The sequence below is a fragment of the Dipteris shenzhenensis genome, chromosome 9 (genome assembly GCF_047967505.1).
Source record: "Dipteris shenzhenensis isolate YYH24624 ecotype China chromosome 9, Dip_SZ_1.0, whole genome shotgun sequence".
NCBI lineage: Eukaryota > Viridiplantae > Streptophyta > Polypodiopsida > Gleicheniales > Dipteridaceae > Dipteris > Dipteris shenzhenensis.
This window is the reverse complement of record NC_141604.1, coordinates 20,945,542-21,017,630: the sequence shown is the minus strand read 5'-3', so window position 1 is coordinate 21,017,630 and position 72,089 is coordinate 20,945,542. Positions and strand designations below refer to the sequence as shown.

Genomic DNA, 72,089 nt, shown 5'->3' with positions numbered 1-72,089 from the left:
TTTGAATCCTAATTCTTAAACCCTAAACCCTAAGCCCTGAATCTTGAGACTTAGGACTTAAATCCTAACCCTAGATCGTAAACCCTAAACTATAACTCTTAGATCATAAACCTTAAATCATAACTCCTAGATCCTAAATCTTAAACCATAACTCATATCGTAAACCTTAAATCCCAAACCATGAATCCTAGACCTTAAACCCTTAACCCTTGTCTCTAGACCCTAAACCCTAACCCCAAATTTGTCAATCCTAAACCATAAACCACAAACCCCATATCCTAGATCTTGATCCCTAAATCTTAAATCTTAAATTATAAACCCTAAAGTCTAAAACCTAGATCTAAGACCCTAAACCTTGAATCTTAGATTTTTAACCCTAGATCCTAAATCCCAAAACTTGAAATCTTATTTTGAACCCTAAATCGTAAACCCTAAACCTTGGAACCTAGACCCTCCTAAATCTTGGATATTAAATCCTAAACCTTAAGCCCTACCTAAATCTTAAAAACCTTAAATCAAAACCCTAGGAGCCTTGAACCCTAAGCCCAAAATTGCTAGCAATAATTTGCAAAAATATATTGATTTGAGCAATTGGTTGTCTTGCACCCTATTGCTTGAGCAACAAGTTGGGACTTTCACTACTCTGTTGCTTGAGCAACACATAGAAGTGCAACATAACCTCTTGTCTAAATCATAAGATTTTATTGATTTAAGTAATAGGATATATTGTACCTACCATATTTCTCATGCAACACGTTGTCTTTATTGTGTGTAGCATGCAACTTATTGCTCAAGCAACATCTTGGAGTGAAACATAACTTGTTGCTTAAACCAATAAAAACTCCAGATTTGAGCTAGAGGTTGTGTTGCACCCAATCTATTGCTTAAGCAATAGGTATTGAGAAATAGGTTGTCTCTAAGTTGTGTGGCATGCAACATGTTCTGCTACATGCAACATCTTGCTCAAGAAACACCTTGAGGTGAACTCAACTTGTTGCTTAAATTAATAAAATCTCTTGATTTGAGCAACAGGTTGTGTTGCACTCCCACTTATTGCTCAAGCAAAAGTAGGTTGTCTACATGTTGTGTAATTGTTCAAGAAATAACCTTAGAGTGAAATTAAAGTTGTTAGTTAGGCTCTCTTGATTTTATTGAGAGGTTGTATTAAACCCCAACTTGTTGCTTAAGCAATTGATTGTCTCTAAGTTGTGTTGCATACATCTTTTTGCCCAAGAAATGCCTTGGTGTGAAACTCAACCTATTGCTTAAACAAAAAACATAAATCAACCTATTGCTAAAGCAACACCTTTGATTAAAATTAAACTTGTTGCTTAAATCAACAAAAATCTCTTTATTCTACAAAGAGGTAGATTTGTTACATTTCTTTTTCCCAAATTCTTGTTACAAAAATTATATTCCTACATTACTTGCCAGGGATATTATTTTATACTATAGTCATGATGACTATGCAAAGTATTACATAGAAGTGCACTAGACATAGGTGGGGGTTCTGGTGGATACTTTGCATGGTTTAGTTGGGGACATCTAACTGGCCTTGTGTTTTCTAGGCAAGATGGTTAGTAATGTGGGTGATTCCATGTGTCTAATTGGCCTTGTGTTTTTCTAGGCTAGATGGCTAGTATTTTTGGGTACCTCCATGTTAATGCTAATGTTGATAGTGGGATTGGTGTTATTGGTATATCAAGAATAATGGGACTAGTTGGTGGGACGATTCATTAACAACTAGCACAATGGGTAGCTTGAGTACAGGTGACGAGTTGAAAATGACAAATTGAGATGGTGAAGATAATTTGGATTGGTTGATAAAGAGCATGGGAAATATTATAAAATTATGCAAATTGAGCCGTGGACCTGGTTCATTCATTAGTTGTGGATGAGGGCATATTAAGCCTTGTTATATTTTGATCTTGTAGAGCTATGTTGAGAAATCCCTCCAATTGTGGAAAAGGGATACTTATAGATGTACTATTATTATCACCTCTTTGATTTTTGGAATATACAATCAAAAGAACTCTACACGGGAAGCAATAGACACCATATAGAGAGGCTAGACTGGACCCCATGCTGTGTTTCTCTCTTTTCTCTTGTGTCCCCTTTCCTTTGATCATGGTTTTCATTGCTCTTTTGATCCTCATTTAGTGGCTCATAAAATTTTGGACATGGTTAATCTCTGTTTTCATAATTGTGGTATTGAGTTACAATACGCTTCTTGAAAATATGTGATTTTAGGAAGGCATATATGTAGAAAGATTCAAGTGAACAAAGAAAAAGAAATCAAATGATCCACAATTATACCTCTCCTCAATGTCAAAGGGTCAAAAGAATAACTACAACCAATCAAATTTTGCATCAAATAGATCCCACCTCATATTATGGGTGAATGTTTGCTTGGGTGTAGCCAATCATGGAACTATTTTTGGGGCCATTTTGGGGCTGCAATGTGATGCGCTTCTCATTGAATATTTGAATTTTATGTGGACCCATGCTCTCGCCGGAAATTTTTTTGACATCATGAACGCACACTAGTGTAATAATGAGATGCAATCTTATCATGGTCAATAGCACAGAGCTCAACACATAGCACTATGTGCATTTACTCATGAGCACAAAGACTATTGCTCTACCTCTAGCCTGACTACATCACACAATCTTTGCCTTGCCATGTTTGCTTGTGCAGCTTCACCATCTGTCACTCTACAACACAATCTTGTGCTGTGCTGACCATCGTGCTGGTTTGAGCACAACGATGTTGGCCTAACTATAGCACAAAACTTTTGCCTTGCCACCTATTATTACGTGTTGCCCAAAAATGCAATGTGCATGCAAATTGTGTGCAATGCAAAATGATTTGAATGACAATTCACACGCAAGAAAAGATGATGCAGTAGAAAGAGAAAAGAAAGAAAGGAAGCATACTATTAAATAGGATGGGGACACAAACAATGATGAAGGGTATCCTGATGAGAAAAGGTCCTTCCAAGTTGACAAGGCACAAGAACGGTCTACTGATTATGTGGAAACTTTAGGGCAGGTTAATGAGGTTGAAGAAACATAGTATGAGAAGGTAGACTTAGTGCTTGGTGCACATTTGGGTGCATTAGCAAAGATATTATGTGATATAAAAGCATTCATTGTCGATGTTTAGAAGGATGCACAGATTGATGCAAAACCATACAGTTCCGTTTGTGGTATGGATGCATGGGCTGATGCATTGCCACACAATGCTCATACTGAAGAGGACACAAAGGCCATGGATGATTTTTCCCTATTAGTTTTGTTAAGAAGCGAAACTTTTATATTGGTGTCGAAAGTTTGTATGCCTTGATAAAAAATAAGGATTTGAAAAATTGCCAAGATTTGAAACTTTTGTGAGAAAAAATGTAAAGTTTTGCTAGGATTTATAACTTTTTCTTTAAAATTCATAAGAAAATATATAAAATGATAATATGTTCTATATCTTTTATGAAACTAAAAAAACTAGCTCAATAAAGTTTCACCAAGATTTTATATTAATATATAAGTATAGCTTCGATAAAAACATCCCTGGCAAAGGCTCATGCAGAAGCTAAGGATGATGTTCAAAAGGATGCGCATGTTGACATAGAAGCGGATAATGCTGATGTTCAGAAGGATGCGCAGGTTGATGCAGAGGCACACAAAGCTGAATTTGAGAAAGATGTATAGGGATGCAAAAGCATACCCTGTTGATGCACAAAAGGATGCACTGGCTCATATTGAGAAAGATGCATAGGCTGATGCAAAAGCAAACTCTGCTGATGTATAGAATGATTCAACGGTTGATGTTGAGAATGAACATGATGCAAAGAGCAAGGCAAGGAATAATAGGTTGTTACTGTGGAGGCTTGAATGGCATGTACTCCATCATGAAGAACCAATGAGGGTTATGCCATAAACTATACATGTCCATGAGGGTATAAAAACAAAACTATTGGTTTTGGACATGAACTAAAAAGATACAGGATTTATAGGGGGATAGGCTACCCCAATATTGAGCATCCTCATAATTTCAAATTGCTATGGGATAAGCTAAATGAGGTTTTCGTGGTACAAAAGGACGTTGAATTATTCCTTAAGGCATGCTCAAATATGTTTAGCTTAATTCTTTGGAGTAGTGGCACCTACCGCAATATGGAAAATACAATGTGACAGGCGTTTCCTAACTTGTGGAGGAGAAGGAATTTTTGGTTGGTAGAGCTAGGACAAGATGAATGCATAGAGGCACCATTTCAGTTTGGGAATGTGCCTGGAGTTCCTGTTGAGATATCAAGCTCTACCCCCGATACATCTCCTGGATGACTATCATTTATGTCACCGCCTATGTTAGTTGTACTCGTGGTGTAGTTAGACTACCACGTATGTTTTTGGTTTGGGTTCACATATGAACCACGTATTCTAGGTTTCGAGATATAGGGTATTTCCCTCTTCTATTGTATTGTTGTTGTGTGCAAAAAGTGAAGAAAGGCTTCACCCTCCAACCTTGTGTCCTCTCTCTTTTTGTGTGTTGTGAAGAAAGCTGAACTTGAGTCTCCTATCTCTCTCCCTCATTCTTTACATGGTATCAGAGCCTTGTTCGTGGTAAGGAGCTCAAGAAAGCAAACCAAGTTTGTGGTGTCCTGGTAAGAGGACCACTGTTGCTTTCCTATTTCGAGTTTGGGAGCAAATCTCTGCAGGTAGCACAGCCAGAAGTGCAGGAGTGCACTGTTTCAGATTGAGAGGCCCTTCGCGGTGTGGCGAGAGCAGGAGTGCACTGTTTCAGATTGAGGCCGTTTCGGGGCCCGTTTTGAAGGCGGAAGTTCTTCGCAGGCACTCAGAAAAAGGCCCTGTTTTTCGCTGTGCGGCCACTGCGCGGCTAGTCGGTGGAAAGGTGCCACAGAAATTGCATCGTATGCCAGTGTGCAGAGATATTGGGAGTTGCAGATTCATGCCTGTTGCCTGTTGATGCAAAATCGTCACTAGGAAGTGACTGTGTGGTGAAATACCACTTTCGTCAGTGTTGCAGATCTGCCCCTGTGAGGTTTTTTGCAGAAGTTTTGCTATTTGCCCTTGTGAGGCATTTGCTGTGTTTATAGGTTGCTGTAAAATGTCTGAGAATCTGTCTACCATTGTCAGTGAGAAGCTTGACAAGAACAACTTCCAAGCATGGAAGTTCAGGATTCCTTATGGGAAAGGGAGTTTGGGATTACATCAGTGGTGAAACTACAGAACCAGTTTTGGGTACTGCTCCCACTCCTGCTGAATTGAAGGCCTTTAAGGAATGGCATGAAAAAGCCAGAAAATGCTTGTATTGGCTATCTGTTAGCATTTCAGATTCTATGATTGTGCATATACAGGATGTAGAGACGCCTAAGGAGGCATGGGATACATTGGTGAAGCTGTATAGCACAAATACCAAAGCACGAAAGATGCAGCTAAAGCAGGAGTTGCACAATGTGCAAAGGAAAAATCTGAATATAAATGAGTATTCCTTGAAGGTGAAAGGCCTTGCAGATTCTCTTGCCTCCATTGGAGCACCTGTTGATGATGAGGACTTAGTGTCCGTGACCTTGAATGGTCTTGGGAAAGATTATGCACAGTTTCGGACATCCATTGGAGTCCGTGAAACATTTCCTGATTTTCAGGAACTTATTGCTCTCTTGCTGAGTGAAGAGCAAAGGAATGGTGGTTCAGCCACCTCAACTTCTCAAGAGACTGCTTTCTACTCGAATACAGGTAGAGGCAGAGGTAGAGGAAGAGGCCGTTTTGGTGGCCGTGCAGGAAATCAGAACCAACAGCAACAACAGGAAAACCAGTCCTATGGAGGAGGACGTGGTAGTTCTAGAGGCAGGGGGAGCCAAAGAGGCCGTGGTTCATGGCAAAGGAACCAGCAAGTAAATAGCAGCACAGAATGCTATTATTGTGGAAAGCCTGGACACAAGGAGAATACATGCTATAAAAAGCAGAATGACATCAAAAGTGGGAAGTTGCAGCAAAGCAACTATGCATCATCAAGTGGGCATGGTGATGACAGAAATGAGCACCTTTTTGTGATGCAGCATATGGTTAACTCCATGTCAGGAGATGCTGCAGCTTGCAATGATGTTTGGTATGTTGATTCAGGTGCCTCTAACCACATGACCAGTCATGGTGAGTGGTTTCATGATGTTAGAAATTTGGATAAGCCAGGTTATGTTGAAACAGGTGATGATACTGCACACCCAATTACGCAGGTTGGTAAAGTGCCATTGGCTATGCAGGATGGCAAAACGAAGTACTTGGCAGATGTACTTCATGTTCCAAAAATCACTAAGAACCTGGTTTCAGTTGGCCAGATGGTTGAGCAAGGTCTGCAGGTTAGATTTCATCCTGATGGATGCTTTGTTGAAGACCTGAAAAATAAATGCCGCTTGGTTGCGAAAGGCAACAAAAATGGAAGAATGTTCACCTTGGATGTTGATATGCCTGAGGTGAAAGCTGCTATGTTTGCGCATGGGAGAGGTGTCATTGCAGATATTGAGATATTACAAAGGCTGAAATCTATGCAAACGAAAAACATTGTTGCAGGTTTGCCTAAATTCAGAGTTGAGGGAATGCAAAACGTATGTGAAGCATGCCAAATGGGTAAGCAGGCCAGACATGCATTTCCCAAAAATGCTAAGGTGAGCAGAAGACCTTTGGAAGTGATCCATTCAGATGTTTGGACAACCAAAGCTGCTTCTATTGGTGGATGCCATTATTATGTGACGTTTATTGATGACTACACTAGGAAGGTGTGGATTTATTTTATGAAGCACAAAATTGAAGTGTTCAGCCATTTCAAGGCTTTTAAGGCCATGGTTGAAAAAGAGAAAGGTGTGCATATTAAAGTGCTAAGATCTGATGGAGGGGGAGAGTACTTTTCAGAAGAATTTTGTGAATATCTGAAAGAACAGGGAATTCAAAGGAAGTACTCATGCAGGTCTACCCCTCAGCAGAATGGGGTTGCAGAAAGGAAGAACAGGCATATTGCAGAAGTAGGACGGGCGAAGAAAAACATGCCTGATTATTTTTGGGCTGAAGCAGTAGCAACTGCTGTTTATATTATGAACAGAACCCCCACTGCAGCTGTCCATGGCATGACGCCTGAAGAAATGTATACAGGCCAAAAACCAGATATTTCTCACTTGAAGGTATTTGGTTGCATAGCTTATGTTCATGTTCCTGATGAGAAGAGAACAAAGCTGGATCCAAAGGCAGAAAAATGCATCTTTATTGGATATTCTCTGCACCAGAAAGGGTATCGCTATTATAACCCTTCCACCCGCAAAATGCAAGTGAGCAGAGATGTTGTTTTTGATGAAATGAGCAGCTGGTATGCACCAATTGTTATGGTAAGAGATGCAGATGTAGGAAATGGGAATGCTGCAATAAATGCAGAGCAGCAATCTCAAGCCTTGAGTGGACCCAGAGAGTCCTCTACTAGTGGATCTAATGCATGGACAGGGAGATTGAGATCTAGTGAATCGTCACATGGCAGCCCTGATAGTGTTGTGCAGGTATCACATAAGGGAAAAGAAAAAGTGGACCATGCTCCAGTGTTTGATGTGTCTGCAGGTAGCTCTCATGTTGATGGAGAGTCAAGCGGCTCTGAAATGAGCCTTGATGAGGAACTTGGGATTCCTTCTGTTGTTACACCTGGTGCAAGGAAAAGCAGGCATGATTTAAAGACTCCTGCAACTGATCCAGTTGTACGGAGGTCCACTCGTATTAAGTATCCAGTTGACAGGCTGAGATATGATGGGTATACAGCACATCACTATGCTTATATGGTCAAGGTTCTAGAGGAGCCAGAGCCCACATGTTTTGAGGATGCAGCACGGCATAAAAATTGGGAAGCAGCTATGGATGAAGAGATGGCTGCCTTGGATGCAAACCACACTTGGGATTTGATGCCTTTGCCTCATGATAAGAAGGCTATTGGCTGCAAGTGGGTTTACAAAGTAAAGCACAATGCTGATGGGTCTGTTAGCAGGTACAAGGCAAGATTGGTTGCCAAAGGTTTTGCACAGACATATGGAATTGACTATGAGGAAACTTTCAGCCCAGTTGCAAGGATGGCAACTGTGAGAGTAGTAATTGCTATGGCTGCTACAAAGGGATGGTCTTTGCATCAGATGGATGTGAAAAATGCCTTCTTGCATGGTGATTTGCAGGAAGAGGTTTATATGATGCAGCCAGAGGGTTATGAGGATAACTCACACCCCGATTTTGTATGCAGGTTGCGCAAAGCCTTGTATGGCTTAAAACAGGCACCAAGGGGATGGTCAGACAAGATAGGGCAATATCTTGTCACTATTGGATTTCAGATTTCCAATTCAGATTTTTCACTTTATGTGAAAAGGACAAACAGAGGGATTGTGCTTATAGTCATCTATGTTGATGACTTGATTATTACAGGTGATAGTGATGCAGACATCAATGAAGTGAAGCTGCTATTGAAGCAGAAATTTGAGATGAAGGATTTGGGAGAGCTGCGTTACTTCTTGGGCATTGAGGTTATTAGATCCCCGAGTGGGATATGGCTGTTGCAAAGGCAATACGGTTTGGACATGCTGTCCAAATATGGGATGACAGGCTGTAAGCCTATTTCTGTTCCATTGGAGCAGAATGTGAAGCTCAATGCAGAGTCAGGTGAGCTTCTTGAAGATATTACTATGTACAGGCGCATAGTAGGTAGCTTGATTTACATGACTATAACCAGACCAGATTTGAGCTATGCTGTGGGGCTGGTGAGTCAGTTTATGCAGGCACCGAGGAAGCCACATTTGGATGCGGCTAGGCGCATACTGCGGTATGTGAAGTCCACATTGCATTATGGACTGTTTTATGAAGCTGGGTGTGCATTACAGGTACATGGATACACAGATGCTGATTGGGCTGGTAGTGTCTCAGATAGGAGATCTACTAGTGGTTTTATGTTTTCCCTTGGGAGTGGTGCCATCAGTTGGAGCAGCAAGAAGCAGCCAACAGTTGCCTTGTCGAGCACAGAGGCTGAGTACAGGGGTGCAGCAATGGCTGCATGTGAGGTAGCTTGGTTACGGAAGCTACTTGCAGATATGGGACAGCCAGTTCATGCAGCAGTTGTCATTCATTGTGACAACATTAGCAGCATCATGCTTGCTAATAACCCAGTTTATCATGCTAGAACGAAGCACATTGAGGTGCATTATCACTTTGTGAGAGAGAAGGTTCTAGCTGGTGAGATTGATCTTGTCTATGTCAGCACTGAGGAGCAGGTGGCTGATATTTTTACGAAGGCATTGGGTACCGAGAAGCTTCGCAGATTTAGGAGCTTGCTTGGTGTACGTGAGATGGATTTGAGCTTGAGGGGGAGTGTTGAGATATCAAGCTCTACCCCCGATACATCTCCTGGATGACTATCATTTATGTCACCGCCTATGTTAGTTGTACTCGTGGTGTAGTTAGACTACCACGTATGTTTTTGGTTTGGGTTCACATATGAACCACGTATTCTAGGTTTCGAGATATAGGGTATTTCCCTCTTCTATTGTATTGTTGTTGATGAAAAGTGAAGAAAGGCTTCACCCTCCAACCTTGTGTCCTCTCTCTTTTTGTGTGTTGTGAAGAAAGCTGAACTTGAGTCTCCTATCTCTCTCCCTCATTCTTTACAGTTCCTACAAGTTACTTGCAAAAACCCATTTTCTTCAAGAATCTTGAATACATTTGGAGGTTCTATATTAAATTCAACCTTGACAACACATTGCTTGTTGACGACATGCGGTACAAGTCCATCCTAAATGACCCTGATGTATGCATTTGTCCTAAGAGTTTTGATCCCAAGGACAATCAATAGGATCCCTTTTATCTCACAAAAATGTTGATATACTGGCTGGCTATGTGGAACAGTGCACATGACTGCAAAAAATTTTGTAAGATGAACAAGGTAAGTAATCCAAAGGATGAGGTATCCATGCCCACATAGCAATATTACCACCATTTTGTGAGTATACAATGTGAGGGGCACTCTCATCATTAGTCTTATACATATATTATGGTTCACATAATGTAAAAAGCTATATTGTGAAGGAGCTAGAGCTTTTGTAAGACCAATGTACCTACCAAATAATTTTTTGTAATTAAACATATATTCAATTGTTATCTTCTAATGTTTGTCGATGCTGCAAAGTATATTGCACATCCACAAGCTCTATCTTAATGTTATGCAGTTGTATGAGTTCTCTATCACATGGATAAAAGTTACTGTGTGTGCTATATAGCGCTAAATTGATTACTGTCTGTCAATAGATCGTCTATATGGCACCAAAATAGTTAGTATATCTTCTAGATAACACTGAATTGGCTATTATCACTGCCATATAGCACAAAATCGATTACTATTTGTCAATAGATTATCTACATAGCAACAAATCAGTTAGTATATATGTGCTATATAGCACTGAATTGGTTGTGCCCTATTTGACTATTTGATATAATGATTATGTTGCACCATGATTAAAACACTTTCTTCCTTTGTGCCCAAACATGTTGAACCCATAATCAAATATAAGAAGCCCAAAAATTTTGGTTGCAATAGTGGGATTGGTTGGTATTTTTTCTTTAAGGATATCCATGTGATGAGTTGTAGACTCTGCTATTTTATTGGATTTTGGGAGTAATGCTCCTATTCATGTTGATTGACCTTATGATCACATAGACTAAGATAAGTTTAGAGCTATTGTGTGGATGGTTGTCTTCAGAAAAGAAGAGCAATGAAATTGAAGGATGACAGTATTGTTTATTTTTTTACATTGACCATGTTATTTTTTTTGGCTGTTTGTGCATTGAGTAGAAGAGATGGAACATAACAGTAGAAAAAAATAGGTCTAAAATAAAGTAGAACAGATAATCCTTTGATAGTATTTTGCATAACCCTATGAACCATGCACAAAAAAAAGGTTTGGATTGGTTGTTACTGAAAAGGATGATGAAATGTTTCTGATTTCATAGGTCTACTTTTGGGATCCTCCAATTCCATGTTGAATTTCATGGCTCTAACAAGATGAGAAAAGATAATGCCGATTGGCTTGTTTTCGAGCAAACAATATTGATGATCACTGCGTTGTTCATAGTACCATCTAGTAACATAGTGTGAGCCCCTACCACATTAGTGCCCCACTTGTCTATAAGCACTTTCCCAGATGTTTTCTTTGCATGGCTACATTTGAAAATGAAGAAGTCCACACCCTCATTGTTTCCCTCCTCAGCATTCATTGCAAAATTGTCTCCCTCTAAAGTAGATCACTTAGCAAGTCCTCACAACCCTCATAGATAGGTTCTTCAACTATGTTTTCTTCACTTGAAACCTCATTAGTTGGAGAAAGAATGCTCGATGCCCAAGCTTGAACATAGGACTTGTTCTCACATAATCTCCACCTTTTGTGCATGCATGCATGGCAATAGCAAGACAATTCCCTTTTCTTGAATTGTATTGCATCATGCTTGCAAAATTCTTGAATGTATGCAATCCTCAAGACCCTCCACCCTTCCACAACCCCATGTCTTGGTTCTATCCACTTCACCCAACTTGATCTCCCAAAACAGTCTTTTGGATGGTCCTTCCTTACAGTTGGAACTAGTAGATGCAGTAGTACTCAAATGAATTTGTTAAAAATTGCACTACATCAGATGCTTGCTTCAATACCACACCATCAGTCTTGAGCTACTCATGTGTAAGGGTCCTTTTAATCACTGCACCTACACCATCATGTTCTCCTTTGCCATGGCCTACTGATCCAAAGAAGTTCCAAGTCATCTCAACATTGGTCAGTGCAAACTTATCTAGCAACAAAGTAAATGGGTCTTGCTGCCTTAAACTAAGATGTTGCTCATTGGACCACACCCAGTGCCTTTTGAATTGTACCCCTTGTCCTTCAAGCCACTTGCAGTGAAGCAAAAGACAATGATGTACAAAAAGAGTGCCATGCGTTTTATCATAAAAAATGTAGAAATGAAACTCCTTGATAATTTGGTCATCCACAAAGTTGTGGTAATAAGTAATATGAACAAGGATTGTTCACTGATTTGAATGCCAATCAATGGATTGAATTTCATTTTGGGCTTTAAACGAGTAATTATTTGCAAAATCTCTAAAAGATACAATGACATCTGAAGGGAAAATCTTCAAACACTCCCTAAACTAGTCTACCTGCCATTTGTCACTATGAAGTTGTGTTTGATGAAAGTGGTTGTGTGTTTCTTTAACATGGAGAACATGACATTGACTGGTATATCCTTGACATATAAAAATTTGCACTTTTTTTCCCCCCTTTCTTGTTCAGCCCATCATTGACGTCCTCAAACACCTAAACCATCACTTTTTTTTGCTCATGTGGTACTTCATTTGGGCAAATTGCAAGTTTTTGTACACCATACCTTTCACATTCTCCCATGAGGCACTCACAATCATGGAATGTTGAGTCTTTGCCTTTAGCACAAACACAAGATTCCCACAATTGTGTGACCCCACTAAAGGCATGCTCCTTTGCACCATATTTGCCTACTCCTGCTGATGAAAGGCATATACTGCAAAGACAAGAACATGACACTCCATCTAATCCAAATGCAGTCGTGCAAACACGGTTAATGTTAGATATGCTCAATGCCTCACCCTCTTGGTAACCACTAGTGGTCCAAGGTGCTCAAGTTGTAAGGCCCCCATATGAGGAGAAGCCATGTGTGAGCCCGAGACACTAGATGGATCCTAACTTGCATGTCAGATAAGGTCTATCAATGAGACTGTTGATGGTAGAAAGGTGATTGTGTGGGAGCCCCTTATTCTTGCTAGGGCCTGGGGGCCAGCGGCCACCAGGGGGTTTGGGGGCGATGGTATAGGGAATATTCCCTGAATATTCCATGGATGATTAGTCAGTTCCACCAACTAGGTTGACTGGTCGGCTCCACCAACTAGGTCGACTGGTTGACTCCACCGACTACGTTGATCCGGCTACCGCCCTCATAGCTATAAAGAGGCGACCTCCCCTATCCATTGTATCAGATAAGTTTAGATCAGGTCAGATCTTCTAGCTAGTAGCTCTTCACCTAGTATCTGTCTAGATGGCCATCTAAGCTCCACTGTGGGAGCGCACGGGTGGATGGGAGCCATCATTTGTACTACATTAGTATTAAAGGAAAAGTTTGTTCCTCTCCAGTTTGCTGTGTACTCTCTATTCTTTGTTCAGTTTTTTTTCCGCTGCACTGTGTAATTTAACATGGTATCAGAGCCCAGGTGGCTCTAAGGATTGAAGAATAGAAGAGAGGCAAGGGCTTCAACAGCATACGGAGTGATGGCAACAGGAAGCGGCTCCATAGGAAGCAGCTCGGGTTTAGTAGCTGCTGCTACACCAGCAATCCAGGCGTTGAGGATTCGCCCACCAGCCTTCACTAAGCTAGATGGTACGAACTACACTCTGTGGAAGTTTAAAATTACTGCTATTTTGGATTCATATGAGCTTTTGGAGACAATACTGGGGACTTTGATCCAGAACCACAAGGGACCCCCGACCCAGCAAATCCGGGGATTACGATACCTCCTAATGCAAACCTTCTATGAGCTTGGAAACATAAGAACACAAATGCTCTGTGTGCCCTGGTTACAAGTACTATTGATAGTGTGGCCTGGAACATATTGAAGAGTCAGTATGAGATGCAGAATCAGACAAGGATCTAGAACCTGGAGAATCAGCTCGCAACTGAGAAGTTTAGTGAAGGAGAGACAACGGAGGTGTTCATAACCTGAATCAAAAATCTCAGTGACTAGATGGCTGGTGCTGGGATACAAAAGACTAGCAAAGAGCTAGCTCGACGGTGTCTCTGGATATGTCCACCAAGGTTTGATGGACTGGTAACACTCAGGTGAGACCCCAACCATTGTCATTTGAGGAGTTCTATGCTTTACTTATGGAGGAGGAATTGAGGCTTAAAGCTTGAGATGGAGGCGGCAATGGGGATGCTACTTTCTCTACCACTGCGAAAGGCAAAGATGGTTCCTCCACCAAAGGTGAGTCCTCTACTAGTGGTGACAAAAAGAAGAAGGGCGGGAAGAAGAAGTTTCAGGGAGAATGCTTCTACTACAAAAAGAAGGTCCATATGATTGTAGATTGCCGGGTGAAGAAAGTAGATGAAAAGAATGGTATCCTAAAGAAGACAGATAAGGAGAAAGAGACAACTAACACAGCGAAAGCAAAGTTGGATCTATTTCTGGCCATTGAGGAAGAGTGTTCCTCAGTTCAAGAAGCTTCAACCACTGATTCATGGGTGTTGAATAGTGGTGCCTCCCGTCACATGACCTGCAAGAAGGGTCTATATTGTTCCATTCAGCCTCTATAGGAACCCATCACCATGACAGTTGGTAATAACACAAAATGCCCTATTGAGGGTATAGGTACGGTTCCATTTGTTTCCATAAATGGAGATGTTAAGAAACTATCTAATGTGCTGTATGTTCCACAAATCAAGAGAAATTTTCTATCAACTGCTTCCATAATTGACCTTGACCATGAGGTGAGGTTCAACAAGACAGGAGCAAAAATTTTGGATAGTGTAGGCAATCTTGTTGGCACAGGAGTAAGGAGGAACAACCTGTTTGAGCTAAGTGCTCTTACAGCCACAGTTGGAGTGGGCACAAGCAAAATTTGGCACGAAAGATTCGACCCATCTCCACCATGGTCTGCATTCGGCATTCAACAACCAAATTTTGCTGAGGCATATGTGGTGTCGTCATTTGTCACTTGATCCCTTTGCTCTTGCAAAAATCTCCAAACTCTGTAGAAACAAACTCACCACCACCATCCGATCTAATTTTCTTCACTTTTCTCCCCGTTTCATTTTCAACAAGCTATAGCCATTCTTTAAATTTACCAAAAGCTTGAGCCTTTTCACGAAGAAAGTACACCCACATCTTCCTACTATAGTCATTGACAATCAATAAAAAATAGGAAGTTCCCCCCAAGGCCTGTGTAGGCATCTTACCGCACAAGTCAACATGCACCAACTCTAGAGGAGTGTTTGCTCTATTCTTTCTTTCTTGTGGGAATGCCTTTCTCTATTGCTTGTCCATCATGCAAGCTTCACACAGTTCTTTGATTTCTGTGACAACAAGTAAGTGAGCAACCATACTATGTTGAAAGGTGCTAGACTGCCAAACCACTTTTGGGCTAAGGCTGTCAATACTGCGGTTTACATCCTTAATCATAGCTATACAAAGGCACTCAAAGGTAAAACACCACATGAGGCTTATAGCGGTAAGAAGCCATCTATCTCCCACTTCAGAATGTTTGGGTGTGAATGCTATGTGCATGTACCAGACAAAAAGAGAAACAAGATACAACCAAAAAGCACCAAATATATCTTCTTAGGCTATTGTGATGAGAAGAAAGACTATAAGTTGTATGACCAAGAGGCAAAGAAGATCATAGCGAGCCACAATGTGGTGTTCAGGGAGCAACCACATGCAGTGGAGGCAGAAAAGAGCTCTTCCACTTTATCATCAAGCGAAAAGGTAATTCATTGTGGACCTGCTGTCCCAAGAGCTATAAAGAAAAAGGAAATATCAGATGACGAAGCTATAACTCACCAACCTATTGTTACACCATCGGAAAAGCCATTGCCACGATGGGTAAGCCAGCTCTACAACCATGATAACTAGATGCCTATGTTTGTTAAGCAACATGAAGATGGATCAAGGTGGTCTTAGAGAATCGAGGAGCAAAGGAGGGCTTCTGCTCACATAGTCAATATGGCCTTGATGGTTGAGATTATTGCAGAAGTAAAGGAGCCTGTGAATTTGGAGGAAGCACTTACAGACCAAGATTGGAAAATTGCTATGCAAGTAGAATATGACAGCATCATGAAGAATGAAACTTGGGAGTTGGTAGATCGACCATCTAATAGAAAGGTTATTGGCACCAAGTGGGTTTGGAAGATAAAGCACAAGGCCGATGGGACTTTGGAAAAGTACAAAGCCAGATTGGTTGCACAAGGATTTTTGCAGGTTGAAGGGTTTAATTTTTAGAATCCTTTGCTTTGACTGCCAGAATGACCACTATTCACACAGTACTATCAGTGGCTGCTCATAAAAAGTGGCCAGTTTATCAAATGGATGTTAAATCACCATTCTTGAATGATGACCTCAAGGAGGAGGTGTACATGGCTCAGCCCTTTGGATTTGAGGCCCCCCATTTTGAGAACAAGGTATGTAAGGTGAAGAAGGCTCTGTATGGGCTAAAATAGACCCCAAGAGTATGGTACCAATGGATAAACAAATTCTTTCATAAATTAAACTTCAAAAGATGTGCCTCAGATGCTAACTTGCATGTGTACAAGAAAGGTGGAAAAACTGCTATTATTGTTCTATATGTGGATGATCTTCTTATTATAGGTGACTATGAAGACATGATCCAGTAGACTAGAAAGGCATTGAGCACGGAGTTTGAGATGACAGACTTAGGCTTGATGCACTACTGTTTGGGGATTGAAGTCTGGCAAGAGCCAGGCAAGATCTTCATCTCTCAGCAAAAATATGCAAGGGAGATCTTGAAGGCATTTGGTATGTCCTGTTGAGATATCAAGCTCTACCCCCGATATATCTCCTGGATGACTATCATTTATGTCACCGCCTATGTTAGTTGTACTCGTGGTGTAGTTAGACTACCACGTATGTTTTTGGTTTGGGTTCACATATGAACCATGTATTCTAGGGTTTGACATATAGGGTATTTCCCTCTTCTATTGTATTGTTGTTGTGTGCAAAAGTGAAGAAAGGCTTCACCCTCCAACCTTGTGTCCTCTCTCTTTTGTGTGTTGTGAAGAAAGCTGCACTTGAGTCTCCTATCTCTCTCCCTTATACTTTACATGGTATCATAGCCTTGTTCGTGGTAAGGAGCTCAAGAAAGCAAGCCAAGTTTGTGGTGTCCTGGTAAGAGGACCAGTGTTGCTTTCCTATTTCGAGTTTGGGAGCAAATCTCTACAGGTAGCACAGCCAGAAGTGCAGGAGTGCACTGTTTTAGATTGAGAGGCCCTTCGCGGTGTGGCGAGAGTGCAGTATATGCTGCGGGGCGGTTTTGAAGGCCGTTTCGGGGCCCATTTTGAAGGCGGAAGTTCTTCGCAGGCACTCAAAAAAAGGCCATGTTTTTCGCTGTGCGACCACTGCGCGGCTAGTCGGTGGAAAGGTGCCACAGAAATTGCATCGTATGCCTGTGTGCAGAGATATTGGGAGTTGCAGATTCATGCCTGTTGCCTGTTGATGCAAAATTGTCACTAGGAAGTGACTGTGTGGTGAAATACCACTTTCGTCAGTGTTGCGGATCTGCCCCTGTGAGGCTGTTTGCAGAAGTTTTGCTATTTGCCCTTGTGAGGCATTTGCTGTGTTTACAGGTTGCTGTTGCAATTCGTGATTTGTAAAATGTCTGAGAATCTGTCTACCATTGTCAGTGAGAAGCTTGACAAGAACAACTTCCAAGCATGGAAGTTCAGGATGACAAACTTCCTTATGGGAAAGGGAGTTTGGGATTACATCAGTGGTGAAACTGCAGAACCAGTTTTGGGTGCTGCTTCCACTCCTGCTGAATTGAAGGCCTTTAAAGAATGGCATGAAAAAGCCAGAAAATGCTTGTATTGGCTATTTGTTAGCATTTCAGATTCTATGATTGTGCATATACATGATGTAGAGACGCCTAAGGAGGCATGGGATACATTGGTGAAGCTGTATAGTACAAATACCAAAGCACGAAAGATGCAGCTAAAGCAGGAGTTGCACAATGTGCAAAGGAAAAATCTGAAAATAAATGAGTATTCCTTGAAGGTGAAAGGCCTTGCAGATTCTCTTGCCTCCATTGGAGCACCTGTTGATGATGAGGACTTAGTGTCCGTGACCTTGAATGGTCTTGGGAAAGATTATGCACAGTTTCGGACATCCATTGGAGTCCGTGAAACATTTCCTGATTTTCAGGAACTTATTGCTCTCTTGCTGAGTGAAGAGCAAAGGAATGGTGGTTCAGCCACCTCAACTTCTCAAGAGACTGCTTTCTACTCGAATACAGGTAGAGGCAGGGGTAGAGGAAGAGGCCGTTTTGGTGGCCGTGCAGGAAATCAGAACCAACAGCAACAACAGGAAAACCAGTCCTATGGAGGAGGACGTGGTAGTTCTAGAGGCAGGGGGAGCCAAAGAGGCCGTGGTTCATGGCAAAGGAACCAGCAAGTAAATAGCAGCACAGAATGCTATTATTGTGGAAAGCCTGGACACAAGGAGAATACATGCTATAAAAAGCAGAATGACATCAAAAGTGGGAAGTTGCAGCAAAGCAACTATGCATCATCAAGTGGGCATGGTGACGACAGAAATGAGCACCTTTTTGTGATGCAGCATATGGTTAACTCCATGTCAGGAGATGCTGCAGCTTGCAATGATGTTTGGTATGTTGATTCAGGTGCCTCTAACCACATGACCAGTCATGGTGAGTGGTTTCATGATGTTAGAAATTTGGATAAGCCAGGTTATGTTGAAACAGGTGATGATACTGCGCACCCAATTACGCAGGTTGGTAAAGTGCCATTGGCTATGCAGGATGGCAAAACGAAGTACTTGGCAGATGTACTTCATGTTCCAAAAATCACTAAGAACCTAGTTTCAGTTGGCTAGATGGTTGAGCAAGGTCTGCAGGTTAGATTTAATCCTGATGGATGCTTTGTTGAGGACTTGAAAAATAAGTGCCGCTTGGTTGCAAAAGGCAACAAAAATGGCAGAATTTTCACCTTGGATGTTGATATGCCTGAGGTGAAAGCTGCTATGTTTGCGCATGGGAGAGGTGTCATTGCAGATATTGAGATATGGCACAAGCGCATTGGGCACGTGAATATACAAAGGCTGAAATCTATGCAAACGAAAAACATTGTTGCAGGTTTGCCTAAATTCAGAGTTGAGGGAATGCAAAAGGTATGTGAAGCATGCCAAATGGGTAAGCAGGCCAGACATGCATTTCCCAAAAATGCTAAGGTGAGCAGAAGACCTTTGGAAGTGATCCATTCAGATGTTTGGACAACCAAAGCTGCTTCTATTGGTGGATGCCATTATTATGTGACGTTTATTGATGACTACACTAGGAAGGTGTGGATTTATTTTATGAAGCACAAAAGTGAAGTGTTCAGCCATTTCAAGGCTTTTAAGGCCATGGTTGAAAAAGAGAAAGGTGTGCATATTAAAGTGCTAAGATCTGATGGAGGGGGAGAGTACTTTTCAGAAGAATTTTGTGAATATCTGAAAGAACAGGGAATTCAAAGGAAGTACTCATGCAGTCTACCCCTCAGCAGAATGGGGTTGCAGAAAGGAAGAACAGGCATATTGCAGAAGTAGGACGGGCGATCCTAAATGAGAAAAACATGCCTGATTATTTTTGGGCTGAAGCAGTAGCAACTGCTGTTTATATTATGAACAGAACCCCCACTGCAGCTGTCCATGGCATGACGCCTGAAGAAATGTATACAGGCCAAAAACCAGATATTTCTCACTTGAAGGTATTTGGTTGCATAGCTTATGTTCATGTTCCTGATGAGAAGAGAACAAAGCTGGATCCAAAGGCAGAAAAATGCATCTTTATTGGATATGCTCTGCACCAGAAAGGGTATCGCTGTTATAACCCTTCCACCCGCAAAATGCAAGTGAGCAGAGATGTTGTTTTTGATGAAATGAGCAGCTGGTATGCACCAACTGTTATGGTAGGAGATGCAGATGCAGGAAATGGGAATGCTGCAATAAATGCAGAGCAGCAATCTCAAGCCTTGAGTGGACCCAGAGAGTCCTCTACTAGTGGATCTAATGCATGGACAGGGAGATTGAGATCTAGTGAATCGTCACATGGCAGTCCTGATAGTGTTGTGCAAGTTTCACATAAGGGAAAAGAAAAAGTAGACAATGCTCCAGTGTTTGATGTGTCTGCTGGTAGCTCTCATGTTGATGGAGAGTCAAGTGGCTTTGAAATGAGCCTTGATGAGGAACTTGGGATTCTTTCTATTGTTACACCTGGTGCAAGGAAGAGCAGGCATGATTTAAAGACTCCTGCAACTGATCCAGCTGTACGGAGGTCCACTCGTATTAAGTATCCAGTTGACAGGCTGAGATATGATGGGTATACAGCACATCACTATGCTTATATGGTCAAGGTTCTAGAGGAGCTAGAGCCCACATGTTTTGAGGATGCAGCAGGGCATAAAAATTGGGAAGCAGCTATGGATGAAGAGATGGCTGCCTTGGATGCAAACCACACTTGGGATTTGATGCCTTTGCCTCATGATAAGAAGGCTATTGGCTGCAAGTGGGTTTACAAAGTAAAGCACAATGCTGATGGGTCTGTTAGCAGGTACAAGGCAAGATTGGTTGCCAAAGGTTTTGCGCAGACATATGGAATTGACTATGAGGAAACTTTCAGCCCAGTTGCAAGGATGGCAACCGTGAGAGCAGTAATTGCTATGGCTGCTACAAAGGGATGGTCTTTGCATCAGATGGATGTGAAAAATGCCTTCTTGCATGGTGATTTGCAGGAAGAGGTTTATATGATGCAGCCAGAAGGTTATGAGGATAATTCACACCCCGATTTTGTATGCAGGTTGCGCAAAGCCTTGTATGGCTTAAAACAGGCACCGAGGGCATGGTCAGACAAGATAGGGCAATATCTTGTCACTATTGGATTTCAGATTTCCAATTCAGATTTTTCACTTTATGTGAAAAGGACAAACAGAGGGATTGTGCTTATAGTCATCTATGTTGATGACTTGATTATTACAGGTGATAGTGATGCAGACATTAATGAAGTGAAGCTGCTGTTGAAGCAGAAATTTGAGATGAAGGATTTGGGAGAGCTGCGTTACTTCTTGGGCATTGAGGTTATTAGATCCCCGAGTGGGATATGGCTATTGCAAATGCAATACGGTTTGGACATGCTATCCAAATATGGGATGACAGGCTGTAAGCCTATCTCTGTTCCATTGGAGCAGAATGTGAAGCTCAATGCAGAGACAGGTGAGCTTCTTGAAGATATTACTATGTACAGGCGCATAGTAGGTAGCTTGATTTACATGACTATAACCAGACCAGATTTGAGCTATGCTGTGGGGCTGGTGAGTCAGTTTATGCAGGCACCGAGGAAGCCACATTTGGATGCGGCTAGGCGCATACTGCGGTATGTGAAGTCCACATTGCATTATGGACTGTTTTATGAAGCTGGGTGTGCATTACAGGTATATGGATACACAGATGCTGACTGGGCAAGTAGTGTCTCAGACAGGAGATCTACTAGTGGTTTTATGTTTTCCCTTGGGAGTGGTGCCATCAGTTGGAGCAGCAAGAAGCAGCCAACAGTTGCCTTGTCGAGCACAGAGGCTGAGTACAGGGGTGCAGCAATGGCTGCATGTGAGGTAGCTTGGTTACGGAAGCTACTTGCAGATATGGGACAGTCAATTCATGCAGCAGTTGTCATTCATTGTGACAACATTAGCAGCATCATGCTTGCTAATAACCCAGTTTATCATGCTAGAACGAAGCACATTGAGGTGCATTATCACTTTGTGAGAGAGAAGGTTCTAGCTAGTGAGATTGATCTTGTCTATGTCAGCACTGAGGAGCAGGTGGCTGATATTTTTACGAAGGCATTGGGTACCGAGAAGCTTCGCAGATTTAGGAGCTTGCTTGGTGTACGTGAGATGGATTTGAGCTTGAGGGGGAGTGTTGAGATATCAAGCTCTACCCCCGATATATCTCCTAGATGACTATCATTTATGTCACCGCCTATGTTAGTTGTACTCGTGGTGTAGTTAGACTACCACGTATGTTTTTGGTTTGGGTTCACATATGAACCACGTATTCTAGGGTTTGACATATAGGGTATTTCCCTCTTCTATTGTATTGTTGTTGTGTGCAAAAGTGAAGAAAGGCTTCACCCTCCAACCTTGTGTCCTCTCTATTTTGTGTGTTGTGAAGAAAGCTGCACTTGAGTCTCTTATCTCTCTCCCTTATTCTTTACATGTCCGAGTGCAAGGAGATAGCTACACCTATGGAGGTAAATGTGAGGTTGTCTATGGAGGATACCTCACCACCAACAGACATCAGGAGGTATAGGAAGTTGATCGGTAGTCTCATCTATCTGTGCAACACCAGACTGGACATCAGTTTTTCTATTGGCATTTTGAGCAGGTTCTCCAATAAGCCTTGGGAGAATCCTTGGAATGCAGGGATGTGGGTGCTTAGGTATGTAAAGGGCACTCTTGATTATGGCATCACCTATGGTATAGGCACTTCCTTGGCTAGTCATTGTGACTTAGATTGGGCTAGAGATGTTGATTCCAGGAAATTAGTTTATGGATATTGTTTCTCTTTAGGTTTAGGTATCTTCTTGTGGATCAGTAAGAAACAACCAACAGTGGCATTGTCTTCTACCATGGCTGAGTACAAGGCAGCTCCATGGGATGGACCACCCAATAGAGCACCTTGTCTTTTCCCAATTTATAAAGAATATCATCAATAATAGTATAGGGACAAGCCTTCCTTACCAATATTTACTTCTATTGTGGAGTTAACCCTCGAGGAAACATGCCTTCTTTCACATATTATTAAACATCTTGCAGTTCTAGCCATCCAGTGTCTACCAAAGAAACCACCCCTTGGTCTTGTACTACAATGGCTTGAGTAGCTAACTCATCTACCCTTTGATTTTCTTTTTTGTTTATATAAACAAACTTGCTAAAATCGAACTGACTACATAGTGCCATAGCCTTTTAATTAAGCTCCTTCAAATGAGGACTTCTTGTCTTGTAATGGCCTTGCATTTGCTTTATAATAAGCTAAGAGTCTCCTCTTTTTTCCAATTCTTTAACTTGACTTTGAAGACAACCCTCCAAACCAAGAATCAAAGCATCATACTCAGCTGCATTGTTAATTATGATATGTGGAAGCTCTTGTCCTCTTGCCCACACCTCTTGACCTTCAAAATTCATCAAGACTATCCCCCCGGCTCCTTGTTGGCATGAAGGACTAAACTCCATCAAAATACAAGACAAAAGCTATTGGTGGTGTCTCCCTTGTAAAGAGAGTGGGAGAGAAGGAAGCAGTCTCACTTGCAGCTTTCTCACATACACAATGGGGGAATATACACAAAGGGGATCTCAGGATGAACAACATGAACATAACCTGGTGGCTACTCCATATAGACCTCTTCTTGCAAATCACCATGCAAGAAGGCATTCTTTACATCCATCTAATGTAAAGACCATCCCTTTGATGTAGCCATAGCAATGACTGCTCTTACGGTTGCCATCCTTGCAACCAGACTGAATGTTTCTTCATAATCAATGCCATATTTCTATGCATACCCCTTAACAACTAATCTTGCCTTATATCTGTTCACAGAACCATCTGACGGTGCTTTACCTTATAAACCCACTTGCAACCAATTGCATTCTTGTCTTTAGGCAAAGGCACCAATTCCCATGTAGCATTTTCTTCTAAGGCATCCATTTCTTCATCCAATGCTTTCTCTCAATTTTCTTTTCCCATGGCCTGCTCAAAAGAAGTGGGTTCTAGTTCATGTATCACTTTGACCATATAGGCATAGTAAATGGCTATAAATCCATCATATTTGAGCCTATCCATAGGATACCTAGCTCTAGTAGACCTACACAAAATAGGCTCACTACCAGGTGCTCTCAAAACATCCCTTGTCTTCCTTACTCAAGGTGTAACAAGAGAAGGAATACCCAACTCATCATCAAGGCTCTGTTCTAAGCCACTGGATTCACCATCCACATAAGAGTGACCTGCATTCACATCAACCATGGGTTGATCTACTTTCTCTTTTCCTTTTCATGATACATGCATACCACTATCTGTGTTGCTTTGAGGAGATCCTCCTGATCTCAATCTGCCTGTCCATGGCAAAGTATGTACCACTGTTAGAGGACACTACAGGTCTACTAATATTTTGTGATTGCTACTATGAATTCTATGCAGCATTACCATTTTGTGCATCTACATCATCAATTAGATTTACTAGTTTATACCAGCTGCTCATCTCATCAAAAACATCTCTGCTCACTATAAACTTATGAGTAGAAGGGTTATAGCATCTATACCCTTTCTACTGCAGAGAATAACCAATAAAGATGCACTTCTCAGCTTTTGGATCCAACTTGGATCTCAACTCATCTGGCACATGAACATAGGAAATGCAACCAAAAACTTTCAAATGAGAAATATCTGGTTTCCTATTAGTATACCTCTCCTCTGGCATCATGCCATGTATTGTTGCAAGAGTCCTATTGATTATGTAGACTGTTGTAGCAACTGCTTCAGCCCAATAATAATCTGGCAGGTCTTCTTTGTTGAGCGTGGCATGAGATACCTCTCCAATATGCCTGTTTTTCCTTTCTGCAAGTCCATTTTGCTGTGGGGTATGACTGCATGAATATTGTTGCTTTATGCCATGCTCCTATAGGAAACTTGAAAACTCATTTGAGAGGTACTCTCCCCCTCCATTTGACCTTAGGCATTTTATTTGTAGGCCTGTTTCTTTTCCAACCATAGCTTTAAAAGCTTTGAAATGCCCAAACACTTCACTTTTCTTTTTCATAAAATACACCCAAAATTTTCTACTATAGTCATCAATAAAAGTGACAAAATAATGATAGCCTCCAATAGATGTAGCTTTAGTAGTCCACACATCAGAGTGGATTAATTCCAATGGCCTCTTACTCTCTTGAGCATGTCTAGGAAATGGTTTCCTTGCCTGTTTTCCAAATTGACAGGCTTCACATACCTTATGCATTTTTGCAACCTTGAACTTAGGCAATCCTGCAACAATATTTTGGGTTTGCATTAATTTAAGTTGCTGTACATTAACATGACCAATGTGTTTATGCCAGATATCAATATCTGCAACTACACCGGTCCCATGTGCAATCATTGCTGCACTCAATTCAGGCATGTCCACATCCAACGTAAAGATCTTGCCCTTCTTCTTCCCTTTTGCTATGAAGCGACCTTTATTTTTCATATCCTCAACAAAGCATCCATGAGGATTAAATCTGACCTGCAGGCCTTGCTCAACCATTTGACCAACAGAAACTAGGTTCTTGGTGATATTTCGGACATGAAATACATCAAACAGGCATTTCCTTTTTCCATCTTGCATAGACAAAGGAATTTTACCAATCTACACAATGGGATGTGCAATATCATCACCAGTCTCCACAAATTCTTGTCTTTCCATATTCCTTGCATCTTGCATCCATTCTGCATGACCTGTCATGTGGTTTGATGCACCTGAGTCAACATACCACACATCATTACTTTCTTTTGCACTTGTCATAGAATTGGTCATGTGTTGCACCATAAACAGATGCTCATTTCTGTCATCACCTTGTCTACTAGAGGATGCATAATTGCCTTGCTGCAATTTTCTTTTCATGATGTCATTCTGCTTTTTATAGGAGTCTTTAACCATATGACCCATTTTACCACAATAGTAGCATTCAACATTGCTGTTTGCATTTTGGCCTCTCTATCATCCACCACAACCTCTTTGGCTCCCCTTGCCTCTAAAGTTACCACGTCCTCCTCCATAGGACTGGTTTTCTTGAATTTACTGCCTATTCTGATTTTTGCCACGGCTTCCAAATCGGCCTACTCTACCTCTGCTTCTACTTCTTCCAACATTTGAGTAGAAGACAACTTCTTTTGAAGTTCCTCCTAAAGGAGATGCACCACCATTTCTCTGCTCTTGAGAAATTAGAAGAGCAATCAACTCCTCAAAATCAGGAAAATTCTCATGGACGGCAATGGATGTCCGAAATTGTGCATAATCCTTTCCTAGACCATTCAAGGTCACAGAACTAAATCATCATCTTCCACTGGTGACCCAATAGAAGCAAGTGCATTTGCAATCTTCTTCACCTTTATGTGGTATTCATTGATGCTCATATTTTCTCTCTGCACATTATGCAACTCTTGCTTGAGCTGCATTTTCCTAGCTTGCGTATTTGTGCTAGACATTTTTGTCAAAGTATCCCAAGCCTCCTTCGGCATGCTTGCATCCTGAATATGCACAATCATAGAATTTGAAATACTGATAGATAGCCAGTACATAACTTTTTTGGCTCTCTCATGCCAGCCTTTAAATGCCTGCAACTCCTATTGATTGGGAACATTAGGAATAACTGGTTCTTATTCAGCCCTAGTAATGAATTCCCAATAGCCTTTTCCCTTAAAGAAATTCATCATTCTAAACTTCCATGCTTGGAAGTTAATCTTGTCAAGCTTTTCAGTGACAATATGTGAAAGAGCATCAGACGCCATTACAAAACATTGCAAAATATTCTGTCATTGCAAAAAAACACAACTTCTGCCTCACAAGGGCAAATCTGCAAAACTGACAAGAGTGGTATTTGACCACACAGTCACTTCCTAGTGATGATTATGCAACAATAGGCAATAAGAATGATTCTATCACTCCCAATATCTCTGCACACAGGCATACGATGTAATGTTTACAATAACTTTTCACCGACCTGCAAAACAGTTATCGCACAGCAGAAACAGGGCACTTTCCTAAGTGCTTGCCGTCTCGCCACACCGCAAAGGGTGTGCCAATCTAAGACAGTGCACTCTTGCACTTTGTGGCTGTGCTACCTGTAGATATTTGCTCCCTAACTCAAAAAAAAAAAGGAAAGAAACACTAATTCTCTTACTAGGACACCGTGAACTTTGTTTGCTTTCTTGAGCTCCTTACCACGAACTAAGCTCTGATACCATGTGAAGAGAGTGGGAGAGAAGGGAGTCTCACTTGCAGCTTTCTCACATACACAATGGGGGAATATATACAAAGGTGGAGGTTGAAAACAGTTTTCCTCTTCTTAGTTGTGAAAGCCAAAAGAACTCTCTTAGTACAAAAGAATAGGTGAACCATATATGTGGGTCTCAAACCAAACTGAGCTAACTAAGGTGGCATACTAACCGAGCCACTAATTAGAGTATATAAAGATAGCTGTCATCCAGCTATTATCATCCAGCTATTATTCATGGGTGGTGTACCAACCACATCTATAGCTAACAAGTCAGTGACATAAATGCACAATGGTCACCTTGGCATATCACGAGTGGAGCTCGATATCTCAACATCCCTTTCATCATTAATGTCCTCCTTATATTTCTTTTCTTCTCTTAGATCTTGCTGTCCTGTGAGCAAATCTGCCATCGTGGACCTAGTGGTATTTTGAGTGACAAAAGAGAAAGAGAACTCTTGAAACTTTGACAACCATTTTGCAAATTTGCCCCGAGGACTAGGCTTGCGAACTAGATATGCTAATACAGATTGAGAGGTAAGCAAGAAAATGGCCAAGGTAATATTAACTAGAAAAGAAATCAATGCATGAGGCTAGGCGCTAGGCATGGTGATGCTCGAGGGCCATGGAGGAAAAGGGAATGTGAGGGGAAAAGTGTTAACATAGGTGGGAAAAAGGGATTAAGAGAGGTGGGAATGAAGAGGGGGACTATTGCACAAGGGGGAAGGAAGAGGAGCATGTACATGATGGGAGGTGGAATGTAGAGATGGAGACATCAAGGGAAGAGAGTCATGCTTTATTTGAAAGGAAGGATGGGGGGGAAATCAAAGTACTAGCTAGGTGGCTTTACAAGAATGAGCATGTTACATCAAGGAATAGCCTCCTCCTTTTATAGCCAAGAGAGGGGTCTCTCCCAATAAATGCATCCTCCCGCATGCATGGTGTGTGTGGAAGTCTCCCATGTGGGCTAGGTGGGTAAGCCCTCTCAATTGTGTGTGACACACTTTGCCTCATTTTTCCACATAAATCAAACCCCATATCCCAAGCCTAAGATACTCCCTTATTCTCTTCCTAATTTTATAATACATTCAAACATCTAGGAGGACCAGTGGAGGGTTGGTACAAGGAGTTTTGCCACCTCATCCTACTTTTCCCATTATTTAACTTGCATTCTTGGACTATCTACACCCCCCCCACATGGGCCTATCCTACATGGAGGGAATAATCCAATATAATATCCATCTCGACCTATTTTATATTACTTCTCTAATGGTTCTAGGGCCATGTCTCACTAAATGCCAGCATGGGACTCCTAGGTGGAGGGGTGGCACATGGAGGAACCATGCCATCTTAACATTTTATAATATTACTACCATGGATTATATACAACACACCTTATGGGTCCTCTTACGTGGAAGGGTGGCACATGGTCATGCCCTACCACCTCAACCCTATGCCCTATGCACACATATTTTAGTATACTATTACCACACATACAAGAACACACATATATTTATGCCTTTTACCTTGGTAAAATTTATCCATAATAGTGTTGAGATATCGAGCTCCACTCATGATATGCCAGGGTGACTGTTGTGCATTTATGTCACTGACTTGTTAGCTGGAGATGTGGTTGGTACACCGCCCACGAATAATAGCTGGATGACAGCTATCCTTATCTACTCTAGTTTGTGGCTCAGTTAGTATGCCACCTTAGTTAGTTGAGTTTGGTTTGAGACCCACATATAGGGTTCTTCTATTTTCTTTGTACTAGAGTTCTTTTGGCTTTCACAACTAAGAAGAGGAGAACTGTTTTCAGCCTCCACCTTTGTGTGTATTCCCCATTTGTGCATGTGAGAAAGTCGCAAGTGAGACTCCTTCCCTCTCTCCCACTATCTTCACATGGTATCAGAGCCTTGTTCATGGTAAGGAGCTCAAGAAAGCAAGCCAAGTTCATGGTGTCCTAGTAAGAGGACTAGTGTTGCTTTCCTATTTCGAGTTTGGGAGCAAATCTCTGCAGGTAGCACAGCCAGAAGTGCAAGAGTGCACTGTCTTAGATTGAGATGCCCTTCGCGGTGTGGCTAGAGCGCAGCATATGCAGCGGGAGAGGGCGAAGCCCCTAGTGACTTTATTTTTCTGATTCGAGGCCATTTCAGGGCCCGTTTTGAAGGCGGAAGTTCTTCGTAGGCACTCAAAAAAAGGCCCTGTTTTGGCTGTGCGACCACTGCGCGGCTAGTCGGTGAAAAGTTACCGCAGAAATTGCCTCGTATGCCTGTGTGCAGAGATATTGGGAGTTGCAGATTCATGCTTATTGCCTGTTGATGCAAAATCGTCACTAGGAAGTGACTGTGTGGTGAAATACCACTTTCGTCAGTTTTGCAGATCTGCCCGTGTGAGGCAAAAGTTGTGTTTTTTGCAGTGACAGAATATTTTGCAGTGTTCTGTAATGGCATTTGATTCTCTTTCACAGATTGTCACTGAAAAGCTTGACAAGAACAACTTCCAGGCATGGAAGTTTAGAATGACGAATTTCTTGATATTGGGAGTTCATTACAGGAAATGAAGAAGAACCCATTCTTCCTAATGTTCCCAATCAACAGGAAATGCAGGCATTCAAAGGATGGCATGAGAGAGCCAGGAAAGTTATGTACTGGCTGTCTATCAGTATTTCGGACTCCATGATTGTGCATATTCAGGATGCAAGTACGCCAAAGGAGGCATGGGATACTTTGGCAAAAATGTACAGTACAAATACGCAAGCCAGGAAAATGCAACTCAAACGAGAGTTGCACAATGTGCAGAGAGAAAATATGAGCATCAATGACTACTACATGAAGGTGAAGAAAATTACGGATGCACTTGCTTCCATTGGGTCGCCAGTGGATGATGACGATTTAGTTTCTGTGACCTTGAATGGTCTAGGAAAGGATTATGCACAGTTCTGGACATCCATTGCCGTCTGTGAAAAATTTCCTGATTTTGAGGAGTTGATTGCTCTTCTAATTTCTGAAGAGCAGAGAAATGGTGGTGCATCTTCTTCAGGAGGAACTTCAAAAGAAACTATCTTCTACTCAAATGCTGGAAGAGGTAGAGGCAGAGGTAGAGGAGGCCGATCTGGAGGCCATGGTAGAAATCAGAATATGTAGCAAACTCAAGAAAACCAGTCCTATGCAGGAGGACGTGGTAACTCTAGAGGCAGGGGGAGCCAAAGAGGTCGTGGTGGATGGCAGAGAGGCCAAAATGCAAACAGCAATGTTGAATGCTACTCCTGTGGTAAAATGGGGCATATGGCTAAAGACTGCTACAAAAAGCAGAATGACATTATGAATGGAAAATTGTAGCAAGGCAATTATGCATCCTCTAGTAGACAGGGTGATGACAGAAATGAGCATTTGTTTATGATGCAGCATATGACAAATTCTGTGACAAGTGCAAAAGAAAGCAATGATGTGTGGTATGTTGACTCAGGTGCGTCAAACCACATGACATGTCATGCTGAATGGATGCAGGATGCAAGGAAAATGGAAAAACCAGGATTTGTGGAGACTGGTGATGATACTACACATCCTATTGTGCAGATTGGCAAAATTCCTTTGTCTATGCAGGATGGGAAAAAGAAATACTTGTCTGATGTATTTCATGTCCCGAACATCACCAAGAACCTCGTTTCTATTGGTCAAATGGTTGAGCAGGGCTTGCAGGTCAGATTTAATCCTCATGGATGCTTTGTTGAGGATATGAAAAATAACGGTCGCTTGATAGCAAAAGGAAAGAAGAAGGGCAGGATGTTTACGTTGGATGCGGACATGCCTGAATTGAGTGCAGCAATGTTTGCACATGGGACCGGTGTAGTTGCAGATATTGATATCTGGCACAAACGCATTGGTCATGTTAATATACAGCGACTTAAATCAATGCAAGCCCAAAATATTGTTGCAGGATTGCCTAAATTCAAGGTTGCAGAAATGCACAAGGATTGTGAAGCCTGTCAATTTGGGGAACAGGCAAGGAAACCTTTTCCTAGGCATGTTCAAGAGAGTAAAAAGCCATTGGAATTAATCCACTCTGATGTGTGGACTACTAAAGCTGCATCTACTAGAGGCTGTCACTATTTTGTCACATTTATTGATGACTACAGCAGAAAACTTTGGGTGTATTTTATGAAAAAGAAAAGTGAAGTGTTTGGGCACTTCAAAGCTTTTAAAGCTATGGTTGAGAAAGAAACAGGCCTACAAATAAAATGCCTAAGGTCAGATGGAGGGGGAGAGTACCTCTCAAATGAGTTTGCAAGGTTCTTGCAGGAGCATGGTATAAAGCAGCAATATTCATGCAGTCATACCCCACAGCAAAATGGAATTGCAGAAAGGAAAAACAGGCATATTGGAGAGGTATCTTGGGCCATGCTAAATGAAAAAAATCTATCATATTATTATTGGGCTGAAGCAGTTGCTACAGCAGTTTATATAATGAACAAGACTCCCACTACAGCAATACATGGCATGACGCCAGAGGAGATGTATACTGGTAGGAAACCAAATATTTCTCATTTGAAAATTTTTGGTTGCATTGCCTATGTCCATGTGCCAGATGAGTTGAGGTCCAAGTTGGATCCAAAAGCTGAGAAGTGCATCTTTATTGGTTATTCTTTGCAGTAGAAAGGGTATAGATGCTATAACCCTTCTACTCATAAGTTTACAGTGAGCAGAGATGTTGTTTTTGATGAGATGAGTAGTTGGTATAAACCAGTAAATGTGACTATTGATGTAGATGCACAAAATGGTAATGCTGCACAGAATTCACAGTAGCAATCACAAAATATCAGTGGACCTGCAGTGTCCTCTAGCAGCTGTTCACATACCTCGCCATGGACAGGTAGATTGAGATCAGGAGAATCTCCTCAAAGCAATGTAGATAGTGGTACGCAGGTATCATGAAAAGGAAAAGAGAAGGTAGATCAGCCCATGTTTGATGTGAATGCAGGTCACTCTTATGTGGATAATGAATCCAGCGGCTCAGAACAGAGCATTGATGATGAGTTGGGTATTCCTTCTGTTGTTACACCTGGAGTAAGGAAGACCAGGGGTGTTTTGAGAGCACCTGGAAGTGAGCCTATTTTGCATAGGTCTACCAGGGTTAGGTATCCTATGGATAGGCTGAAATATGATGGATTTACAGCCATTCACTATGCCTATATGGTCAAAGTGATACAGGAACCAGAACCCACTTCTTTTGAGCAAGCCATGGGAAATGAAAAATGGGAGAAAGCCATGGATGAAGAAATGGATGCCTTGGATGCAAATGCTACATGGGAATTGGTGCCTTTGCCTAAAGACAAGAATGCAATTGGCTGTAAGTGGGTTTATAAGATCAAGCACAATGCAGATGGTTCTGTGAATAGATACAAGGCAAGATTAGTTGTCAAGGCGTATGCACAGACATATGGCATTGATTATGAAGAAACTTTCAGCCTAGTTGCAAGGATGGCAACCGTAAGAGCAGCCATTGCTATGGCTGCATCAAAGGGATGGTCTTTACATCAGATGGATGTAAAGAATGCCTTCTTGCATGGTGATTTGCAAGAAGAGGTCTTTATGGAGCAGCCAGCAGGTTATGTTCATGCTATTCATCCTGAGTTTGTTTGCAGGTTGAAGAAAGCCTTGTATGGCTTGAAGCAAGCACCTAGAGCATGGTCTGACAAGATAGGACAATATCTTGTCACTATTGGCTTTCAGATTTCCAAGGCAGATTTCTCACTCTATGTGAGAAAAACAGAGAAAGGGATTATGCTGCTTTTCATTTATGTTGATGATTTGATCATCACAGGTGATAGTGATGAAGATATCCTTCATGTGAAAATGGTATTGAGGCAGAAGTTTGAGATGAAGGATTTGGGAGAGCTACGTTATTTCTTGGGCATTGAGGTGATTAGATCACCAAGTGGGATACAGCTCTTGCAGAGGCAGTATGGATTGGACATGCTATCCAAATATGGGATGACAGGCTGTAAGCCTATTTCAGTTCCTCTGGAGCCATATGTGAAGCTGAGTACAGATGTAGGTGAGCTTTTAGAAGACCCTACTATGTACAGATGCATAGTAGGAAGTTTGATTTATATGACTATTACTAGGCCAGATCTAAGCTATGCTGTTGGATTGGTAAGTCGGTTTATGCAGGCTCCAAGGAAACCGCATTTGGATGCGGCTAGACGCATACTCAGGTATGTGAAGTCCACATGCAGTATGGACTATTTTATGAGGCTAGGGTTCAGATACAGTTGCATGGATACATTGATGCTGATTGGGCTGGTAGTATTTCTGATAGACGATCTACCAGTGGATATGTGTTCTCTTTTGGGAGTGCTGCAGTCACTTGGAGCAGCAAGAAACAGCCTGCAGTTGCCTTGTCGAGCACAGAGGCTGAGTATAGGGGTGCAGCAATGGCTGCATGTGAGGTAGCTTGGTTGCATAAGCTACTTTATGATATGCATCAGTTTACAGATGGGCCGGTTGTCATTTATGGTGACAACATGAGCAGTATACACTTGGCAAAGAACCCAGTCTTTCATGCTAGAACAAAGCACATTGAGGTGCATTATCACTATGTGCGGGAGAAGGTTTTACTAGGTCTTATTGATCTAGTTTATGTCAGCATAGAGGATCAGGTAGCTGACATATTCACGAAAGCATTGGGCACAGAGAAGCTGCGCAAGTTCAGAGACCTGCTTGGTGTGCAGGAATTGGGATTGAGCTCGAGGGGGAGTGTTGAGATATCGAGCTCCACTCGCGATATGCCAGGGTGACTATTGTGCATTTATGTCACCAACTTGTTAGCTGGAGATGCGGTTGGTACACTGCCCACGAATAATAGCTGGATGATAGCTATCCTTATCTACTCTAGTTTGTGGCTCAGTTAGTATGCCACCTTAGTTATTTGAGTTTGGTTTGAGACCCACATATAGGGTTCTTCTATTTTCTTTGTACTAGAGTTCTTTTGGCTTTCACAACTAAGAAGAGGAAAACTGTTTTCAGCCTCCACCTTTGTGTGTATTCCCCCATTTGTGCATGTGAGAAAGTCGCAAGCGAGACTCCTTCCCTCTCTCCCACTATCTTCACAAATAGTTCCCCCCCACAGGCAGGGAATGCCACAGCATTTCCATGCATGGGACCATCACGGACAAAGAAGGGCTTGAGATAACGCTTGTTGATCACCTTCTTGCCATATGGCTCATGCAGCTCCTGTACTTGTACAAACCCATTGCTACGTTCCTTGATGACTGTATGGACCGGTCCAAAGTGGAAGGAACTTTTTATCCATTTGGTGGTCCAATCTATTATCAAAGCATAGCACAACATCCCCCTCAACAAAGTGTCTTTCCCATCCCTTACAAATCTTAGCATCCAAGTGGGCCTTTTTTGTTAGTTCTTTTGGATCTTTGTTTGATGTAGGGCAAGGCGTCGGGTTTCATCTAGCTTCTCAAGTTGTACCAACCTAGCCTCTACATGTTGATCTTCTATCATCCTCTATTCTTGTGCCAATCTCAAGGCCAAAATCTCTATCTCTAGTGGTAAAACTACCTCAGTACCATACACCAACTCAAAAGGAGTGTGACCTGTAGACATTTTATGGGTGATGTTGTAAGCCCACACGGCTTTAATGACCTTCTGATCCCGCTAGCTCTTGTTCCCTATGGCCATTTTTCCCATGGATTTACAAAGGAGGCCGTTGGTCTACTCCATTTGTCCCATGGATGCTGGATAATAGATGCTAGAAGTGTGATGATCAATACCCATGCGATCCATGAGAAACTCCACTACTTCATTTAGGAATGGACCCCCATGGTCAGATACTATTTTCATGGGTGTCCCAAACCTTATGCAAATACATTCAAATATGAAATTTGAAACTGCCTTACCATTTGCAGTGGGGAGGGCGATAGCTTCAACCGACTTACTGACATATTGAGTGGCTACCAAAAGATACTTCTTTTTGCAGGTAGTCATGGGTAGGGGCCCAATAAAATCTATTCCCCACTTCTGAAACGGATGGATGGACATCACTGGATGATGTTGCCTAGGACGTAAATCATTCCTACCAAAGAATTGACATGGTTCATGAGTTTTTTAATACATAGTGACATCCTTGAACAAGGTCTTGAACAAGGTTAGCCAATAGTACCCAGCATGTAAAATCTTCTTAGTTGTATAGTCACCGGCACAATGGCCTCCACAAAATCCATCATGATAATGCTTCAATACTTGAGGTACTTCATTTGCATCAATGGCTCATCTTAGTACCCCATCCATGCCTTGATGGTACAACACCCCATCAAAGAGAGTGTAGTGCCTACTATCTCTACAGATTTTATTTCTCTCATAGCTAGTACTTTCTGGAGGAAAGGAGAAAGCGGTTAGAAATCTATAGATACCACCATACCATGGATCCCCAACTTCTATGGATGCTACAAGGGCTACATCGAGCACTCCTCTAAATCAATCAAGGCATTCTTCAAGTTGGAACAACCCCCTTTTATAATTTTGAAAGAAAGATCATATTCTTGTAAAACTTCCAACCATTTAGCCAACTAGCCCATGGGATTTTGTGATTGAAGAACCTACTTTGAAAAACCATTGCTAGAGTTTATAATGAAGGACTTTCCAGCCACGTAATGCTTAAATTTCTCAATGCAGTAAACCAAAGACAAGGCATGCTTCTCAGCCTCAGAGTCGCATCGTTTAGTTTCGAGCAATTGTCGAGAAGCAAATCGAATAGGATACATGAACCGATCCTCCCCTTGCTGGAGAAGAATACCCACCAGAGTGTGCTCACCAAACTTAGGATTGATATAGAAAGTCTTTGACCAATCAGGATTGCATAGAATGGGTTCTAAAGCCAAAGCACTCTTGATTTGTACAAACCCATGATCACAATCCTTATCCCAAGAGAAATCAACCCCATCTTTTAATAGCGTAGTCATGGGTCATGTCAAATCAGCATATTGATCAATGAAGCGGCGATAGTATCTTGCTAGATTGACAAATGAGCATACCTGATGTTTGGTTGTTGGCGGGGAGAGCTTGAGGATAGCTTCTACCTTCTTGGGGTCAAGCTTGATGGCCTCAGATGAGACAATATGTCCCAGTAACCTCCCTTGAGTGGATCCAGTGGTGCATTTACCAGGGTTGAGGCTGCCATTTGCATCATTCACCCTTTGGAAGGCCAACCTAACCTTCATGATGTGCTCCTTCCATGCTCAGAATATAGAGATCATCTAGATACACCTCTAAGAAAACCCCCAAAAAGGAGCAAACACCATTTGCATAAATCTTTCAAAGGTAGCAGGAGCATTGGTGAGGCCAAATGGCATTACTTTGAATGCAAACATCCCCCAGGGTGTGGCAAATGTGATTTTAAGAACATCCTCCTTGGCAATTCTACCCAGAGTAACCATCATAGAAAGTATACATCTCATGACTACTTACCTTCTCAAGAATGAGGTCTTGAAAGGGCAGAGGATGATGGTCCCTCTTGGTGGCCGCATTGAGTTTCTTATAACTGCCACTTGTTGTTTTTCTTTGGGGTGACTACCACTGGTGAAACCCATTCACTATTGTGAACCGAAATAATAAACCCAGCTTCTACAAGCTTCTACAACTCTGAGCATAAAGCATCGGTCTGTAGGGGCCCTAGTCTCTGATACTTCTGAGCCACTGGCTTAGCATAAGGCTTCAGCTCTATCTTGTGTTCTATGGCATGGCCAAGGTGGTGGTGGCTAGTTGCGAAGAGGTTAGGGAAATCCTTGAACATATCTAGGAACTCATCTTTCTCACTTGGAGTAAGGTCTAGGGAAAGCATAGATTCAAGCTGTTGAGGACTAGCTATTACCTTTTTTGCGGGTGGCAGGGTTGGAGATACCCCCATCATGTAAACTTCTTCCTTTGAGAACTCCTTCCCCCCCCGGTCTGAATCTTCCATTGATTCAAACACCGAGGATGAGAGTATCACTGTCCTGATCTCCTTCTTTTGGTTCAGTGGCACCTGGTTGCACTAGGATCTTCTCCTTTGAAGCACCAAATAACATGTGTATACTCTTCCAATAGTTGACTGCATCACTCTTTCTCAACCACAGTCTCCCGAGTATAGCTGGGTAACTCTTGCTTGTATCTTCAATGTCCACTACATAGAAATTGATGGTGGTGATCAACCCATTGACAGTGATGGGCAAATCCTCAATAACTCCCAAGTGGCGAGTGGTTGACCATTTGTTACCTTGATTTGAGTGGAGGAACTCCTTGTGCATTTCAAATTCAACTTCTTCATGAACGGGGCACCATGATATTAGATGTAGCTCCCCCATCGACACACACACTTTTGACATGGTAATTATCTATGATGACATCTACTGTATGGGGGTGTTGATCAACTTCTTGAGACATAGAAGAAATATCTCATACCTTTCCCTTCTTCTTGCTCTTCCTTGTTGAGAGCCCTTGTTGTAGCTCACGTCTCACCTTAGGGCTTAATGCTATTAGTTGAGGAAGCGTGATGCTCAAAGATTGATGAGCAAGGTCTTGAATGACTAAATAGTCTTTTTGCCTTGAGCCAATAGGGAAATCCGAGGGTGACCACTCTTCCTGGGGTGGCCCATTCCATGGTTTGGAGAGGGGTCCGAGGTGGTACAAGTTCTCTTCCCGAGGACAAGGACCTCTACGTCTGAATCCTTGGTGCCTGATCCACTTAGAAGATTCACCATTGGAATATTGGGACATTCGGTGCAATAATGACCCTTCTGGTGGCACCTGTAGCACACAACATTGGCACGTTCTCTTGGAGGGAGATTGGATTGATTTCTGATGCCTACCACCTCAAGCCAAAGGTCATTCACGGCCTTGGCTAGGCCATTGACTCTGGGTTCTTTAACAGGAGGGGCCGGGGGAGAAGGAAGGAGGGGGGCTCATGGGCGAGGCCGGGGAAATCTTCCTGGCAGAGGGTGAGGATATACACCTTGTGGAGAGTAAGCATTTAAGGGAGGACCATACATTTGACGTGGAGGCGGTGGATACATCCTTGATGGGGGGTGGGGGTATGCCCCTGAGTTGGACTCCCTAGGTTGTTGTTGCAAAAATTGAGGGTATAGGGACAACCATCTTCTTTGAAGCGGGGTCAGACTAAACTTTATCAAACTTTTGAGCAATCTCATGTGCTAGCACCATGGTTTCTGGATTCTCCCATTTAATCTTGAGGCAGAATTCATCACTTGCTCCTGCTATGAGGTAGCCCAGCACATGCTGAGTCATTCTAGCTTAAAATCTAGCATTGTCCTCTTGCATGGCAATTAAAAAGTCCAGGAGCATGGCCGCTCGATCCACATATCGATGTGCCATCTCACCTTCTGACTGCTTTAGGTTTGCCACCTACAGGTACACATTCTCCGGCTCTCTTCTTTGCTGAAATACTCAATCATAGCTGCTGTCAACCTTGGTTAGCTTTGGCAAACGTCCCTGGCTCTCGTACCACACTTGAGCCAAAACCTCTAGAAATGTGGAAAGAACCAACAACCATCTATCTTCAGTAAGAAAGTTGAGAGAAACACAATGGCGCTTGAAGGCCACAAGATACTCATTTGGATTTTCCTCAACCCAACCACATCAGCCATGCTTGGCAAATGGAAAAGAGAGGCAAAATGAGGCTTATCTATTAGCAAACAATGGAAAGAGGTAGCTTGAACTGAAAATCAGGTGAAAATACATCCACAAAGCACACATAGGCAGGGTAGGGGTGACTGGTGTATTGTGAAATACTATACGGGAAGAATCTTTAGCATAGAATAGCTCATAGACAATCTTAAAAGGACCAACCCTTATTGGTCGAGGCATGATATTGCATCTTTCTTTATAGGCAAGGGTTAGAGACATGGCGCTGCATGAGGTTGTTCATCAAGGCAAACAAGAATGCCATGACAAATGTCAACAGTTGGAGAGCTTGCACATCACCTTCAGATTCTTCTAGTTCTTGTAGTTGCCATGCTATTTCTTCAAGGGGTGTGTGGTTTGGCATCCTTCTTTTGAGTAATGTCCTTAAGGACCTTTTTGATGATCTGCCCAAGTTGGTAAACTCGTATCAAATATGCCCAACACTTAGTTTCATGATGACTACAGCCTTTGCACTCCTTACAAATGATCACCCTCGTTTGTGGCTTGCGGCTTTGTTGGAGCGGCGCTTCGACGCGCTTCATGCATGATTGAAGTACAAGCTTCTCATGCTAAGAAATCAGCAACTAAATTTTGAGCTCAAGGGATATGCTGAATTTTTACCTCTTCAAATTGTTGGCAAAGTTCCAATGCTTGTTGATGTCGTGGAACCAAGCCTTCACTCCACACTTTCCACCTTCCACTAACTTGTTCACACACGAGTTGAGAATCTCCTTGCACCTCAAGTTGCTTGATGCAATGTTCTTGCACCTTTTGTAGCCCAAAAATGAGTGCTGAGTACTCAGCTTGGTTGCAAGTATTTGCTGGTGTGGACTTGCTATAACAATACACCTCACCCCCTTGTGAAGCAAGCTTGACACCCACACCAGCAGCCTTGTTCGAAGATTTGTATGCTCTGTCAAATTGAAGGAGCCAAGATGTCATCACACCAAGACTAAAATCCGAACATCCCAAGTTTCTTGGTAGTCCAAGATAGGTAGAAGGAGAGGGTGGGGAGAATTCAATACTTGAGCAAGACATTCAACCCCAAATAAACTTGCAATCCTTGTTGATAGTTTATCTTTAGACCAAGAAGAATTACAACTTGAAGCTCAAAATGTGGCACAAAGGGTTGATTAGGTATAAAGGGATTCCTCGGTCGAAACATTACTGTAGCCCAAGCCCTAGAAACCTTTGTAGTGAGGTCGAGAAGAAATCATTCAAGACGAGCTTATCCATAGGAATTAACAAGTAGATGCACCAAATCTCACCCCAAGCTTGTGGATCATCCCACCCTTGGAAGAATGTCACCCTTTTAATTACCTCTGATGCAGCAAGTAGCTCGATCAACACACAATGAGTAAAATTGGAATCAAAGCTGTTCCAGTGTATCACTAGTTCTTCACCTTGAACCATCCATAGTATATCATCTCACTCGTCGTCTCCTCGAGCAATGCCTTTATAATATTACTACCATGGATTATGTATAACACACCTTATGGGTCCTCTTATGTGGAAGGGTGGCACATGGTCATGCCCCGACATCTCAACCCTGGGGCCTATGCACACCATATTTTATTATACTATCGCCACACATACAAGCACACACATATATTTATGCTTTTTACCTTGGTCAAATTTATCCATAATAGTTCTGTGAAGAGAGTAGGAGAGAAGTAAGGAATCTCACTTGTAGCTTTCTCACATACACAATGGGGGAATACACATAAAGGTGGAGGTTGAAAACATTTTTCTTCTTCTTAGTTGTGAAAGCCAAAAGAACTCTCTCTTAGTACAAAAGGAATAGATGAACCCTATATGTGGGTCTCAAACCAAACTTAGCTAACCTAGGTGGCATACTAATTGAGCCACTAACTAGAGTACATAAAGATAGCTATCATCCAGCTATTATTTATGGGCGGTGTACCAACCGCATTTGCAGCTAACAAGTCGATGACATAAATGCACAACGATCACCTTGGCATATCACGAGTGGAGCTCGATATCTCAACACTTACCCTCGAGCTCAATCCCAATTCCTACACTTCAAGCAGGTCTCTGAACTTGTGCAGCTTCTTTGCGCCCAATGCCTTCATGAATATGTCAGCTACCTGATCCTTTGTGCTGACATAAACAAGATCAATAAAACCTACTAGAACCTTCTCCCCACATAGTGATAATGCACCTCAATGTGCTTTGTTCTAGCATGATAGACTAGGTTATTTGCCAAGTGCATACTCCTCATGTTGTCACAATAAATGACAACTGGCCCATCTATAGACTGATGCATATCATAAAGTAGCTTATGCAACCAAGCTACCTCACATGTAGCCATTGCTGCACCCTTGTACTCAGTCTCTATGCTCGACAAGCAACTGTAGGCTGTTTCTTACTGCTCCAAGTGACTGCAGCACTCCCAAAAGAGAACACATATCCACTCGTAGATCATCTATCAGAAATACTACCAGCCCAATCAGCATTAGTGTATCCATGCAACTGTATCTGAACCCCAGTCTCATAAAACAATCCATACTACAATGTGGACTTCACATACCTCAGTATGTGTCTAGCCACATCTAAATGCGGTTTCCTTGGAGCTTGCATAAACTGACTTACCAACCGAATAGCATAGCTCAAATCTAGCCTGGTAATAGTCATATAAATCAAACTTCCTACTATGCATCTGTACATAGGAGGGTCTTCTAGAAGCTCACCTGCATCTGCGCTCAACTTCACATTCTGCTCCAAAGGAGCTGAAATAGGCTTACAGCTTGTCATCCCATATTTGCACAGCATGTCCAATCCATATTGCCTCTGCAAGAGCCATATCCCACTTGTGAATCTAATCACCTCAATGCCTAAGAAGTAATGCAGCTCTCCCAAATCCTTCATCTCAAACATCTGCTTCAATAGCATTTTCACATGAAGGATATCTTCATCACTATCACTTGTGATGATCAAATCATCAACATAAATGACAAGCAACATAATGCCTTTCTCTGTTTTTCTCACATAAAGTGAGAAATCTGCCTTGAAAATTTGAAAGCCAATAGTGACAAGATACTGTCCTATCTTGTCAGACCATGCTCTGGGTGCTTGCTTCAAGCCATACAAGGCTTTCTTCAACCTACAAACAAACTCAGGTTGAACAACATGAACATAACCATAGATTCACCGTATGGCATTTATGTCCTTGTGATACAATAGATTAAGATGCCACTTAACTCAGCACGAATGCCACTTGGAAAGTATTAAAGTTTGGGAAACCATGTCCTAGATGAGAATATATAACACACTAAGAGCATCCATATCTTCTGTGCTGATTTCTTTACCCCATGCCTTATGATAAGAGTTGAAAGTACATAAATTATTAAGCTAGTGAGTTACTATCGTCAAGTGCTTATGTAATCTAATCTCACTTAATTTAATATAATAAAGTTTTTAAAAAGGCACTATGCCACAAAATATGGAAAAATTAGATCTCAATGGCAACTCGGTATGTGCTATGAGACGCTCCTTGCACAAAACATCATTTTCATTCCCAGGGAAAATAGAATTTCAAATTAAAACTTCTTGTAGTGCAATACATTTGATTTATTTGATTGTGATGATTAGCTGACATGTGTAAAAACCAATAAAGGGACCGTGCTATATATGCTAATCCAAACAATAGTGCAACCTCGGGAGGTGTCCCAATAAGAAATCCTAGGTATCACGTGCGTTCAATGGGTATTAAAAAAACCCCTCGACTAAAATTTTTTCCCCAATAAAACCACCCATCTTTACTTATAAACTAATGAAAATTTTTTAAAAGTTGAATTAAAAAGCCCCTCCTGTTATTGTAAACCTGATAAAATTTTTTCAAAAGTGGAGCTAAAATACCCCTCCTTTTGAATGCACCTAGTACACTAAAATTTTGGAAGGTGAACACCACGAGTGCACTACTAACAAATCCTAGGTATCATGTGCGTTCAAGGGGCATTTAAAAACCCCTAAAAAAAAATATTCCACTGATAAAGCCACCCCTCTTTACTTATGAACTAACGGATTGTTTTCTAAAGTTGAATTTAAAAACTCTTCCTATTATTGTAACCTTGTTAAATTTTTTCCAAAAGTGGGATTAAAATACCCCTCCTTTTGAATGCACGTGGTACACTAAAGTTTTGGAGGTGAACCCCTCGAGAGCACACATCATGAGCATTCAAGTCTACTCGCAATTATTTTATTAAAAGAGCCCAATCCCTTGTTATTTGCAAAGAGCCACCAAGATGCAACGAGGTGGTTTGTAAGGCCGTCGCCCATGAGACACGGCAAAGTTATCGAGAATCATAATGTCACCAACTTGCCAAGGAATGTCCACACTCAACTCCTCGTGGAATTTCTTGCAAGCCTCGATTCCGTTAGTCGGTAGCCGCGAGCCATCGCCAAATACTACATCATGGCCGGAGGAAGGAGACGAAGGGGTTGCATGCTCCGGAGAGTATGTGACTATTTTATTGAACCATGTCTCTCGCTTTTGTAGTGTACTGCCACGAGTGTTGAAAATCCTCATGGCCTTGAGTGGACCCGCCATCAATTTCAGGCTTTTACCAGGGAGCCATTCCACACGTGCGTTAAAATCAATTGCCGCCCTGAACCAAAAGGAGCACGTAACCTCAAATTCAAAAAAAATCATATATGTATGTTTTTTTATTAATGACCAAAAATTTATGACGCTAACCTTAAATTCAAAACAATTCATAAGACAAACAAGGTTGGGATCCCACTAAGGCCCTCGCTTTTGGAGTGACATTATAAGTCTAAGTGTAAGCTCCATAAATATTTGCAATAACTTATAAAAGGAAAACGATGGGTGTAAATTGGAAGGAAAGGAAAAGAGAAAAAGAAAGTAAAGGTGAAGGAATATGGGGAAAGGTGGAATACAAAGGTGGTGTCATACAAGAGACAAAGAGATCCTCTATCTTTAGAGAGAATTACCTAACAAAAGACAAAACCATTTAGCATTTCCATAACAAAAGACAAGAACATTTAGGACCTCCACAAGCAAACAAAAACCTTAAACCCTAAACACATTAGAAACTCTTAAACCACTACAAACACACATCAAAGCTCATACTAACCACAATTTGGATGGTCAAATTGACCAAATGAACTAGCTTCAAAACTATGGACCTAAAAACCAAGCCATCCCTTAGGATCCTTTGCGGGCCCAAAAATGAACCTCAAATTCAAAACATTTATTTATGATGTTAACCTGAAATTCAAAACAATTCATAAGACACCTTTGGATTAACGACAAACCTCTTCTCGGCTTCGAGGGGATCGACCGTTCCAAACACCAAAGGCCACGCTTTCCCGCCAAAGTTGGACGGATCGGTGTTGAATGGCAACACTTTTACGTACATCCACCCTTTCTTTTCTAACTCCTCCACAAATGTTGGAAGGGTTTGTCTCATCAACTCAGTCACCTTATGGCTCACCACAATGGGAGTCGTTCCGCCTTCTGCTGCCTTGATTTCGCAGAAGAATATCACTTTAGCCGGCCAACCTTCGCTGAGCTGCAGTTCGAAATTCGAATATAAGCAGCCGGACGTCGTGTCTCTCAACAAAGTCTACGAATATTGTGAATTACAAACGTGCTTTCTACTTTCTAGAATATCACTTTTTAGATGGCCAACCTTCGCTCAGCTTGCAGTTCGAAATTCGTATGAACCAACCTTACGTCATGTTTCTCAACAACGTCTACTAATATTGTGTAGTACAAACATGCTTTCTACTCGCTCTCAACTTGTCTACTGTTCCGTCGCCATGTAGAGACTACTCATAAGCCACATCTATCGACTAAGTTTTAAGTAGTATAATTGTGTACAACGCGCTTGCCTGGGCCATTTCGTGGTGAAAAGGAATGTTAACTTGAGGGTCGGAATCATTGGCGGTTGTTAGCTGGCCCTCCAAAATCTCGGTCCTGGGTGCTGATCCAACGTATTTCATTCGTTCCCAGCCTGTTCCTGCTACTATTTGATTGAAGTGCTCCGCTGATCGTAAAGGGAAACCCCTGAAGAGCATGGCACCGTGCTCGTGTAGCTGCTGGTCAAGAAACTGCTGGTTTTCGTTGATTAAAGCAGCCGTAGCGCTGGCATCCCGTGGAGACTTGAAAGGATCAGGCCCAAAAATTCTAGGGAAGACTTTGCCATCGATTATCTTCTGCTCTGGTAAGAACATTTCGACAAAACCTGAAGGAATTTCCATGGCCAGGTAGCATCAAAGAAGCTGGAAAATAAAGTGAACAGACAAGGCCTTGTGTTTTCAGGTGTTAAAAAGGACAAGTCGGCAGGGTTAAAGTTAGAAAAGTGGATGATCTCAAAGCTCGCACGACCTAGAGGGCACCGCACACAGCCACGGCCCATACCACCAAATTGAAAATATATGAAACCAAATTGAAAATATCCTTTCATATATTGTTGGCTTTCTATGCATATGGTCCCTCCCTCTTTGTCCATAGTAAGAGTTTGGCTGACCTCCAAAGACTAAGCCGGCGATAGGTATCCCTGAAAGGGTCAGAACTAGGTGCCTTTAGCAGAAGGCTAGAGGCTGAGAACCATTGTGAGAAAACCAAATCCTTCGAGATGGTCACAAATGTCATCACTTCCCTTTCTTCATCGAGTCCCTTTTTTGTCATTGGAGCACGTACCTATTACCCTGAAATTGAACTTGAATCCTACCATTTCATTGAAATTTTTAAAGGAAAAATAAGGAGTAAAAATATGGACATGAGACACCACACAAGGACCATTAGGCCCAATACTCCGCTGCAAATATCAGGGGTGGTGCTATATTATTGACTTTGTGATGTCCAAAGATTTGGAATGAGAGCCCAACAAATACATGGATTATAAACATATGAATAGAGGCGTTGTCATTCTTCAATCTTATATCCCAACTTAGCTATCATCAATTATGAATGTTCCCTTACATTGAAAACATGCATCAAAAGATAGGAATGTTGTAATGATTGATTGATGAATATATCTCACACAAGGTTCAAGAAAACAAAGTGTCATAAAAATGAGCAATCAATGAAACTTCTATAATAATATATAATGTAATTATAATAACTCCATATAATGTGGATGAGAATGTGTCGCCCTTCCTTTCAGAAAGAATTATCATTCCAAGAAAGGGGCCCTTCAAGTCCTACGTGGAATAGTGGACAATGAGGGATTGTGGCTTAGCCTCATTGCCGATCACATGTCATGATTGAGGACAAGAGAAGAGCAAGAAGGAATAGAAGATGACCACCAGATAACCTACTAGATGGATTTTATAGACTAATATATAATCATGTCAACATAAAATAAAGTTTTGAAGTCCAAAGTCTATATGTTCAAAAATAATATAACTATATTCACCTTTTTTAATATGGCCATCAAAAGCTCATTTTTGTCTCATAGTTTATTGCTTTTTGGGTTCCTTTTTGAGGGTCGAGTGATGATGTACATTTGCTATCCCTAAGTTCCTTATCTTTACATAACCCAAGGCTTCTATATGGACATTTCATTGTGGTTAGTATACTATTTCATACTTGTATTTGTTTTGATCTTTAGGATTATCACCCCCCAAGAGCCTTCAATACATGGATATTTTTTTTGAAGCTATTTATATAGTAATATAAAATTTTGGCAAAAGTTTATTGGGCTATTCTTTTAGTTTCACAATATAAATAGACTATAGTATGTTTAATATATTTAGACTGGGAAGTAGCAAGCTAAGGGTGTCCACTTTTTGTTCACTCCCCAATCCTTAGGAGGTGGAAAAACAAGCTTTTTAGCACACAAAAATGCAAATCTCACCTACTCCCTATGGATCTAGTCTTTGAAGTCTTCAGACACAACATCACACATGCTATTGTGCACACAATGATATAGTCTGATCGAAAATTCAATGCACACACAAAAAATTTCTTTGTGTCACACGGCATGGTTCCAGGGCAGTCACACCTTTGTCACGAACAGAGAGTGTCATATTAAATTCTAAAATTTTCACTCATTTTAGATTAAATATTATTAAAACTTTGTAGGTGGTATCTTTACATTATGTAGAGCTTAACTTGATTTATTGGTAATTATTTGAATGATTTATCTAATTATAAATAATTATTTATAATAAATAAAGTCATAAAATACATGCATTTTAGTAGCACACCACATTTTTTTAGTATTTTGAATAATTAAGCAAATCTAATTGGTGGAAGGTTAATAGGCACATAAGGGTATGTGGTTCAATCATCAAATCCCAAATCCAACGGTTAGATTTAGGAAGATTGAAGTTTAATTTTTACTTTTACTCCTTAGAGGATCAACAAAGAATATTAAAAATAAATCTAGTAATTCTCAAACATGACCAAACATTTCAAAAATATCAATATTTTTAGTCCTCCACATGATGAATAATCGAAAGAAATTTTGGTTAAATTTGAGTAAGGGAAATGTACAATATGGCCTCTAAGATTGAAATCTCCCTTTTGTGGGGAAAAAAGGGCCACCCAAGCCTAATATCAAGACAAGGTAGGCTTGGTATTAGGCTTGGTGAGGTAGGCTAGGAGCATCACTAACCCTAGTGGCAAGCTTTTGGAGTGTGCATGCTGCCCATGTGGAAGGCTGAGTCATCTATTTTTGCCTTGCAACCATCCCATGTTGTTAGACCGCATGGTGCCATGTCATCAAGGAGATGTGACATCACTCCTTGCCATGTCACGTTAGATTGCCACACATGCTACCACATCAGCCACATGTGCCACCTCATCATTCCACATCATAGAAACTCTTGGAGCCATGTCATCACACCTTGCCACCTTAGCATACCTCATCAACATTGCCACATCACCAATCCCTCCACCTCAATTTGCCATGTTAATCTACCACCTCATGAATGCCAACTCATCATGCCACATCACATTTCCATGTCATGGAAGAGACTCATATACTCCACACCATATTGCCACATCATCCGCTTGCATGGTGCCACATCAGCCACATGTATACACATCAACATGCATGGTAAGTTATACATGCATGTGATTTGAGTGCGTGAGGCATAGAATACCACGATTGAGGTTAAGGACCATGATGTGTGTGAGACATAGAATACCACGATCAAGGTTTATGACCATGATGTGGATGAGACATAGAATACCTCGATCGAGGTTTATGACCACGATCGAGGTATTTGGAAATGGCAAAATAATCAAATGACAAATCAAATTGTCATGGTTTATGACCACGATCGAGGTATTTGGAGGTATCCAAAGGTGGCAAAATAATCAAATTGTCATGGTTTATGACCACGATCGAGGTATTTGGAGATATTTGGAAGTGGCAAAATAATCAAATTATCATGGTTTATCACATAGGTTATTCTCAAATTGCATTAACAAAAATATTAATCAAGAGAGGCACATATGTTATGTGAATATTAAACTGAAATAAAATCAAACGATGCAAATATTCAAAATGAACATTGGATTCCGTGTATATATAATATGATTAAAATCAACTTATTTGAGTAGACCACAAAAATTAGTTTCAAAACAAAATCAAACGTAATTTTAGTAGCCAATTATTTTCAATCTTAGCACCTTCTCCACCAATAATAATTAAGAGCAATCTAGTGGATGAGTTGAGGCTCTCTATAAGACACCACATTTTGGTTCATTTCACCCATTCTTAGCCATTCTTGCCTCCCCATCACTTTGTCACACCTTCCATCCTACTTTCATTGAGAATGGGTTCTCAAAGCTGTAGAGCTAGTAGACGTGAAAGATGTAGGAACCCCCCCAAATCTCATTGACGAGGAGTGCAAGCGAAAGGCTCGTGAGCGCAAGAGAGCCTCTAGAGCTAGAGCTCGTGCTACCACCACCGATCCACCTCCACCTCTACATCCCACCTCCACCTCCACCTCCACTCCCACCCCTACCCCCACCTCCATTGTCCCCCCCTCCACATCCTCATCTGCTCCCCTACCTCCAGCCTCTGCCCTTCCCCTAACCACCTACATTTTGCTCTCCACCTCTACCTCTTCCCCCTCCACCCTCTCCCCTCCCCCTCCCCCTTCCCCCCTTCCCCTTAGCACCTCCCTTCCCCCCTCCACCCTACCATCTCCCATTGATCCCCTTGCCCCACCTTGCAATAGTAGTGTTGCTTCACCACGTGACTTGCCGAAGTCCACTATCCGTCATCGTACTAGCAAGATTGTGCATTCTTTTTTTAGTGACCTCATGCCAGCTTCGCAGTCTGCTCTTCTGATGTCCCTGATTGATCACCCTGACTTGGTAGAGTGTAGGAGGCTTGCTGGTCTTGGTGCACGTACAAATAGGGTTGTATATACCGAGGTCCTTAGCAGTGTTTAACGTTCCTATGCTTCTATTAAGCATAGGAACTCCAGTGATGCCTTGGCAGCATGTCGTGCTATTGTGGCTACCATTAGCAGACCTCATATGACTTGCCATGTGCATACCGCTTCATGTCTTCTTTAGATTGCACCATGCACATTGCGAGTAGGCATGATTAGGAGGCAGACTTTAGAGGATAGTGAGACTGATGCTCTTTGGGCTTCGAGTGGTCATGCACCTCGTAGCGATTGATTGTTGGATGATTCCACTAGGTCCTTCATACAACCGGTTTGGGAGGAGCATTGCAGAGCATCCCCGGTGTTCAAGAAGGCATTGTGGAAGAGGGTGTCACACATGTGTACATAGAGCATGTTGCATGTTTTTTGGAGTGTACCCAGACTGAGTTGTACACTCAGTTTGTAGAGGCACACTCACAGTTCAGGATTCGGTAGAGGTCATTTGAGTGATGCAGGCCATTGTTTGTGCGATGCTCTCAGGAGCATGACACATGCTGTTGTCGCTACCATGTGATGTATAATGTATTATGTTCCCTTGATGGTCATAGGGGAGTGGTTCCTACTAGCCCTCACGACTTCATTCATTCCATATTATGTACACGAGATGGCGATGCTTTATTCCACTCCCTTGATTGTGTGGAAGGCAGGTGTACTTTGTGTGGTGACTTTGCTAGAGTGCCACGAGTTGCACTAGATACTTGTGACATGTAGATGGTTCGTTGGTAGCAGTATGAGTACAGTACCCTGACATTAGATGGTGGTGCACAGTCGAGGAGGTTGCAGCTTGTGGGGAAGGAGACACCATGTGTTGTATTCATTGATAGTTTTCGAGGGAAGTTGTACTGCTACATACGCCACTTGCACACTGCGAAGTGGGAGGATCATCAGTTCTGTGCATGTTTGAGGACATTTCCTATACGGGTGGTTGTCTCAGTGGGACTGTGCAAAGAATTATACCTTTGCACCATAGCATGAGATCCAATCGGAGTATTATTTCTCCGAACAGGTGATGTGTGATTGAGTTATTGGTTTTTTTATGGCCTCATTATATTGAATTATTTCAATAATCATATTTTTTTTCAATGCCATATTGCAGGTTGCTATATTTGTGCACATTAGCTATCATCAGGCACAGGCTCATGTGCGTGGCATTGATATCACCATGGACTCATGCATCAATGTGCGAGAGTATCACTTCTACATTAGTGATGGTCGATCGCATGATCTCCGCATGATGCCCATTTTGTGCAGCATTGCTTCACTTTGCATGATAGTTTCTTGAGGGATCATGGTGTCACATGGCAGCGGCACTGGATTTGGTCAGACGGCTGTCGTGGTCAGTTCAAATCTGCTAGACAGTTTTATTGGTTCTGTAGATGGCATCGTGAGACAAGCATTCCGATCACATGGAGCTACTTCAAGACAGGGCATGTTAAGGGAGAGCACAATGGTGCAAGTGCTTGCATGAAGCATGCTTTGCATCGATATCGGTTGCGTCACAGTGCTGATCGCTTCAAGGATGCACATGATGTGGTGCGGTGGTGCAACCAGCACTTATCCACTAGTACTATCTCGTCGTTTCAGTTGCGTGATGATAGGGTGGTGAGCTGGTATTTTTGGTGCATGGACATTGGGAGTCTTGATCAGTCTAGGCCTTTTGATTGTCATTCAGTGTCTGGCACTCTTGATTTCCATTCCATCAGGAGCATAGGTGAGTCTCATCCCACGATCTTTTCTCGATGGTTTGCATGTTTTTGCTCCACATGCATTGATGATGATTAGGGAGGGTGCTCCATGATACCATGGGCATGGCAAGTGCTTTCTCCCTTCCAGCCTTGCAAGGAGGTACATAATGATGAGGATGCAGGATTCACTTCCTCTAGAGATTATGACCAACTTACAGATATGTTGCATATTGGTGATATCTTCGCGGTCATTGCTTCAGAGGGCAATGAGGAGGGTGTGGATTATTACTTGTTGTGATGCTCTGTGGTGAAGAGTGTGCTGAATGAGGATACGGTGGATGGGCATGGGATGCACTTCAATGCTCCTAGCATGATTATAGGTGGCCACTATTTTTAGTAGATACAGAGGCGTCTATATTGAGTTCTAGGAGTACATGGCGGATCAGGAGGCATACATGTATTCTCATCTTGTTGTTGCGATCAAGATTACTTTGAGTCGTGTTCACACTTGCAACACTTGCAAGGCGACGTCCACTCCACGATGGTGCCTTGCATTGGAGGATCACAACAGCATACTTGCAACTATTGGCATGAGAGCCGATCCTGAGGAGTAGCACATTACATATCATAGTCTTGGGTTCATCAGCTGATGAGATAGATTTTTATTGGGTATTACTAGTTGATTACATATTTTTGTATTCGATATGTATAGGCTCACTATGTGACCATACCATTGTAATTTTCATGGACTCATATTTTGCATTTCACTATGATGGTTTTATACACCTTCATACACATCATTGTAATAGATTCTATTTTATACATGATGTTTGTTGTCTTCTCAATGGGATTTTTTGTTTCTGTAAAACAAAAAATTGTTTATTATTAGCAATGTTGTAATTGTCTTTTGTGCTTTAGGACATTTTAAAAATGTGACTAAGAAAATTCGCGCACATAATAACAAAATACACATATGGACTTATCTGTTGGGGATGAAAATCTACACGGCTCCTAGTCTACCCCAGACCTACATCCATGCAAGATCTGGTCTCTAAATGATTTGGTATGTGCCACGTGGAAGGTAGAATGCATACATTTTTACATGCACTCACTACTAGTGATGACTACGTATTAAAAATGGTGCACGTACTAACCAAATCCACATGTGGACTTATTTGTTGGGGATGAAACTTTGCACAACTCTTAGGCTGCCCTAGACCTACATCCATGCAAGATTTGGTCTCCAAATTATTTGGTATGTGCCACGTGGAAGGTATAATGTGTACATTTTTGCATGCACTCCCTACTAGTGACTAGGTATGAAAAATGGCACATGTACTAACCAAATATGCATGTGGACTTATCTGTTGGGGATGAAACTTTGCACGGCTCTTAGGCTACCCTAAACCTACATCCATGCAAGATTTGGTCTCCAAATGATTTGGTATGTGCCACATGGAAGGTATAATGTGTACATTTTTGCATGCACTCACTACTAATGACTATGTATGGAAAATGGTGCACGTACTAACCAAATACGCATGTGGACTTATCTGTTGGGGATGAAACTTTGCACGGCTCTTAGGATACCATAGACCTACATCCATGCAAGATTTGGTCTCCAACTGATTTGGTATGTGCCACGTGGAAGGCATAATGCGTACATTCTTGCAAGCACTCCCTACTAGTGACTACATATGGAAAATGGCGCACGTACTAACCAAATATGCATGTGGACTTATCTGTTGGGGATGAAACTTTGCACTACTCTTAGGCTACCTTAGACCTATATCCATGCAAGATTTGGTCTCCAACTGATTTGGTATATGCCATGTGGAAAGTATAATGCTTACATTTTTACAATCCCTACTAGTGACTACGTATGAAAAATGGCGCATGTACTAACCAAATATGCACGTGGACTTATCTGTTGGGGATGAAACTTTGCACAACTCTTAGGCTCCCTAGACCTACATCCATGCAAGATTTGGTCTCTAACTGATTTGGTATGTGCCACATGGAAGCTATAATGCATACATTTTTACAATCCCTACTAGTGACTACATATGAAAAATGGCGCACATACTAACCAAATATGCATGTGGACTTATCTGTTGGGGATGAAACTTTGCACAGCTCTTAGGCTCCATAGACCTACGTCCACACATGATATGGTCTCCAACCAATTTGGTATGTGCCACGTGGAAGGTGTAATGCGTACATTTTTACAATCCCTACTAGTGACTATGTATGAAAACTGGCGCATGTACTAACCAAATATGTATGTGGACTTATATGTTGGGGATGAAACTTTGCACAGCTCTTAGGCTACCCTAGACGTACATCCATGCAAGATTTGGTGTCCAAATGATTTGGTATGTGTCACGTGGAAGGTATAATGCATACATTTTTACAATCCCACTAGTGACTACATATGAAAAATGGCACATGTACTAACCAAATACGCATGTGGACTTATTTGTTGGGGATGAAACTTTTGCACAGCTCTTAGGCTACCCTAGAGGTACATCCATGCAAGATTTGGTTGCCAACTGATTTGGTATGTGCCACATGGAAGGTAGAATGCGTACAGTTTTACAATCCGTACGTCTAGTGACTAGGCATGAAAAATGGCCCACGTACTAACCAAATATGCATGTGGACTTATCTGTTGGGAGTGAAACTTTGCACACCTCTTAGGCTGCCCTAGACGTACATCCATGCAAGATTTGGTCTCCAACTGATTTGGTATGTGCCATGTGGAAGGTATAATGCGTACATTTTTGCAAGCACTCCCTACTAGTGACTACGTATGGAAAATGGTGCACGTAGTAACCAAATATGCATATGGACTTATGTGTTGGGGATGAAACTTTGCACTACTCTTATGCTACCTTAGAGCTACATCCATGCAAGATTTGGTCTCAAACTGATCTGGTATGTGCCACATGGGAGCCATAATGCGTACATTTTTGCAAGCACTCCCTACTAGTAACTACGTATGGAAAATGGCACACGTACTAACCAAACATGCATGTGGACTTATCTGTTGGGGATGAAACTTTGCACTACTCTTAGGCTACCTTAGACCTACATCCATGCAAGATTTGGTGTCCAATTGATTTGGTATGTGCCACGTGGAAGGTATAATGCATACATTTTTACAATCCCTACTAGTGACTACGTATGAAAAATCGTGCACGTACTAACCAAATACGCATGTGGACTTATTTGTTGGGGATGAAACTTTGCACAGCTCTTAGGCTACCCTAGATCTACATCCATGCAAGATTTGGTCTCCAACTAATTTGGTATGTGCCACATGAAAGGTATAATTCGTACATTTTTACTATCCCTACTAGTGACTATGCATGAAAATGGCACACGTACTAACCAAATATGCATGTGGACTTATCTGTTGGGGATGAAACTTTGCACCACTTTTAGGCTACCCTAGATGTACATCCATGCAAGATTTGGTCTCCAACTGATTTGGTATGTGCCACGTGGAAGGTATAATGCGTACATCTTTACAATCCCTACTAGTGACTACACATGAAAAATGGCACACGTACTAACCAAATATGCATGTGGACTTATCTGTTGGGGATGAAACTTTGTGCGGCTCTAAGGCTACCCTAGACCTACATCAATGCAAGATCTGGTCTCGAACTGATTTGGTATGTGCCACGTGGAAGGTATAATGCGTACATTTTTACAATCCCTACTAGTGACTACGCATGAAAAATGGCGCATGTACTAACCAAATACGCATGTGGACTTACCTGTTGGGGATGAGACTTTGCATTTCTCTTAGTCTACCCTAGACATACATCCATGCAAGATTTGGTCTGCAACTGATTTGGTATGTGCCACGTGGAAGGTATAATGCGTACTTTTTTACAATCCCTACTAGTGACTATGCATGAAAAATGGCACACGTACTAACCAAATACGCATGTGGAATTATTTGTTAGGGATGAAACTTTGCACAACTCTTAGGGTAACCTAGACCTACATCCACACAAGATTTGGTCTTCAGCTGATTTGCTATGTGCCATGTGGAAGGTATAATGTCTACATTTTTACAATCCCTACTAGTGACTATGTATGAAAAATGGCCAATCGTACATAATCATGTATTAATGTTTGACACATGTTACTACCAATGAGCACCATTCCATGCTAAACATTGACATTTTTCTCTTAATCCACAATTTACAAAAATTAGTGACAATATTGGTGTAATAATTGCAAGCATTGATATATACGAAATTCAACCTTATACTTGAACACCTTTTCAATGCTTAATGTTTACAATTACTTCACATGGCATTATTTTTAAAATACATTATGTAGTAGATGTGTGAATTGAGATATCTAAAATTTAAAATGATACTCCTAATTTTAAATGTTTATGTTAGATTTGAACAAACTATAAACTGAGATAAACAAAGTAAGAAGAACATCATGAAAGTACCAAAATGCTCATACATCATAAAAGTAAGAACAACATCATGAAAGTACCAAAATGAATGTGTACATCATCATCATCATCATCATCATCGATCCTCTGCTCCTCCAAATCTACCTCCAACTGTTGTACACGAGACTCCATATCCTGTCGCAATAGATGTGCCTACCAAGCAAACATGTCGCATACATGGTGAGAATGAACCAAAAAACTTCAGTTCAAAACACGCAACAAAAAAATAAACTAAATTAATCAGAATAACTAACCTAGACCCTAGACTCAGCCAACAATGCCTCCAACTCTACAATCCATGTGTCTTGAGTCTCCAACTCATGCTGAGGCGGTGTAGATGTGGGAGGTGGTGTAGATGTGGGAGGCTCCATAGATGTGGGAGGTGGAATCGAAAGTGATCTCGATAGGGCAGAGACCATGTCATGCAAGGATGAGGCCACTGAATGAACATCCCCCCTAATCCATCCTCTAATAGCTCGCAATGCCGGTATAGGGATAGTGTGTAGCTCTGGTGCCTCACATCGACACCGAACACCTGCAGTCTGACGCTTCTAACGCCCCATCCTACCATGTTCCACTCCTGATCCTAGACAGGTACTAAGGTAGTCTACCTGATGACCAAGCACAAACTCGGTGTATAGCTACATGGCCAATGACCTGGCTATCTGACGGTTGTGAGGCACTCGACCACCATTCATAGTGAGATATCTCGGATAAATGTGTGCTACTATGACGGGGTGCCTACAACGTAAAATATAAAAGGGCTATCCTGATCGTGGTCGCATCGCCTCAGTGTGACCATCCCAAAACATATCCTCTAAGGCTTGCCTGTGAGGTGACTCATGCTCAAACAACTCTCGAATGGCTCTCCAATCCAAGCCATGACCACTGATCTCTGCCTCAGCTTGTGCCTGAAAGGTATCCAAAACATCCTTAACTGTGTCTAATTGACCTAGAGCATCAATGACTAAATCTAGACTCGTAACCAAGTGAGGGGGTGCCCTAGCATCCTACAATGCCCTCATCTCAGCTCTCAAAATCACTATCTGCCTATAAATTGTGGTGCCAGAACCTGCACACTGGCTGGCGCATGCACAAAAAAACACATGAAAATTAATATTCTATTTGGGTAATGAAAATTAATATTCTATTCAATGGGACTTAATAATCTATTTGCGTGATGAAAACTTTTAGCTAGCCAATTTTGATTGAATTTTTGCAAAAGCTCATGACAAGGTTTCATGGAATCACATAAGTCTTTGTATTTGTCTATGTAACTATATCCATACATAGATCTATAACTTTCCCTAGTTCCCTATTTTTATAGTTTCACGTGCCACCTAAAGGGATTGCTAGCCACATGATCTACCCTCTCCTTGCATCAACCTCTCGCACCATATGATTTGAAAATGATGTGTAGGCGAATGTGTTGTTCAAATCGTCCTATTTGTTTGATTGATTACACTTAGTCATGTACTCCTTGATGAGGTAGGATGTGGTTGGGATCATCCTATGCACCTAATAGTAGATGGGCCAAATGTGTGGCTATGCCTACAATAGTGCTATGTTGCAAATGCAACACATGCACTCCCTACATGCTCTAAGTTGCTCCACTCTTCAATGGAAGATGCACACACAATAGTTATTTAACAGTGTTATTGAAAAAGGGATTTAGATGTACATCCTTGGTCTTATTTCATTTTCAAAGAATGTTAAAGATGCTATACTTCCCTAATTTGAAAAATAATATAAAAACTACTTTAATCTCTTTTTTAAAATAAAGGAAATAGATGATTTTAAAAAACAAAATATATACGTTTTGACATTTAAATAAAAACTTCACTACTTGAAAAATAATATAAAAGCTACTTTAAACTCTTATTTTCTTTTTTTTTATAGATGATTTCTAAAAACAAAATTTAAACATTTTTATATTGAATTCAAAACTTCACTAATTTAAAAAATAACATAAAAACTACTTTAATCTCCTTTTTTTTTAATAGATGATTTTAAAAAACAAAATATATACATTTCACTAACTTAAATAATATAAAAGCTACCTTAAACTCTTATTTTCTTTTTTTCTTAAAGATGATTTTTAAAAATAAAATTTAAACGTTTTTTTATTTAAATAAAAAAAGCACTAATTTGAAAAATAACATAAAAACTACTTTAATCTCTCTTTTTTTAAATGGATGATTTTAAAAAACAAAATATATACATTTTCACATTTTAAATAAAAACTTACATAATTAAAAAAATAATTTAAAAAACTTTTAAATGCATTTAAAATTTTGAAATATTTTATAATTAAATTAGATATTCCTATAAACTAAAATTTAAATAAATTTTTGCAAAAAAAAAAAGCTACATTAAAAAAACATTACTTGGAATCTCCCGCTCTGTCCATCTCCATTGCTCCGTTGTTGTCCGTCAGTCCTTGTCCGTCGCTCCCACAATTCCGTCGATTTTGATGAGGAGGAGCTCAATCGAGGTTTGAAGAATGAGGGGGTCCCTCTCTTTATATATGAAAATTTAGGGTTTCAATACCACGATCGAGGTATCGGGATGCCACATACCTCAATCGTGGTATTGGACATGCAACATACATCATTGGTCCAGCATACCACTTGCGATGCCATATACCTCGATCGTGGTATTTCACATGCGACATACACATCACTCCATCATACCTCGATTGAGGTATAGACATGCCATAATACCTCGATCGAGGTATCCTAGCTGCCAGCACAGTAGATGTCAAATGCCACACACCTCGATCGTGGTATTTGACATGCCATATACACATCGATCCAGCATACCTCGATCGAGGTATAGACCTGCCATGATACCTCAATCGAGGTATGTTAGCTGCCCGCACAGTACATGTCGGATGCCACATACCTCGATCATGGTATTTGACATGCGGCCAAGTCATCGGTCCAGCATACCACGATCGAGGTATGTGGACTTGCCACGGTACCTCGATCGAGGTATGTCATCTGCCATGTCTGATGCCACATACCTCAATCGTGGTATTTGACATAACCGATGCCATCTATCCACGATACCTCGATCAAGGTATGTGGACTTGCCACGATACCTCGATCAAGGTATAGGTGGCTTGCCACAACACCTCGATCGATGTATAGGCCCGGTTCAGTGAAAGAAAGTCTAGAACCTCGATCGAGGTATTGGCTTGGCTCGGTTGTCCTCGTGTGCGAATTTCATTGGACACGATACCTTAATCGAGGTATTTCACACCGAAGTAAAACCTTTGTATTTTCACTTGAGGGGGTGTCACACTCACCCGCAAGTGGTCCGAAAGTGGACACCCTTAGCTTGCTACCTCCCATCGACTATAGTATGATTTAATATATTTTTTCATATTTTTGAAGCAAAAGATGTAAATCCTGGCAAAACTTTAAATTTTTTTGCATAAAAGTTTCAGATCCTTGTGAATATTTTAAACATTTATTTTTATTATGGCATATTTTGATACCAGTATAAAAGTTTCACTTCTTAACGAAAATAACATGAAAAAACCATCCATGTGAGAGTGCTCTCAACGGAAGCAAGAATGGAAGAAGAAGAGAGAGAGACAGAGAGCCACACAAGTTTGGTGGGTGCAGAACCACCCTAATCTTCTTTTTCATTCATTTATATATGTGTTTGAGTATTGTACATAACCAGGGTAAAGGCACAGTGACCTTTAACCCCCACAACCTCCCACTTAAAGGACAATGTGCCTTTAAGGGAGAACAACCAGTGAGCATACTATCCAATGCCCATCAATACACGACAATACTCAAACCGCTGACTAGGTAGACTCTTCGTCAGCATAAGAGTTACTGATAGCTGTACGGAAGGTATCCCATGAGGATGGAAATGAACATATGAGAAATATTGCCTTAGTCTCCGCATCAAAATTCATTTTCTGAGCTTGAAGCTGGCTGAAAATAATATTGAATTCATTCAAGTGAGAAGAAATGGAGACCCCTTCCTTCATCTGCAGCTCAAACAACCTCTTCATGAGGTAAACTTTATTAGAGGCAGTTTCCTTCTCATAAGTGGCACACAGTTTCTTCCACAAATCTTCCGTAGTTTGCTCATTTACTACTGTGAAATAAACTGACTCTACAAGATGAAGTCTAATAGTAGACTTTGCTAATGCATCCAACTCATTCCAATCATCCTCAGACATATTTGCAAGCTTAGCTTCAATCCCTGCCAAGGGTTTAATCTGCTTCTTTTGAATAAGCACATCCCTTATTTGTTCTTTCCACAAAGAAAAGTTTGTCCCATCAAACTTTTTAATGTTGAAAAACTCCTTTTCAGACATGGAAGAGGATGCCATGATGCAAATGAAACAAAATCCCAAATGCTAGTGGTTGCAAGAGAGAAACACACCAAATACCAGGTGCACCGAAATGTGTATGCCACAATAGAGTGAAATATCACCAAAACTCAAAGCTCAAAGCATCAAAAGATGCATCTGACTCATGTGCATATACTATGCATCCATATGAGCAAATCTGGCCCAAAAGAAAATGCCAATAAGTGCCAAATGACTCAAGCATGAACACCGTCCACTGGCATATGCATCAATAATGTCTCATCCAAGAGAGCATAGCACTATCAGTGCATCACCTGCAATGTGTCAGAGCTGTCCCTCAGCATAAAATAGCATCCATGTGCAAAGCGTCCATAAAAAATAGCATCCCACAAGGTAATTTGGGCCTATCAGCACATTCAATAAGGACCGCAATGCATCCAAATGGCCTATAAATCATCCATTGCAACCTAATGCATACCACGAATGAGCACACACTACTCAAACTATAACCAGAGTGATCTGCATAAGGTATGCTCAAGAAATCATAGTCCCACGGTAATGACTGCTACTGAAAATAGAACCTGAGATGCCTCAAAACATGGGCGCCATTGCATAATCGGACTCAGCAAGAAAATTTGCAAATATCTCTCTTCTGCCAGAATCCAAAATCCCAACCGATGAGTGAGAAATGGGAGTCAACACTTATCCACTGCCATGTGGCATAAATCTAAGGTTTCAAAACCTTAGAATGAAAAATGCATAACAAAGAGACGAAATCAAATACACAGAGATCTATAACTCTGAAAATCCTCCACCGAATCACGCAAGAACTGATAGGTAGGGGTTTTTGGGCGTCCGAAACGCAATGGGACAGACGGTTTTGGAAACCGTGATCTCAATCACTGGGTCCAACACACGGACTGAAAAACGTTTTTGGAAACAGAGCTGTTTGTAAACTCCACCGGAGTGTGAATGATGAGCAACATAGAGGTTTTAGGACCTCCTGAGTCCACCGGAACTGATAGATCTGCAAATGGTTGCTCCAAACTTGAGTTCCAACACCTGGGCAAAAAACGCAGAAACTGACACAGTGAGCCAAAAATCCAATGAAATGATCCCAGATTCAAGAACGAAGGTGTTTCCAAGCTCCTGAAGTGAAGTGGACACCAAAAGCAAGCAATAGTTGCCTCTACAAGTCAATACAGAGTCTCTATAATCGAACGGAACAAGGAAAAGCTCAAAAAACGACTTTTTCTTTGAAAACTCTTAACAGGCTCTCAAAACCACTTCGCAAAGCCAAAGTGACTTTTACAAAGGTTCCTCTAAGGTCTCTGCACACTTGAATGCAAGTAAAGTCCCCCACAAAGCTTCCCACAGAGCTTCTTCTTCCTCCCACAGAGCTGTTGAGCTTCCAAGCATTCACGCAGGCTCAGCTAGATCACCCGGGCTCTGATACCAGTTGAGAGTGCTCTCAACGGAAGCAAGAACGGAAGAAGAAGAGAGAGAGATAGAGAGCCACACAAGTTTGGTGGGTGCAGAACCACCCTAATCTTCTTTTTCATTCATTTATATATGTGTTTGAGTATTGTACATAACCGGGGTAAAGGCACAGTGACCTTTAACCCCCACACCATGCTTCAATCTCTTCATACAACCCAAAAATTAGTTGTGGGGATGTTGAGATATCAAGCTCTACCCCCGATATATCTCCTGGATGACTATCATTTATGTCACCGCCTATGATAGTTGTACTCGTGGTGTAGTTAGACTACCACGTATGTTTTTGGTTTGGGTTCACATATGAACCACGTATTCTAGGTTTGACATATAGGGTATTTCCCTCTTCTATTGTATTGTTGTTGTGTGCAAAAGTGAAGAAAGGCTTCACCCTCCAACCTTGTGTCCTCTCTCTTTTGTGTGTTGTGAAGAAAGCTTAACTTGAGTCTCCTATCTCTCTCCCTCATTCTTTACATGGTATCAGAGCCTTGTTCGTGGTAAGGAACTCAAGAAAGCAAGCCAAGTTTGTGGTGTCCTGGTAAGAGGACCAGTGTTGCTTTCCTATTTCGAGTTTGGGAGCAAATCTCTGCAGGTAGCACAGCCAGAAGTGCAGGAGTGCACTGTTTCAGATTGAGAGGCCCTTCGCGGTGTGGCGAGAGCGCAGTATATTTTTTTGATTTGAGGCCGTTTCGGGGCCCGTTTTGAAGGCGCAAGTTCTTCGCAGGCACTCAGAAAAAGGCCCTGTTTTTCACTGTGCGACCACTGCGCGGCTGGTCGGTGGAAAAGTGCCACAGAAATTGCATTGTATGCAAGGATGTTTGTATCGAAGCTATGCTTATATATTAATCTAAAATTTTGGTGAAAGTTTTCATGCTAATTTTTTTAGTTTCACAATGTTGGTAGAATGTAGTACTCTTTTCTATATTCTTTCTTGAATTTTGAAGAAAAAAAAGTATATCTTGGCGAAACTTTATATTTTTTTGCATAATAGTTTCAAATCCTAGCGAATATTCCAAACATTTATTTTTATTAGCGCATACAAACTTTTGACGCCAATATAAAAGTTTAGCTTCTTAATGAAACTAGCTTGAAAAAATCATCCATGATTGTATGCCTTTGTGCAGAGATATTGGGAGTTGCAGATTCATGCCTGTTGCCTGTTGATGCAAAATCGTCACTAGGAAGTGACTGTGTGGTGAAATACCACTTTCGTCAGTGTTGCAGATCTGCCCCTGTGAGGTTTTTTGCAGAAGTTTTGCTATTTGCCCTTGTGAGGCATTTGCTGTGTTTACAGGTTGCTGTTGCAATTCGTGATTTGTAAAATGTCTGAGAATATGTCTACCATTGTCAGTGAGAAGCTTGACAAGAACAACTTCCAAGCATGGAAGTTCAGGATGACAAACTTCCTTATGGGAAAGGGAGTTTAAGATTACATCAGTGGTGAAACTGCAGAACCAGTTTTGGGTACTGCTCCCACTCCTGCTGAATTGAAGGCCTTTAAGGAATGGCATGAAAAAGCCAGAAAATGCTTGTATTGGCTATCTGTTAGCATTTCAGATTCTATGATTGTGCATATACAGGATGTAGAGATGCCTAAGGAGGCATGGGATACATTGGTGAAGTTGTATAGCACAAATACCAAAGCACGAAAGATGCAGCTAAAGCAGGAGTTGCACAATGTGCAAAGGAAAAATCTGAATATAAATGAGTATTCCTTGAAGGTGAAAGGCCTTGCAGATTCTCTTGCCTCCATTGGAGCACCTGTTGCTGATGAGGACTTAGTGTCTATGACCTTGAATGGTCTTGGGAAAGATTATGCACAGTTTCGGACATCCATTGGAGTCCGTGAAACATTTCCTGATTTTCAGGAACTTATTGCTCTCTTGCTGAGTGAAGAGCAAAGGAATGGTGGTTCAGCCACCTCAACTTCTCAAGAGACTGCTTTCTACTCAAATACAGGTAGAGGCAGGGGTAGAGGAAGAGGCCGTTTTGGTGGCCGTGCAGGAAATCAGAACCAACAGCAACAACAGGAAAACCAGTCCTATGAAGGAGGACGTGGTAGTTCTAGAGGCAGGGGGAGCCAAAGAGGCCGTGGTTCATGGCAAAGGAACCAGCAAGTAAATAGCAGCACAGAATGCTATTATTGTGGAAAGCCTGGACACAAGGAGAATACATGCTATAAAAAGCAGAATGACATCAAAAGTGGGAATTTGCAGCAAAGCAACTATGCATCATCAAGTGGGCATGGTGACGACAGAAATGAGCACCTTTTTGTGATGCAGCATATGGTTAACTCCATGTCAGGAGATGCTGGAGCTTGCAATGATGTTTGGTATGTTAATTCAGGTGCCTCTAACCACATGACCAGTCATGGTGAGTGGTTTCATGATGTTAGAAATTTGGATAAGCCAGGTTATGTTGAAACAGGTGATGACACTGCGCACCCAATTACGCAGGTTGGTAAAGTGCCATTGGCTATGCAGGATGGCAAAACGAAGTACTTGGCAGATGTACTTCATGTTCCAAAAATCACTAAGAACCTAGTTTCAGTTGGCCAGATGGTTGAGCAAGGTCTGCAGGTTAGATTTAATCCTGATGGATGCTTTGTTGAGGACTTGAAAAATAAGTACCGCTTGGTTGCGAAAGGCAACAAAAATGGCAGAATGTTCACCTTGGATGTTGATATGCCTGAGGTGAAAGCTGCTATGTTTGCGCATGGGAGAGGTGTCATTGGAGATATTGAGATATGGCACAAGCGCATTGGGCACGTGAATATACAAAGGCTGAAATCTATGTAAACGAAAAACATTGTTGCAGGTTTGCCTAAATTCAGAGTTGAGGGAATGCAAAAGGTATGTGAAGCATGCCAAATGGGTAAGCAGGCCAGACATGCATTTCCCAAAAATGCTAAGGTGAGCAGAAGACCTTTGGAAGTGATCCATTCAGATGTTTGGACAACCAAAACTGCTTCTATTGGTGGATGCCATTATTATGTGACGTTTATTGATGACTACACTAGGAAGGTGTAGATCTATTTTATGAAGCACAAAAGTGAAGTGTTCAGCCATTTCAAGGCTTTTAAGGCCATGGTTGAAAAAGAGAAAGGTGTGCATATTAAAGTGCTAAGATCTGATGGAGGGGGAGAGTACTTTTCAGAAGAATTTTGTGAATATCTGAAAGAACAGGGAATTCAAAGGAAGTACTCATGCAGGTCTACCCCTCAGCAGAATGGGGTTGCAGAAAGGAAGAACAGGCATATTGCAGAAGTAGGACGGGCGATCCTAAATGAGAAAAACATGCCTGATTATTTTTGGGCTAAAGCAGTAGCAACTGCTGTTTATATTATGAACAGAACCCCCACTGCAGCTGTCCATGGCATGACGCCTGAAGAAATGTATACAGGCCAAAAACCAGATATTTCTCACTTGAAGGTATTTGGTTGCATAGCTTATGTTCATGTTCCTGATGAGAAGAGAACAAAGCTGGATCCAAAGGCAAAAAAATGCATCTTTATTGGATATGCTCTGCACCAGAAAGGGTATCACTGTTATAACCCTTCCACCCGCAAAATGCAAGTGAGCAGAGATGTTGTTTTTGATGAAATGAGCAGCTGGTATGCACCAACTGTTATGGTAGGAGATGCAGATGCAGGAAATGGGAATGCTGCAATAAATGCAGAGCAGCAATCTCAAGCCTTGAGTGGACCCAGAGAGTCCCCTACTAGTGGATCTAATGCATGGACAGGGAGATTGAGATCTAGTGAATCGTCACATGGCAGCCCTGATAGTGTTGTGCAGGTATCACATAAGGGAAAAGAAAAAGTAGACCATGCTCCAGTGTTTGATGTGTCTGCTGGTAGCTCTCATGTTGATGGAGAGTCAAGCAGCTCTGAAATGAGCCTTGATGAGGAACTTGGGATTCCTTCTGTTGTTACACCTGGTGCAAGGAAAAGCAGGCATGATTTAAAGACTCCTGCAACTGATCCAGTTGTACGGAGGTCCACTCGTATTAAGTATCCAGTTGATAGGCTGAGATATGATGGGTATACAGCACATCACTATGCTTATATGGTCAAGGTTCTAGAGGAGCCAGAGCCCACATGTTTTGAGGATGCAGCAGGGCATAAAAATTGGGAAGCAGCTATGGATGAAGAGATGGCTGCCTTGGATGCAAACCACACTTGGGATTTGATGCCTTTGCCTCATGATAAGAAGGCTATTGGCTGCAAGTGGGTTTACAAAGTAAAGCACAATGCTGATGGGTCTGTTAGCAGGTACAAGGCAAGATTGGTTGCCAAAGGTTTTGCACAGACATATGGAATTGATTATGAGGAAACTTTCAGCCCAGTTGCAAGGATGGCAACCGTGAGAGCAGTAATTGCTATGGCTGCTGCAAAGGGATGGTCTTTGCATCAGATGGATGTGAAAAATGCCTTCTTGCATGGTGATTTGCAGGAAGAGGTTTATATGATGCAGCCAGAAGGTTATGAGGATAATTCACACCCCGATTTTGTATGCAGGTTGCGCAAAGCCTTGTATGGCTTAAAACAGGCGCCGAGGGCATGGTCAGACAAGATAGGGCAATATCTTGTCACTATTGGATTTCAGATTTCCAATTCAGGTTTTTCACTTTATGTGAAAAGGACAAACAGAGGGATTGTGCTTGTAGTCATCTATGTTGATGACTTGATTATTACAGGTGATAGTGATGCAGACATTAATGAAGTGAAGCTGCTTTTGAAGCAGAAATTTGAGATGAAGGATTTGGGAGAGCTGCGTTACTTCTTGGGCATTGAGGTTATTAGATCCCCGAGTGGGATATGGCTGTTGCAAAGGCAATACGGTTTGGACATGCTGTCCAAATATGGGATGACAGGCTGTAAGCCTATTTCTGTTCCATTGGAGCAGAATGTGAAGCTCAATGCAGAGACAGGTGAGCTTCTTGAAGATATTACTATGTACAGGCGCATAGTAGGTAGCTTGATTTACATGACTATAACCAGACCAGATTTGAGCTATGCTGTGGGGCTGGTGAGTCAGTTTATGCAGGCACCGAGGAAGCCACATTTGGATGCGGCTAGGCGCATACTGCAGTATGTGAAGTCCACATTGCATTATGGACTGTTTAATGAAGCTGGGTGTGCATTACAGGTACATGGATACACAGATGCTGATTGGGCTGGTAGTGTCTCAGACAGGAGATCTACTAGTGGTTTTATGTTTTCCCTTGGGAGTGGTGCCATCAGTTGGAGCAGCAAGAAGCAGCCAACAGTTGCCTTGTCGAGCACAGAGGCTGAGTACAGGGGTGCAGCAATGGCTGCATGTGAGGTAGCTTGGTTACGGAAGCTACTTGCAGATATGGGACAGTCAATTCATGCAGCAGTTGTCATTCATTGTGACAACATTAGCAGCATCATGCTTGCTAATAACCCAGTTTATCATGCTAGAACGAAGCACATTGAGGTGCATTATCACTTTGTGAGAGAGAAGGTTCTAGCTGGTGAGATTGATCTTGTCTATGTCAGCACTGAGGAGCAGGTGACTGATATTTTTACGAAGGCATTGGGTACCGAGAAGCTTCACAGATTTAGGAGCTTGCTTGGTGTACGTGAGATGGATTTGAGCTTGAGGGGGAGTGTTGAGATATCAAGCTCTACCCCCGATATATCTCCTGGATGACTATCATTTATGTCACCGCCTATGATAGTTGTACTCGTGGTGTAGTTAGACTACCACGTATATTTTTGGTTTGGGTTCACATATGAACCACGTATTCTAGGTTTGACATATAGGGTATTTCCCTCTTCTATTGTATTGTTGTTGTGTGCAAAAGTGAAGAAAGGCTTCACCCTCCAACCTTGTGTCCTCTCTCTTTTGTGTGTTGTGAAGAAAGCTGAACTTGAGTCTCCTATCTCTCTCCCTCATTCTTTACAATGTGTATATTTCTCCATACGGACCTATTAGCAAATATATTCAGTGTCCTCATAAGAACCTATCTCTTTTAGAGGGATTGATCCAAAGGAAGCAATGCATGAGTTTCGAAACTTCTAGAGTAGGTCTCATTTTCACATGTTATTATTTCTAGTATTAAACATGTTCCTTCATATTTACATGCAAAAAAGTAAAATTACAAGAATAGGGTAATTCTAATAGATTCTTGCTCCATGTGCTATATGGGTCTATGAAGAGTAACCCCCACACAATATAGCAAAGAAAATTAAAATTAGACATTTCTCATGTACATGTGTATGATTATGGATAAGGGAATTATTGATAAGATCATTCCTCTTGGTTGGTTACATATTCTCACGGTTAAATAAATCAAATGTTCAGTAGATGGCTTGAGGTTTGTCACTTGAAAGAGACCTAAGTTTTACTCAATATGGATAAGGTGAGGAGTGTTTTACCAATACATTTAATGACTTGAGATTTTGACACTAATTTCTCTTTCTTTTTTTAAAGAAGATCAAAGAACATGTCTATATGTTAAGGAATATGCATCTTCTCTAGATTGGGTGCCATGGATGGCTTACAATTTATGTTCTTTGATTTAGTCCACCAACATCATGCTTTGGTGCAAGAACATTTAGTGAGGTGAAGTAGGCACAAGCTCACACAAGAGAGTTTGACTATGAAAGGTGCATGTCTGGGAAATAAGTTTGATTGAGAAGGCAAAAACATACTCTAGAAGTGGAAGCTGCGAGTGTGGTGTAATACTTTCCTTGAAGATTGAGACGCTATATAAGCGTCGCTATATAGCGATGCTAATAAACGTCACTCGACACTAGTAAACGTCGCTATATAGTGACACTAGTAAACGTCACTATATAGCGATGATTAATAGAACAAAAAAAAAGCATTAGTGGGGCTAAATAGGGCCATAGCAAGCTTGTTTTGCCCCAGTAATGTTTTTTTATTTTGGTAATTATTAAAAAAAGTTTTTTATTACAAAATTTCCCTTGCAAAAAGGGTGATACAAAGTCGCTCAAATGAAATGATCGAGCAACAAAAGCATATACATGTCGAAGATATACTACATTGTTTGTTACAAAATCGCCCTTTTGAAAAGTGCTCAAACGAGCCAATATACATGGCGAAGTATATGCAAACTACTACTACTACTACTACTACTAGTACCACTACTCATTCGAATCATCATCATCCTCCTCGTCCTCGTCTTGCTAGCCTGATCCTTGGTCCTCATGAGCTGCACGTGCTCCCTGACCCTCGTGAGCTACACCTAATCCCTGGCCCTCGTGATCGCTCACCTCCACTGATGGGACGCTTGAGCTTTGACTCTAAGAGTGAAACCATATTAATTGAAAATTAAATTAAAACTTAAAGAATAAAACAATTTAAAAAGTGAGATTACAAGTAGGAGCAGACTTATATTGTGCGAGCAGCCACCTTAGCCCAATCAACCATCGCTCCCAATGCCTCCTGCTCAATAAACCACGGCTTTATTCCTATGCAAAATGCGTGTCACGTCTTTGCATCTGTAGGAAGACAACCCATCGTAGCTTGCTGTGGACCCAATTTACGAGAGTTAGATAAAGTGCATGTAATATGTAGTAAAACAAATAGAATAATACATTCATTAAGAAGAACTAGACTTATCACAGTTTCCTCGAATGCCAACCGTCTGCCTGCACCAAAGTGTGAAGTACCTATGGCGTCCAGCCATCTCCTAGCAGCCCTCTTGTGACCCTCGAACATTTTGGGATGGTCCCTATTCTGCTTCTTGAAGAACTTCCAATCAGCTTTGTCTGCCCAACTAGGTTTAGCCATCCCCTTTATGATGGAAGTACGCAAGGTTGATCTACGATGCTTCAAGACCAAACCCATGCGCTCTCACATGTAATTCTCATTGAACTCCCAATTTGGCAGGTTAGGGTATTTTTCTTTTAATTCATCGATGACCACCTACTTCTTTTGGTCATCTTGATATTGCCAATCAGTAGTAATGCTGCTCTTGAAGTGATGGCTCATCAACCACCTCATGGTGGCCATCACTGCTTTGCCCTTTCTATCTTCTATTATCTCTCCGGCAGCCGTGATTTGATAGGAGAGGTCCTCGACTAGGTAAGGAGGACTCATGGTAGTGGCAAAGTCAAAGCAAGTGGAAGCTATGTAGATCCCCTAACCCTAACCCTAAAAGGGTTTGTATATATTCTATTTTTTCAACTAAATCTAGTGTATAGTTAGTCATTTGTGGTGTGCTCTCTAGCTGTGCCCTCTGTCCTCATCTCCACTCTTCTCCTCTCCCCTCTTCATATTTTTTCATGGTATCAAAGCTCCCTTGCCTTTCGTTGAGGCATTGCGATTCTTGAGAGTGTGAGAGAGATTGTGAGATTGAGAGTTCTCTTGAGTGTTCTCCGTGAGAGTCCACTTCCGGTGAGAGATCTTCATCTGTCCATTTGAGAGAAAATTTCTGTCATTCCCTTGTGAGATTTCCATCCGTGAGAGTGAGATCCTTTGAGAGAGTCCCTCTTCTTGTGAGAGTGAGATCCTCTGAGAGATTTCTCTGAGAGAGAGAGAGTGCTTAATGCTCTTACATTGAGAAAGAGAGAAGTGTGACAGTATTTTGCAAGGGAAGCTCCAACAATCGAGACTAAGATCCAAAGCGGCTCCAACACATGCTTCTCCACACAAAGCTTAGGCTTGCATAGCGCAGCTCCACCTCAACTCCAGAGCACTTATCATCGACTTTTACAAGTACCAACGGTACCTAAGCTCCATCTACATAGGCTATCATTTGGCCAAAGCCTCGTCAATGACTCTCTCCTATGATGAACCAACATTTGCAGCAGAACAGCAGCAAAGGCGACTCTTTAGCAATAGCTCCATCTCATCAGCGTAGCCCATCGATAGCTCCTTCGCCATCATAGAAGGTGCAAGCACGGGATACCAACAACACTCTACCTCCCGTAATGTCCTCCATCGACCTACGCTCAACCTCCTTGCGTAGCCATCCAAGCGCCTCCCTTAATACGCACAACGCAGCCTAGATCTTTCAACGAGCAAGACGATGAGCGCCATGAGTTGCAATTGAAGCAAAGCTCCGTGGAATTGGTCTTGTAAGTTGTGCAATCTCTTGCAAGCTCAGCCAACTTGACTCGACATTCCCTTGAGCCCTGCATCATCAACAGCCATGCTCAGGCCCAAAGTAAGCGCCTGCTCTTGGCAATGCATCTCTTGATGGCCCTTCTCAACACCTTACAGGATCCCATCTCTACTACAACTTTTGCACGACCACCTCTCCAACGGTGCCATCTCTGACACGGGCTACAGGCAGCACTCCCCACAGTCATTGATGGAAATCCGCAGGCAGACGAAATCTTCTTAGATTCTGCCAAAATCTTCACAAGATTCTGGCTTCTCAGAAAGCGACACGTGGTAGGATAAGATAGCACCAAGGCTAGGTCTCCAGTGTGCCACATGGCAACCTTATCTTCAAGTCCCATGTCATCTGCCATGCTAGCAGCCATGTCACCCCTACCAACTTAGCTTCCACATCATCAGTGCCACGTAAGCATGCCACATCATTTTGCCACATCATCTAGCTACGTCATCAGCCACATCAGTAATCCACATCACCACTACCACATCATCAATGACACATCATCAAGCCACATCATTAGTGCCATGTCATCAACCATGTCATCTCTACCACATCAGTAGTGCCACCTTAGCACTCCAGTCATCACTGAACTCTGCAGGCATGCACAGTGCTTCACAGTCACTGCATGTGACCACTTCTGCCACCTTAGCACAGGGCTCCACTAGCACACCTCTTGCTAGGCACAGTGCCACATCATCACTACATGTGACTCACAATGACACATCATCATTGAGCCCATTTGCACTCCTTTTGCCCCTCCACCTAGATCAAGTCATATCTCTCGATCCAGGAAGAATTTGAGGGCATTCCAAAAAGGAAAGTCGCTCGTTTTTTTGTGCTCTACATGCTTATCACATCACGTGCACATTTTGGTGCAAGTTACACTCACATTTGAGCCTCGCCGGCAAAACCACTTCCTTCATGCACATTTGCCTCTACATCGACGCATCTGACCGAGCACTTAAAAAGAACAAAAGAAAAGAAATTATTTGCTGTTCTTTCATGGATCGACGATTGGTTTAGATCTAGATCAGAGTAGACTAGATAGCCATAGAGGGGATGCTTTGAATTTCCCTAAGTTGCCAATCTAAGCCATGCCTGAAATTCCCAACTAGTACCTACTCGGAGTTAGTCCATACGCTCACATACGGTTTCACATCATTCCATTACCTGAAACCTTACGTTGATCAGTTCAGTGAGCAGACTTTAGAGTTTAGAGGCATTGCAAATTGATTCAATGGGCAGATAGCATTTGATTTTACACACACATGCCACCATTGTAAAGCCTATTCGGTATCTCATGGCATCGTGCACATCATTTCAGCCTTGTAAAGCCTCTTGGCTATTCCCGACATCATTGCCACAAGGCTTGTAATATAGATCATTTTTTATATGTTGCAGTTCTATCTTCACCAATGGTACAGATATTTCACTTGGCATAGTCAGTGTATTTGCAATTGATTCATACAAAGATCTTCACGACACTTTTGAGTACATTTCTTGCACCATGTCAACTAGCAACCTCAATCTAGAGGCATCTGCTAAGTTAGACAACTCCAATTATGGTACATGGAAATACTGAATGGAGATCATTCTTGTCTTCAGGACAAATGGGAGTATGTTGATGGGTCTACACCTAGACCATTGGATGATCCAGCCACAAGTAGCTCTACTCCATCTGTTGTCATAACACGAGCAACAGGATCTACATCAGGATCTACATCTACACAAACATTTTTCACACCAGTAGCAGATCCTGCCATTGCCCGAGCTCAAGCAGACTGGGATAAGAAAGACAAGTATGCCTATCACTTGATCAAGCAAAATGTGCAAGATGTCATGCTAGGACAGCTCAACACAGTCAAGACATCAAAAGAAGCATGGGATATGTTTGCAGCACTCTACAAGGCCAAGAACACATCCAGGATTCTCACCCTGAGAAACCAGATCAACCAGAGTTTCTGGAATAGTAGTGAAAC

The 72,089-nt window shown here is 41.7% G+C and overlaps 1 pseudogene; it reads right to left on the bottom strand.

Moving 5' to 3' along the window:
* Positions 1-42,828: 42,828 nt before the first annotated feature.
* LOC147898354 (clavaminate synthase-like protein At3g21360 pseudogene) lies at positions 42,829-44,831 on the bottom strand (annotated as a pseudogene).
* Between the last annotated feature and the right edge of the window lie 27,258 nt (positions 44,832-72,089).